Raw genomic sequence first — 72,089 nt, 5'->3', positions numbered from 1 at the left:
AAATTGCAAAGCATCATCTTGAGTGCAATATCCTTTTACACTAGAGGAAAATCAACTACCAACCTTCACACATGAAAGAGATGTAAGTTGCATGGTAGGCATGCTAGCCACACACATGACCCTTGATCACTAGGAAACTTGCCATCATCAAAGTCTACTTGGGATATCCTCATGATGTATGAGCTCGATACACCAATCATTTAGCAAAGGAGAAGGTTTCTAATCCCCTACGAGAAAAGACTTCACTAGTCTCATGGATATGCAACATCATCAAGTTCATTTTTGTAGTGGGCACTACTGCAAGGTGCACACTCTTTCCAATTGTGACATCGTGTACTCCACTTCCATTCTATTTCTCTTCATTGATAAAGTCACTCCATCTTAAGTTCTTTGATTCTTCTCATCCACTCCATTCCACATTATTGCATATTTTCTCTCATCCTATCTAGTAGCATCTCTTGTAACACATTGTCCATAGTTCTTCAACAATCCTTTGTTCTCAAAATTCTTTATGCCCAAACATTGTCTCCAATACTCTAAAGCCTCATACACCTTCCTTTCCTTCCAGTTTTATTCATATTCTCTTTCATGTAACTATTTCTAATATCTCTTAGCTTGACTTCCACCATAATTGTATCCTCTCCCAAAGATCATTTTCTCTTAATCTCTACATTTCCAATCATTCATCAACTCTCTCAAGAATTCTCACTCCTAAATATTGACCCTAATTTCACATCCATTTCTCCATACGATCCATTAACAGGAACATAATTGCAACCCCTATTCAACACCCTCTTGAATCCTTGTTATATCTCATTTTAATTAGTCAAATACTTCCATAGCAAGTCATCTATACGTCCTATCAAATCACATTTCCTCTTTGCCCCCTCTATTCCATATATGCTCTTCCATCATATTTCTCACCCAGTACATCTCAATATTCTCTCATCTCAATCCTCATGCTGGGCTTAGGCTATCTCAAATTTCACCACCACATTATCCCCTCTCTTGATCCCTTTTGCTCCTAATATGCATCATACACCTACCCTATTTCTCCATTTAATTATCCTCTTAGCTTAAAAATTCGGGTATCCACCCTATCTTCTTTTCCTTTTCTCTGATGTTCTTCTCGTGATTCTACTCACCCCTCTTGGTACTTATCACATCTACCCCACATTCCAACTAATAACTTAGCACACTCAAATTTCACATGCTATAATCCCAAACATCACTCTTCGATCATGTCACCCCTTTCAGTCATCTGTTATCTACTTAACTCACTCCAAATTTTTCTAAAATCTATGCAAATTCTCTATCATTAGTTCTGCTCCTCTATCTTACCTCATGAAAATCCTTCTCCTACTTTTGGAAGTCTCATTCAAGAAGTACTTACCATGGACATATCTTGTCAACAAGTGAAATGAAGCTTCATCTTGTACCTCAACTTTCTTAAGGCAATCTTCTTTAACATGCTTGTTCCTCCTCACATGGATGTCATTCTAAAGTATATTGGTTAAAAGGAAACCTTGAATAGGGGAAATATTGAGTCCATTTTCTTATTCATTTTTAGAAGCGCAAAATATAGAGACTTTTGTTGTATCATCAAGTTAATCTTGGACCATTAAATGTGTCTGATTTTTTTTTTTTGTCACTATGGACATCCCTTTGAGGGGGTATGTTGTGATAAAGCATATATTACCATATGCAAAGGTTTTCCTTAAACATTAAGGATGTTAGGTGAGATATTGGTTAGGAATTTGGTTGTAATACACTCCTACCTACCTCATCAGTCGCATATATATATTTCTCTATCTCATGTACTTGTAACATAGAAGCATTACCCTTTTGCATGGGTTAGTTTGTCCAAGCTTTATGTGTGAGCAATAGCCTTGTATAGCTTCCCTTCTTTGGTCCTATTTATCAAGAATATAGCAATAGCCTTATATATGGATCACTTTGCCATGTATATTTGCTTGTAGATCCCATGGATGCTAGTCACTTTATCTTTAATTCTTAAAAAAGAAAAAAGATTAGACCCTTGAGAGTGGAGAATCTACTCTATGGAGCTGTATATACGTGTATATATCTATATTTTTCTAGTTGCTTAGCAACTATAGTAATTTTTATTGCTGTTTTTTCTTGGCTGAGACCTAGGCCACTCCAAACTACTAACTAATACGTATATACATATTTTTCTAGTTGCTTAGCAACTATAGTAATTTTTATTGCTGTTTTTTCTTGGCTGAGACCTAGGCCACTCCAAACTACTAACTAATAATGTGTTGTCTTGGATGGTAGTTACATTGCACAAGATTTAACAGTATATTTTCTTATTTCATGTAGCTCTGCAATGCTCATGAGTCATCTTATGTCTTCTAACTCCTATGGCATTTGTTTTAGATTTTTGCCAGCTTCTAAATCGACAATGGTATGTTCAATTGTTCTTCCCTTGGTTTCTACTTTGGATGACTCTAAGTAATTCCTAAGCTCATTTGGGAGAGCGTAAGGTGGTTGTATGAAGTTCTTTGCTACCAGCTAGCTAATATCTTCTTTTAATAGCTACTATTGAATAGTTCAAAGATGGACAACTCTTCAAGGAGCAAATCCTTGTATGAAATCCATTTGAAGGCTTTATGCTTTTTGAGAAATCGAGTTGTTTTGATTTCCACAAGATTATTTTCAACCATTCATAGTTAGATTAGTGATTTAGCTCTTGGTTGCTTTGTTTATCAAACTCCGATGTTCAAGAGCATGACAATCTTAAGTCCAAAAGCCAATGCCATTTTCTCTTTGGTAATTCTGAAAAGCTCAAGCCTTAGCATTTACACAAGTGTCTCTATATGTAGACTATTGGCTAGTGACCTAGTACCGAACTCTAAGTCTACATTTGATGGAACAGTCTCTCGTGGTGTGGCCCTAAGAGGAGGTTTTAGTGTATAATGTGAGATTAGAAGATTCAAAACTTTGACCCACTATAATATAAATTAGGTCAATGTATTCTTAACTATGGGTAGATATATCACAAGTCTTAGGTGATCGATGATAAGAGTATATTCTATCGGGACTCGGAACCAAAGTTGAGATGCCCTCAAGGTATTGTTAGCAAGGATACCTTGAGGTCAATAATTTTGATGCCATTGAACAATCACCAAGATTAAAAACATAACTATAGATGTAACTTCAAGGGACACAAGAGCTTACATTAGGTACCTATAAATATTATTTTACTATTTTTTTCGGCTCTCCCATTGGTCTCTTCTTGCTCTTTTTAATTGCCAACCTTCATTTCCTATTCTTAATTGTTAATGTTCCTCAAAGCTGCCTTAGTCATGGACTTTGGCATCCCATCGAGATGACTTCTCGCATCCACGTCTTGTGATCTTTTGCATCCGTCCACTAACATGATATGGCATACACGGAGGAACTAACCCCATAAATTGCATGGATTCCTTTATAGATTTTGATCCATTAGGCTACCCGTGCATGTAAAGAATTTATTCCATATCAGTTTTGGCATTGGCATAGGCAAGGCAAAGGAGTTAGAGTGCAAATTTGATATGCGACAGAACTCCATCTTCTCGATCCCTTGATTGCCTCTTGTCACTGTGACTTCCACATATGTAGTGCAGGTACTCCTTTTGAGAGCGTCCTTGTCACTGTGTATGGCCTCATTCGACGCACCCACTCGCGGCAAATCTTGTTCGTTAACACCGCCGTGGTCGAGTGAGCCGTAAATACACACCATCTCTGTCTTGAAAATCCTCCTATCAGCATATGAATTTCTTGCATGATCAGAAGAAGGCCGACGCTGGTGGGTGCGAGAATATCAAAGTACTGTAGGTGAAGAGGTCGAGGGGTGGTGTTGTGCACAGGAGATTGTGGCCGGGGTTGGAGAGGAACCATACAAACATGCGGAATGTAGGGCATGAAAGGCTAGTGATGGGGTGGGAGAGGAGGCATGGGAAGGCGCTGGGTTTTGGGTTGATGGGGACTGTGAATGCATAATGTCAGATGGGAAAGCACTAACCGACGTATAGCTGTCCGTTGTGGGATGATGGAGAGCAATGGGGGTGGCGATGGATGCACTGACATGATTGAGAACGGCGTGTGGTGGGAACTGTGAGGGAGGTAGCGCGGCATGACTGGTGCAGCAGCATTGGGCAGCGGATGCAGGCCCAGTCGCAGCAGCAGTGGAGAGAAGACAGCGCACAAACAGGAACAAGCAGGCGCCGGAATGAGAGTATACGCGGAACGCGAGAGGGTGTATAGAGACCCGCAGCATGCATGTTGCAGTTCTCGGTGGTGGTGTTTTGTAGGACTCACACATACTCTCAATGTCATCTAACACTTCTTCCTCTTATAATTATTCTTTTCTTTCTAGCGAGTCATATAAATATTTTGTAATGGTTAAAATATTTAATATCATATTGAGCTCAAAGAAAAAACGTTGGGGTATTTTGACATTTTTATTAAGTAGCCTTAGTTATAAATGAAGGGCTCATATAAGAGTGGCACTGCGGGGCTAATAGAGTGACACTCAACGATGTATCACTTTGAGGTTTTATAAAATCCAAAATACAAAAAAAATTACATGACTCAATTGTTTGACTCACACCATAGTCATCCATAATTTAAAAAAAATAGTACCATAATGCTAAGTAGCTAAAAAAGCCACATCTTTTTGCAAAATTGTCACTCAATTGGGGTGGGGTGCATTTCCTTGATGGGGCATGTCACTTTATTGGCCCCTTTACCCTACTCCATTCCTTAAGGTAATCAATAATACGTGTTTGTCACATTTTTGGCCAATAGTATTTGGGCCTCATAAGACTAAGCCTTTGTGTAGACCAAGATCCTCAAATAGGGGAGGTGTATGATGGTAATCCTATTAGCCTACTTGTGTTAGTCATGTGAGTCTGTCATCTCTTGGTTGTGAGCTCTTGTTAAAGTCTGATGGAGACATAGGAGCTTTGGTAGTTTAGGTGCATTTTCTTTATTTGTCGGCTTCTTATGTGCATTCGTAGGCCAATTACTACTTTCCATAGTTTGTCTACACCCACCAGACATTATCTTTATCATCTAAGATTTTTCTAGGGTGACATCTATTTTTTTTGACATTTCTTTCTATGTGACTAGCATTTATTGCTAGTTAGCCAACATTTTTGCCCTCCATTGATGCAGGTCAGCTAGATTCGGGCATTTATGGCTATTTATAGACATCATCTCCCCACTTGGTAGAAACTCTTTAGTCTTCAGTCTTTCCCTTTCCATGTCCATGCTCTGACACTCCGACTCTCCATGCTTAGGTGTTGCCATCATCATCAACCTGATGATTTGGTGCCCTCATCGATGCTTTGGGTTGTGTGCAGGGACCGATCACTCCATCATCATTATATCAACATTCTTCTTCCGTCATTGCAGTATTCTTCCCTCATCTTCTGCTTCCTCTCTCTCTCTCTCTCTCTCTCTCTCTCTCTACTTCTCTCTATGTTCATGTTTCTCTTCTATTGCACACTCTCACAAATCCATGTAGACTGTTTGTAGTTTTTGTGGGATGTATAGGTGGGGTTGTTATCCTTTTTGAATGAAGTACAATAATCGATTTTGAATAATGAAGTGCTTTTGTTTGCTGATTTGGTTCAGGGTCTACAACTTGTGCATTATTTGTAACATTGTTGGACCTTGAGCTTGTAGAAGCACTAATTGTTGTGGATTCGTTGATTGTGGATCGGGGGGGGGGGGGGGGCGCTACAAATTGAGCTAGTTAAATTTGAATATTTCCTCTTCATAACACATTAACACCTATGTTTGATGCTTCTTTGCAATATTTGGGTTCAAAATCATATTCTTGTAAAGCTAGTATCCAGCGAAGTCGCCTTCTTGGTGGGTGTTTTTCTTTTAAACAATGATATGAGAGGATCGTGGTCTATTTCTATACTTACTTATGGTCCATGAAGATAGGAATATAATTTGGTAATAGCCCATACAATGTCTAAAAGCCATTTTTCTACTGAGTAGTTTTCTTTTGCCTTTGATATGACCTCTGAAGCATATGGATGCCATTCATTCTCATCATTGTCTTGTAATAACACTACTTCAAGGCTTGAATTGGATGCATGTGTGTGGAGGAGAAATGGTTTACTAAAGTTTGGATACTTCAAAATTGTTGATGTTGTCATGAGTTCTTTTAATCACCAGATTACTAATTCAAATGTTGATGACCATTGAAAATTTTCTCCTTTCTTGAGTAGTTTTATTAGTGGATATGTAATCACTACAAATTTAAGAAAAGACCTTATTGTACTCACTCTCAATCCCACAAATCATTGGAGTTGTTTTATTCATGTTGGAATCAAATAATCTTGTGTGTGTTTCCTCAAGATCAACTTGAATTCCAACATTAGAATTTATGTGGCCTAAAAGCTTGATCTTGGCAAGGTCCCATTAACCTCTTTAAAGTTGAATTTCAATATTATATGGATGTAATCTTTTGAGAATAAGTTTTAGTATCCATATATGTTGTTTTCGTGTCTATTTGTGGATAAAAATATCATTAAGATCTTGTGTGATAAGGTCCTAAAATATATTATTGCCCATTTGAACTAATTGGAGGTTTTGTAAGTCCAAATGGCATGACTATAAATTAGTACAATTCAGTAGGTGTACAGAATGTAGTCTTATGAGCATCCACTAGATCTCATGGTATTTGCTAATACCCTAAGGCTAAATCAATTGATGTGAAATATGTTGATTTTTCTAATTGATCCAATAGATCATCAATTTGTGGTAGAGGATCTACATCTTTAATTCCCTTTCATTGTAAGCAAACAAAATAGCTTTCTATGAATGTGTAATATTCAAAGCTACATGAGTGCCATGCAATATATATGGTGGAGAGTTGGCATAATTCTCTCTCAACTTTATAAGTACAACAATAGGTTGTGCTATCCCTTGTTTTGATGGAAGTACATTTTGTTCCTATTGTATATACTTGAAGTCCAAGCATGGGGTTATTAGCCTGGTTTTCAACTAACACTCATTAGGGTGAAAAATGTTAAGAAAAGGTCCCCTTACTAATCCTAGTTTAAGAAAGAGCCAAAGAGAGTTTGCTACATACATAAGAACACGTATTCTCATCTCTTTTACTTCGTAGATAGTAGAGCCCATTTTGTAGCTCTCTCCTTTTTTTTTGGCTAAAATCTCTAAATTCTTGGAAGTTGTGGTAGTCCAATGGTCCTATTTGCTAACAAAAGCTATCAAAAGATATGAGAACTAAGTGTTTTGAGAACACACATATACCACTCATGTCAGGGGTTATTTCTCTTGGATTATACATATTTTGTCTTCTTTTTCTTTATTTTTCTTCCACAATAGTCATAGTGTAATTTTCCATCTATGTGAACTTGATTATCTATTCTTCTATTTTCCTCTCTATGTTGGACATTGTTTAAAATATTCTTCTTCCCTAATAGTTTTCCTTTCTAACCCTATGTCTCCATTTTTTGTTGCTCTTCATATAATCTCTTTTTTGTACAATCTATTTCACCAAATCTTATGTTATCTTTGCCTCTACTCTTTTTTAAATCTATTTATGCTTCTTTTTAAAGTATATCAAAAGTTTCTATACATCATAAGTTCTTTTTCACACAAGGGTCTTACTTGGAAGAGTAACCACCATGATTTTTACAAATAGAGATCAAAGCTAGAGAGAAAGATCAACCTAGCAATAGATAAAAGTATCAATGATATTTGCATCATATCCAATTTAGGATTGAGATGATCTCATTTGTGAGGGATGCTTCAAGGGACATTGAATATGCAACTTCTTACTTGGATATTAGCTCTTGGGAGTCCTTTTGTTATCATACCCTCAAGGGTAATCTCCGCAAACCTATATGATTTTTAACAGTTGGATAGTGGTATGATATCATGGGATGGCACCCTTTGTTCTCATAGTTGTACCAATTTGTTAAGATCTCTCACCTTTTTTACAAGACTTGAGGACCCTGTTTCTTCCTCTCAAAACTCTAATCATAATTAGATAAAAATTAAATAGATTGGGAACATGTGAATATAATTTTGGTTGTATAGGTTTCTCTTTGTGTTTATGGATATTTGACCTTTTAGGGTTTAAAACATGACTACAGTAGTGATGTGTTATCTTTGTACATGTCTTGGCTAATATGATATGTCTCTCATTGAGAGGAAAGCAATGGTGGGATGTGAGGTAGAAGCTATACCACTTCCACTACATAGGCAATGTGTAGATGTGTAGCAACCATGGAGTGCATCAAGCTTACAATTGTGGATGCATAAGGAACCTTGGTCATTTCAACCTTTTACTCATCTAATTTGGGGATGTCCTCTTAGCTAAGTTCCGAATATGAAGGCAATGGAACAATGATAGCCTTCTCCTCTCCATATTGAAATGCTCAAATACCTTCCTAATGTATTCCTTATGAGATAAAGAGTATCTTTTTGTCTTAATATTTCATAGTGCACATACTAAGAATGTGACTAGCATTCCCCAAGTCATTCATCTCAAATGTTTCATGCAACCTTTATTTAAGTTCCCATATAAGATCTTTACATCCATCGGAACAAATTCCATATCCTCTCTAGCAACCAAAGTAAGAATTCTACAAAGCAAGGTTATCTTAACTACTCGAATGAAAATTTAGGATAAATGGGAGAATTTCTAGGTGATTTTTTTGTAAAGTTATATTAAAATAAGGTAATTATAGAAAATAATTAATATAATAATAATAATAATTCAAGTATTAAAATAAATCTAGATAAAATTATGATAATAATAATTTGATTTAATTAGAAAAAGATCAAAACTAAATCATAACATAATATTTTAATTAAATAAATAGAAAATTGAGTAAAATTAACTAGTTTAAGCTTATAGGAGGGTATATGAACATATATAAAAGCAAAAATTTCAGTGATTTGCATATGAAGAGGTGAAAATAAGGTGAAATTACGCATGATTATTCAAAAAAGCTAGGTATGTCACACTCTCCCCCTTAGATAAATTGAGATATCCTCATCTTGAGAGAAACTTGGGGTGATCCTTTTGGAGAGATGGATTCCTCTATTTAGGTCACATCTTCTTTTAGAAAATCCTTACACTAGATTAGATATTCTTGTAAGGTGCATTTTCCTAAAGGCTTTTCTATGATTTCAAGGCTTTGGACCTCAAGAATTCCTTGAGTTGGTATTACAGTTTGTTTATCATCGAGGACATGATTGGGGTTAGGGACATAGGACTATAACATGCTTACATGAAATACATTATAAACCTTTAGATGAGGGGGTAGGGCTAATTTGTAAGTGTGTGTCCCAAGGCATTTTAGGATTTTGTATGGCCCATAATATCTTGGGCTAAGCTTTTTGAAATTTCCAAGAGATAATAAACTCTTCTTGGACTTAACCTTTAGAAAGACCATGTTCCCTTCCTTAAAGATTCGGTTTGTTCTCTTTGGATCTGTATAGGTCCTTTGCTTGCCTTGGGCCACCTTTATGTCTTGATGATGGATTGCATTGACTTGCTCCTACATGTTGTCTAGTATCCTTTTGCAGCTTCAACCTTTATGGTAGAGTTAGAGAAATTGAGAGGAGATAAGCACTCTTGCCCATATAATGCTTCTGGAGTCATCTTGATGTTTAAGAAAGTGAAACATTATAGGTATATTCTACCAATGGAAGCTATTTAATCCACCCTTTTGGTTCCTTGCTACTTATGCTCTTAGATTATCCTCCAAGACTTGATTAACTCTTTCAATTTGCCAATCAATTTGGGGATGATAGGCCATGCTAAAACATAGTTGCGTTTCAATGGCTTGAAAGAGATTATCCAAAATTTTGCAATTAAAAGAGTCTCACAATCATTGATGATTCTCTTTGGGAGCCTATGTAATTGGAATATTTCCTTGATGAATATCCTAGTGATATTTGAAGCCTTAAGAGTTGATTTGAGTGAGATAGCATGAGCTACCTTGGATAGCACATCCACACTCACTAGTATGAAATCATACCCTCCTTGCACAATGGATAGGCCCACTATAAAATCCATGTTGATATCTCCCATTTTCTTTGAGGAATAACAAGAGGCAGTAGTTTTCCAAGTAGTTTGACCCTTTTAGCCCTGTCTATTTGGTAGTTCAGGTATTGGATCACATAGCTAAGGGTGTTAGCTTTTATTCTTTGCCAATAGTAACTCCTTCTTGTAGTGTTTAGGGTCTTTGCATAGCCGGGATATCTGGCCACTGAGTTGCCATCTATTTTCCACAAAATCTTCTTTTTCAACTCTTAATTTTGGGTTCATATAGCATTTGTTGATAGTACATAAGTTTATCTTTAAGAAGATAATTCTTGAACTTAGCTTCATCCTTTGGGTTCTCCTTCTCTAGTTGGATAATATTCTTGATCTCTAGGTATTCCAGATCATTGGGAGCTTCAATGGCCATGGAATCAAGAATAGGGTTGTTGGGCATAGAAATAAGACTTTTGAGGCTTCCTTGCCTTGAAGAATTCATCAAGGTAAGGCTTGAAAATGTCCTATACTAACTTGTTGAAAACAATTGGGATATTAGTTAAATTGAAGGATGCTATTGTGAACTCAAAATGGCCATAGTGTTGAGGATAGTTTTTGGGATATCTTTATCTTTTATTCAAATTTGATAGTATCTCGATCTTAAGTCAATTTTGGAGAATAGTTTTGCTCCTTGAAGTCTATCAAGCAACTCAACAATTTGTGAGATGGAATATTTATTCTTGATGGTTACATGATTCAACCCATGATAGTCAATGCAAAGCCTTGGAGTCACATCTTTCTTCTTTTGGAAGAGTAAGAGGCACCCAAAGGCAAGTCATTGGGTCTGATGAATAACTGCTCAAATAGTTAATTTAGTTGTTTTTTTAGTTCAATGGCTCAAGACTAGACATCTTATAGGGCATTTTTGCAACATGTTCGAATCCTAGGATTAATTTAATTTCATAATCTATTTCATGGCTAGAGGGTAGCTTGATTAGGTCTTTTGGAAGCACATCATCATATTTACAAAGCCATGATGGTTCTTTTGGATCCATGGGTGGTTCTACCCTATTCAATTTCACCAGATATATGGGTATTCATTTCTTAGACCCTTAAGTAATTAGATGACCTTGGATAATTGTAATTTAGGTTTTCCTACCTTTCCATAGGCTTGGACTAAGGTTCATTCGATATCATTAAAGCTAATCTTCCATTCTCCACAATAAATGCTTGCTTGATTAATCCATACTTAGGAGACAATCATAGGTTTCTAGAGACAAAACCCAAAATTTGGTCGTTATGTGTTAATATCCTAAACGGGGTTCATTGATTGGTGGCCAAGCTACCACATTTGGTACATGAAGGAAAGCATGCACTTCCAATCTTTTTATTATGCATATGCAACTTTATTTGGACACATGGTCACTCCTCTACAGCAAGGCAAGTTATCCACACACTTATTTTTGAGAATTTGGCTGTGGGATGCCATTGTTATGAGAGAGTGTATGCTTTTTTAAGAGGTCACCATTAAATTTCTACATTTCTTAATCCATGTTAGGAGTCACATTTTTGGTTGGTTTTCCTTTGGAACTTGCAAAATTGATATTTCCTACAATTTCCCACCTAATTCATATTGATTCCCTCCTCCACATTTATTTGTTATATTATTCTCTTTTTGCTCTAGTTTTCCTTCTTTGTGAAATTGTCACTTGGTATATAATATTATGCTATAATGTCTACCAATATGTCTTTAAGTAATACTGTTAGGTGTAAGTATAAGATTTTTATTCAAATATAGTTGATTTTTTCATATTAGAGAAGTCTATATCATCAAGCATTGTTGGATAAGGATGAGACGAATATAAGGACGGAAGCACATAGATTTATGGGTGGATAGAAATATTTATCCAAAGGACCCTTCTATTGCTAGACCTTGTCCATTTTTCAATGTTATTGGCTATAGTTTTAATGGTATGCTTGGGTATTATATGAGGTTATGTTTTAGAACTTATGGAAATGTGACATAAATGCATGAAATGTTTTTATGAGTTGATGAATGAGGTTGGGGTTTAAGAAAGTGCTAACTAGTCATTGCAAAAGAAATTATATGCTTAAAACAAACCTTGATAGGATTTAGAGAGGGGAAGAGATAGATTAAAATATAAATGAGTTGTTTAGAAATAGTGGGGCAAAAAAGAAGAGACTAGATCTCACAAAAAAAATCTCTTGAATGTTTAGGCATTAACATCTAGCAAAATGAGGAGGAAATCACAAATGTGGTGGTATTTTAAAGATTATGTTAAAGTTGGATGAAGTGTAAATTTAAAAGGGACAAAAGATGGAAAGAGTTAGCATGTGCATCATGAAGAGGGCAGTGGAGTACAACAATGGTAGGGGACAAGAACCACAACTTAAGATTTAGTTTGAGATGGAGATTTGGTGGATTGTTCTCAAGTACCAATCAAGAATTATTAAACCCTAAAATAGTTCTCTCACACAAGTATTCTTGATATAATTCACTCTCAAAGCAGTGGAGAAATAATGGTAGTTGATGGGATTAGTAGTTTCAATGTGAATAGCATATAAGTATTGATTTAAAGACTATCAGATATATGCTTGATATATGCAATGGGAAAAATGCAAAATATCCTTATAACTCTTGCATGAAAATTATGGGGTCAAAAGACTGGATTAGTTTGCATGTAGCACAAAGAGCCCCAATGGGAAAATTAATAGATTTGAGTGAATTTTAAAATAAAAAAGAAATATGCAATCCCATTCTTCCAATTTCTCTGGGAAATGTTTGTATCTTTACTTTGCATGAAAATAATAAAATAATAAACAAGCTTTTATGGTTGCATCTTGATTATGCATATGTAGTTAAGCCAACGTTGTTGTTAAATTAATGCATTGATAAATGCAAAATATTACTATCAAAAATCGGTTTTTATGGGGACTAAGTTCACGTAAGGAAAGATCTAATAGTGTCAAGGAAAACGCGACATGTATTGGCATATGTGTCTATGGGAGGTTCAAAATCCGAATGATTTTTTGGAAACCATAGAGAAAAATAGGTAAATGCAATGTAGGAATGTTTGAAGAATGGTGTGAGATTATGAGAAACACGGCTTGTGCACCATGAGAGTTGCAACTTTTAAAATGGAGGTTTGGAGGCACCTTGAGATCTTTTGAATGCAATCAGGTAACATAAGATATACATACTAATGTAGAAGAGTAAATGTTCAATTACAAATCTTATTCTGATAATCAAGGAGGCATGATAAGAATATCACTTTTTATTTGGTAAGACAAAATTGTCTACATTTGTAATATAATACATCTAATATACTTTGTTTTCACTATACGTAGCATATCCTTCATAATCATGGGCCTTATTTTGTGAAGAAGTAAGGGCCCCTTGCAATATATAGTATCCAAGGCATGGAAAAGTCACACTTCCAAGCACATACAACATTCTTTTGGAGCATAGTACATAGTGGAGTAATTACAAAAAACAATGCTCTTATTGAGTTACTCAATGCATTTTTTAGAAGACTACTTTAAACATTGAAAAAGATAGCAAGATAGTAGCTGGAAAACCCAAAATGGCCATTGTAGTTATAACATAAGTGTATACAAAATTAGCCTTCTAGAGTATCTCTTTTTATCCTTAGGAAACTTCCCACTATATCATAGAAATTTTCTTCTCTTGTAGCCAACAATGGCTTTTACATTTGCTAGCTTTGTTGCTAAACTCATTTTTCATAAGACCACAATCAAAGATTGAAACAAATAACAAGTTAGATAGATAGAAAACCCAAAATGGCCATTGTATTTATAGCATATGTGTATATAAAATTAGCATTTTAGAGTATCTGAAAATTTTCAACCATAGGAGACTTTTTTCTAAATGATAGAAATTTTATCCTTTGGTAGCTAGCAATGATTTTTATATATGTCTGCTTTGTTGCTAAATCATAAGATGAGAATGTCAGAAAGCATCCAATCCAAAAATCTATATGCTAGCCATCTATTCTAGTAGTATGATTTTGTTAGCATTACATTGTATTGCACAATAGCCAAAAAGCAAGTTGAGTGTTTTCCAATTAAAAAGTGAAACATTTGGATTTTAAAAATATATTTTCTTCCTAGAATAATGTGTAGCTTAACACATGGAAATGTGGTTGGAGGGAGCTTTCAATTCAAAATTTAATTTTCTCCTTAGTGATAGTAATTTCAATTAAAAAAGCTAATAACTTGTACACCCTCCCTTCACGCCATTATTACATCCCTTTCTTTTAAAATTTACAGATCTTTTTGCATGTGGAAATGGAACTACATGCCTCCTCTTTATTTATGGGCGCTCTTTCCTACCATTAGGACAATAATCCACTTGTAAAATGACATTTGTCTAATATCTTAATAGACTAAAACCATGCTCTTATACATAGTATAGGGCAAGCTACCTCTTTTGAGTAGTTATTGTGGAACTATAGATAAGATGTTCATTAATTTTAGAGAAGTAATGTCCAAGAGCTTGGTCTTTGGGAGCACCACTAGTCCTTGATCCTTTGGCCCCTCATAAGAATTTCTCATCATCTACTATTCCCGATTGAAAAATAAGAAAATATATGATAACTTCAAAGGTGATGATAGACACAACTATGTATTTTAAGTTGAGATAATATGCATTTTGGTTTTTAACAACTTCCACTATACATGATATTGACAGATCAATTGTTGACGTTAGCTTCAACCATACATGATATTGACAAGTCAATTGTTGAGTCCGTAGTATCTTTGAGTTTTACATAATCACTTTACTCTCTTCCAAGGTTGGAAATTCCAAGATTCTGTTGAAATTGGTTGTACTCATTTGATATCAAAGCTCTTTTTCTTTGCTTCTCAAACTGATAAGGCCACATATGCATTAATGAACCTATAAGTTTGGGTATCCAATTTAAGAAGCTTATTCTTCAATCCATTTTCAAGTTCAATGATCTTATCACAGCAATGATAGAACCCTCAACAATTATTGCCAAACAATAGTCCTCTCTCAAATCCATTTTTTTAAAACATTTGACAATACCAAGGAAAGCTTGGCAAAGGAGGAAGAATAGGGTTTCTAGAGGACTCTTCAACCTTCTCAACATGGCTTTCATTAATGCACTGAAGTTATTTTGGACCTAGAACATTTTGGAACATTAAGCGGTGGATTGTGAGGTTTGAAACTTGAGGGGTCTTCCATGTTGATGCTTGGAAAGAGGAGGCCATAGGTTAAAACAAAGTGATGTGATGGGGTCAATAGTAGTCGAGAGTCTTACATCATGCCATTTGGTCATCTAGGAAGCCCTACAAGATCCACCTATTGGGAATGAACCACAAGGTCAAAATGGCATGATATGTTGGGGTTAAGAATTGTGGTACAATGCATATTATGGTGTTTGGTTGTCTACTACTTTTGCCCATCGATTGGAGAGTGGATCATAAGTTTGAAATGCTGCAATATACACGGCTTGATAATAGTAGGACAATGTATGTCAAACGATTTGGTCACTCAAGAAAGCCTTGCAAATCCCCCAACACAGAGAGCAAATAATGATTTCAAAAACTCATACAAAAGCTTTAAATGAGGGTGGCAAAAGAAAATAAATAGAGCTATTGGATGCGACCATTGGGAGGATGTGATGGTTGACAGATAAAACGATGACATATGGCTGATTCGGATATGGGTATATATAGGCCAAACTCTACATTTTTGTCTATTTTTCCGAAGGCAAGTGAAAATAGGCTGTGATATAGCCATTTCTTGGCACCTCACACCTGTTACATTGTATCATTGTTTCCTTTTTCTCTTTGACTAGTTGCAATGACCAAATGGTGTGATATATTGCTTGCTTGGCACCTTGGATCTCCTATATTGTGTCATTTTCCCCTTTTGGTCTCTCACTATCACAATAACTAAACAATGTGATATAGCCCTTGCATGACACCTTGCATCCCCTATATCACACTATTTTTCTCTATTACTTTTCTGTTGCTCTTTCAATCTCAATGGCTAGGACCAAGAAAATAACATGAAAGATGTATATTTTCAAACCTCTAAAACCTTCTCCAAATACTTCAACTAATGTTGAAGCTAAGTCTTCTAAGGAGGCAACTAAAGTTCAAGTTAAGGCTTCTAAGGATGCTTCTTAGGCACCGTGTTAGGGGGATGTTTAGTTGAAGGCCTTAACCGTGGGGGGTTTAAGAGAGAAGGATGTAGAGAGTATGAGTCGAAAAGAATAAGAAAAGGGAAGATGGAACCAATTTGAGGATCAATAAATTATAATTGAAGTTGCCACAAAGCCATTTGATTCATACAATGTGCAACAAAGTAATTTCAATGCATGCACTCACTGTATGAGTGCAATACCTTGGGATGATTGTCCAAAAGCTTTGAGATGAGAACTCAAAGATAACCCCACTATAGGATGACACCTTGCTATACATCAGCTTTATGCAATCATGAAATGTTCAAATCTCATCTCTAATCCAAAAAAACATGTAGCATATAGTAGCTACCATCAACCGAGCATGCTACTGAGCGAGGTAATCCTCGAATCCTATAAATTCCATGTATGGGCCTTATAAATATGAGGTCAACCCTATTTGACTCTTATAAACAATAGTAAAAAATCTCATTTATGCTGCCCCAAACTCATCGTAAAGAGGGTTCTTCATCTACTTCAAGCATCTACCTGCTATAGACAAGCATATGCATTACTTGTTAAACCCAAAGATCAAATATTCTTATTGAAATTTTAGGACAACACTGTTTAGCCTACATACTTTGTTTTGCCATGTTCCATACAATTCATGGAAGCCACAAAATAACTCGTTTGTTGCCCCAATCAATCCTTGGTAGGTCAAGAAGTGTTCATTGTTATTCTTTAACAAAAGCTCTGATTTTGCATGAGATATGTCTTTCTTCCCTCCATGAATGCTTCAACCCACTCTTAGATAGTTTACGCCTACTGTCCACATTTTTTTGCTACACTCCTTCCCTTACTTTTCTTCCCTTTTTCATTTTTTACCTAACTCTCCTAAGTTTCCACTTAATCTCTGCATGAAGTCACATGCATACAACCTCCTAGTCATAGGCTTACATCATTTTCTCTTCTCCTCTTGAGTTTAACTTTATTACTTCCAAGTAATGTACTGAATCAAGACTCTGCAGTGTCTCCAACTCTCATATAACCTATCTTGTCATGTCATACATGCAGAATCTTGGACATAAAATCATATGACATTCATGTTGCTGTGGGGGGCGGGGGCAAGTGAAAGGTCTTAATCACAAGGATTTAGTAAGAAGAGACAAGAAGAGAGAGAAGAAATCTTTGAAAGAAGGAAGGTCCTTTGCAAAAGAGACACAAGAAATATAGAAAACCTAGCTATTGGAGAGTCTTTGATTTAGATCTTATATAGCATGCACAAATTTGATTAAGACAAGTTTGAGATGATAGCTCAAGATGATTTCATTGAGACGATAGCTTAGAAATATCCTATGCATCAATCCAATTATTGTTCACATGATCCAAATTCAAGACACAGACCCCTTTTCTAAGAAACCCCTTTTCTAAGAACAAAATTCATATATACATAGATTTCATTCAAGACAAAGTAACTTGCATAAATCTAAAATACCCTCTATATAAGAGAAACATCCGGCCTTTAAAACATCATAACACCTTTCCTTGATCTTCATGTCAACATATGTCTAAGAAGTCCATGTGACTATCACAAATTGTTTAAGACAACAATCTTGTTATAAGCTTCGATGCAACTTATTTTCCCCATAACTTCATACAAACTATGAATATCATCATTGAGGTACTCAAATCGAAGTGAGTAAACTCGAGTGACAAGTAATACTGGATGGCAAAATTCTAAAAATCCCCTCAAACTAGTTGAAAATGTCACTTTTTGAAAAATGTGTCGCTTTTTATATTTTTAGGCTTAGATGCCTTGTACCACTCAAGATAACTCCTTGCATGTGTTTAGATCCACACAAAATTCTTATTAAGTTACTAGAACTTAATACTAGAAAGTTAGACTATTTCAATGGATCAATTTTGATCCTAGAAAAACCTATTAGGATCATGAGTAAGTATCCCATAAGCATATATATGAAATACTTATATAGATGTATTTTCCTTAATTTTCCTTCAATGAATGTGTAACCACACAATACATCCCATCCAAACTTGCACATCCTTTGGCATGTGCCACAATATGCAACACTGCTCATTAGCCGCTAGTCATCACTATGCTTACATGGCTAAGGTCATCCATGATGTGGAGACTACTAGTTTTAAGGATGTGGATGAAGAAAATGGTACTATTAAGGCAAATGACACATGGGGCTTATAAGGTGAAACATGAGTTAGATTGATCTATTGAGTGCTATAAGGTAAGCTTGATTGCCAAAGGATATGAACAGACTCATGGCATTGATTATGAGAAGACTTTTGCTCCAATAGCTAAAGTAGTTACTATGAGGGCTACCATAGTAGCGGTTGTATCAAAGAGTCACATCATACATAAGATGAATGCTAAAAAATTCTTATTGCATGAGGAGTTGCAAGCAACAATCTATGTGGAGCAACCACCTAGCTATATAAATGAGAGTTATCCTAATTATATATGCAGGCTTTTTAAGGCCTTGTATGGGCTAAAGCAAGCACTAAGGGCATGGCATGATAGGATTGCAGGATATCTTATTAGCATTGGGTTTCATAAGACACATGCTGATCCCTCAATGCTAATCACTATCATTATATATAAGTGAGAGCAATGGAGATATCAGCACTATGTATGTAAATGACTTGATTATTGTGGGCGATAGTGAGATAGAGATTGATAATATAAAGGGTCTTCTCAAGGTCAAGTTTAAAATGAAGGATTTGAAAGAGATGTGTTATTTTCTTAGCATTGAAATAATCAAGATTCCAAAAGCATATGATTGTCGTAGAGAAAAAGTTCCTTAGATATGCAATAAAAGTATAATATGGCTCATTCAAAGCCAATCTCAATACCTTTGGATGTTAATGCTAAGCTTAGTACACATGAGGGTGATGTGATTGAGGATGTCACTATGTATAGAAAGATTATGGGCATCCTTATTTATTTGACTATCACTAGGCTAGACTTAAACTATGCAATTGGTTCAGAGAGTCAATTTATGTAGCTACTACCACAAAGCCATACTTGGATGGACTATGGCATAGATTGTGCTATGCCAAGTCTACAATTAATTATGCTTTGTCTTATGCTACAAGTGTACATTTGGATGTGCATGGTTACAACAATGTAGATTGGGTTGGGAGTATTTTAGATAGGAGGTCTACCAATAGTTGTATTTTCTTTTCGAGGTGGTATTGTTAGTTGGACGAGCAAGACACAACCTACAATTGCATTGTCTAGTATTGAGGCAATGTATATGTATATTGTAGTTGTTTGCAACATGTGAGGTAGCTTGGCTACCCAAGCTACATTGGTGATTTGGGATTATAAGTGGACAAGAAGGTTATCATCTATTGTGATAACCTTAGTAGTCATCAACTAGTTAAGAACCTAGTATATCATACATGGACCAAACACATGAAGATCCATTACCATTTCATTCAAGAGCGAATTCTAGCAAATGATATTGATTTCATTATTGTAGTACAAAGGATCATGCTGTTGATATTTTTACTAAGGTTTTGGGAGCTAAGAAGCTCCAATGCTTTAGCATGATGCTAACCTCCACATGAGTTGGCATCTACTACACACCTTGGTGATCTAGCAAGACTTTAATCATTGGCAGGTTAGGTGACGTACATGGAGGATGTGCTAGTGACTGTATAGCTGGACTATTCCCATGTAGTCCACTCTTAGTTGTGGCACATTCATTGTGACACCTCATCTATCCTTAGTAGGTTAACATTTAGTGATGACATGTGCATATATTTTAGTATTTTCATATTATTCATTTATCATATTTTAGACTATCTTTTGTATGGAAAAAGAAGAAAGAAAACAAAGAAGATTTCAACCTATTTCTTTGTGTGTTCAAGTCTGCATTATGTGTGTGTGTGTGTGTGTGCATGCTCTTAGTTGCTTCAACTTTCTCCCCTCTTGTTTATTTATATTTTTAGAGAACCACGTTCAATCGGAGACAAGTATATATTCCTAACTTCATTCTATCTTTATCATATATCTCAATAGCTTTTTTCAATAGATAAGACCATTGAACCACCGAAGCATATCAAACTTTGGAAATTTTGGCTTTAAAAAAAGAGACTCTACTACCTCTAAAGAAAATCAAAAAAGAATATCATATTCTTGTACACATGGCAAACTCTCTTTCACTCTTTTGATAATCTAAGGATTAAGCTAAGGAGAGGCAACTTGAGTTTTTGTTCACCAACTCAAGTTTAGACTTGCATGGAGTAAGTTTGTAGGGGCCTGCTTCACATGTGGTGCCTAGGGGCACCATTATAAAGTGTCCAAATGCATAAATAGGAGAAGCTAATGCCAAGTCCAATGAAAAGGAAGGATCATGGATGGAAGTGGTTAGAACTAGCTATGATGTAGGCAAGGTTAGTGAGACAGAGAAGGAGAAGGTTGATACAGATAAGAGTGAAGGGTGGCAAAAAGAAATTAGTGCTATACCAAAGGAAAGGGTGGATAGTACCTGGTTCAACCCTCACAAATTGAAAACTTCCAATACAAAGCAGCCATTCCAAAATATAGCAAAGGGAAAGCGAACTCTTTTACACATATCAACAAGAGTCCCTCTGAAGCACTTGGACATGGAGTACCCAGGGATTGATGCCAACGTACAAATGGTTTCAAATTTGAGAAGCAAAAGAAATAGTTGGTTCATCAAAGAAGTAACAAATGCTAAAGAGAGAGGGTATCAAAGCACTGAGCAGCAAAATAATAGCAATAAATATGCTAAGGGATCATCTTAAGCTTACCTTGCTAAACGTTAAAGTGCTCAATGGGTATGTTAAAAGATTCATCTTATCAAAATGGATTGTGAAATGTGAGCTAGATGTGGTGACAATACAAGAACACAAGTTGCATGGGTAGGGAAGTTCAACATGGACATGGAAAAGAAACCAATATGGTTGGAGGCAAGAAATGAAAGGAGTCTAGTTGTCTTGCAATATTAAGAACTAGTAGAGAACCAATACATAAGTAGGATGGACATGAGGGGAGAATTCTCATTTGAGTATCTATTAAGTGGGAGGATGATAAGAGCTAACATAGTAAACATTTATGGCCATAACAACAATAGACATAGGGAGGGATTCCATTGTTAATATGCTAAGGTGTAATTCAATAGTCTTGATTTCTAGCTATTTCAGTATAGTAATTGAGGAGGATGCTTTAACTACTACTTTGTTGCTTCAAGCATTTCAACAAGAATTCTAGAATCATTTTTGAGATCAGCATGAGTTGGTGTACTTTACAAACAACACTATAAACTGGGCACATAATGTATTTAAAGTTAGATAATGATGAGAATGGATGTATAAAATGGAAAAAGTAGATGGAGTTAAAAATAGAGCATTGCACCTTTTTATCTCAAACACCTAAAGTGTAATACTATGATATTTTTCAATATTAATTATGGATATGTTTGCATCTAGAAAAGAAACTCCATGTGATGGCTCTCTCTTAACTGCAAAGGTTTGGCAAAATAGGTCATCTAGAATTTGATTTTGATGATTCATGTCATTTGAGGTTTTTGAGCTCTCAAAAGTTTGGGTGCATATTTTGGGGATTTTGACATCACCAATGTGTTTGGAGTGCTACAAAATCTCCAAGGCAACTCCTAAATCACAAAAGCATACTTTCGACAAAGAGAGATTCAACTTTCTTCCCTAGGCTTGCGCAATCCAAGGGAGAGCTTTACCCAACAAAATACCCTATCTAGCTAAGGCCATTAAAAAAAGCTACATTGGACAAAATTGTTGTTTGAACGCACTTCAATACTTCTCATAATTAACCTTTAATTATGCATTTCTGTTGATTCATGCCTAAACACACTTGCATATTACTCTTATGGCTTGTCTAGAATTGATATTATTGGCTTAAGACTACTATCACTTACCAAAAACCTTTTATTCACTTTCTACCAATATATTACAACCCATGCATCAGTTTGTGTCGAGTTAACTTTGATACCCTCGTAACATATTCGGTGTTCAATTTTAATCCTTCATATTTGCTCACTTCATTAGTGCCACTTAAAATTTTCTAAAAACCTTTCATTCATAGTATGCTTCTCTTGCACTCGTACCCTCCTACAAGTAGGCTTTCTTCCCTAGTAATTTGTTCCATATCTAGATTTACTTGTTTGGGCATCTTGACTTGTTAGACAATTCACATACTCAATTCATATATTGTTCGCATGCACATGCATTGGAAGCTACATTACATACTAGAGGCCAAATTATAATTCCAACAAACAATCTACATTTTTACAATTTCGTCAATTGGTAAACATAGAATCAAGGGAGATCTTGGACAATACAAAGAGGGTTGTTTGTCAAACGTGCTCGGTGATTAGAGAGATGGGTATGTTAACATACCTTGGGCCATTAAAAAGGCTCATTTCAACTTGGAATCGCTTGGCAACCCTCTCACAAAATGAACAAACATTAAAGAGGTTGCAACTCTATAATTTTTAGGTTCTGAACTTGTTCTTTGGTGGACATATTTATGATAATGAACATTGACACCTCATAATATGGAGACGTTACTGCGTCAATTGCATTGGAGACATCTTCAAAGGAACGGACATGTTCATTTCATTTGCTTTTCTTCATGTATTTTGCATCTATATTTACATAATGTCTCCTCATTGAATAGATAAAATCAACATAATGTGAGACATTCATTGACCCATTAAATTTGATTTTTATATTTCCTATTGACTCAAACTTTCCCAACAAACTCCACATCAAAAAGTAGTACAGAATTTGGTGGTATGATGCAAGAACCTGTGTAAACATGTCAACATTACACACACACACACACACTCTCTCTCTCTCTCTCTCTCTCTCTCTCATTTCAATACTTTGTTTTACTCCTATAGATATGGATCTTTACATTTGATTCACTTGTTTAGATGTACTTTGATTACACTATTTGATGAGACATCATTGAAGTTGCACTCTATGCTCATCAATTCTCATAGGCACTTTGGCCTTTGGCAGATGTTAAAATCTCTCTCTCTCTCTCTCTCTCTCTCTCTCTCTCTCTCTCTCTCTCTCTCTCCGCGTGAATAAGTGTATATTAATGTTGGAATATTTACATCTAGCCTTCATGCCACCCAAACAAATGGATATTGGTCTCACATCAGGCCTTCTAGCCACCAAGAAAATCTTGTCAAGCATAAGTCAAAGCGAAAAGGCTACTACAAAATAACACATAAATATCATGCTAGTTGTAGAATTGGAGCAAACAATATCCTACCAAGGAGTAGCTACATGTTGGGAATAAAGGTCTCGTGCCTTTTAAATATACTCGGGTGTGAACACACCCTTAGCACTTGTACTTACACATATATATCTATCTAAAAACCTAAAGGTACACACTCGTCATTGTACCTGAAAACGTGCTCACTCTACTCTGCTCTCTCACTCTCTGTGTCTCTCACTACGCGTAATGACTGTTTGTCTCGATCTTTGTGCCTAATTGGTCCCTACAAACTGGTATCACAGTTGCGGTTGAGGCGTTTGTGCCTCTCTAAGTTCGCGAGCGAGTAGCCGAGACAAGTCGAAGGCATGCTTGTGTGCAGGAGAAGCAGTCGTATTGCCAGTCAACAGACGACTCACGGGAGTTGTAGCTTGAATTAGGCGGCAAGTTGCAGGTGAGCAGAAAGTGTCGCAGGGAATGCGACAATTTGTGACAAATGATAGCTGTGCGATAAGGCTAAGGCGAGTAGACAATTGATAGGCGTGTTACAGTCGACTGCCGCATAACGGGCAATAGGGGGAGCAATCGGCGCGCTGCATGACGACCAAGCGACAGCTGACAAAGAATAGCGGGCAGTTGACAGCGCGTAATTGGACAGCAGTCGCGCGACGGTGGTCCGTGGAGGTAGGCGCAGGCGATGTCTCGTCGGCGACCTGCACGGGGTCAACGGACCCTATCACGTTCCTAATCAAATTCTACCCCTTGACGCGGTTTCGCGCGCACAAGCACAAAATCTCAGATCTGTGCAAAATTGGCCCAAAAATTTGGGGCTTTACCTGAATTTGGGGATCTCAACACAGAATTGGACAATTTGACTCAGAAATTACAAAGTCGGTGCACGTTTGTCCAAGAATTTTGGGGCTTTTCATATTTTAGTGAAATTCTTTCAATTTCACTGAAATTAGTACACCCAGGACTTGGAAAATTTGGGGATTTGTCCAAATTTGGTACGAGCAAGATGCAATAATGATATCTATCTCAAAAATTGTAGGAATTTGTGACATTTTGTCCCCGACATTTGGGGCTTTTAATGTACATGCACAAATTAGGCTGAAATTAACCCAGTTTCTCGACATTGAGGCACATTGGACCCCGTGCAATTTGGGGCTTTTGCAGTTTGGGCAAATTTGTGCAACATTTGGTCATTTTATGTACATGCAAGTTGAATTCCGCGCAATTTGGACATCAACACTTGGTAAAATCTGGGGGTTTTGCTGAAATTGCTATATTTTGGTAAAACTAGCCTGTTCTATGATGACAGAGGAAATACAGATGTGTGTTCGATGCTTTCAGCACAAAATTTTGGGACCTTTGACTGTTCATGTCAAATTTTATGCCCGTGCGTACATGTACAACAGAAATTGCAGCTGAAATTTTGGGATTCCTCATGTAATGTGATGCACATGCGCTTAGAACATCTATAATCAATTGGATAATGCTGTAGCACATGGTTTGGTGCTTCTAAAAATTTAACTACAGATTTGAAATATGTGCTTATATGTGGTCATTTATTGCTGATTGGTACTTGTTTGTACCTTGGTCACTTGGGTGACAATTTGGGCTTGCATTTGCTGGCTTTTGTCACATTTGGGCTGAAAATCATGGTTGGCAGTAATGACAGCAGTAATCTAATGCACATAAAGAAGCTTGAAGGTGCACATAACTTTGCAGTTTGGCAAAAGCAGTACTACAATATCCTATTACAAAAGAAGTAGGCAAAGCTAATCAAAACCAAAGGGGTAAAACCCACGGACATGGATCAGGATGATTGGGATGAGTTAAATGAGCTTGCACGCTCAACCATAGAGCTATCAATTTCTAATCCCTTGCCCTTCAACATTGAAGGTTTGGATTCTACATATGCTATATGGACTAGACTGGAAGAACTATATGCACAAAAGAGTGTTGCAAGCAAAGTGTATTGGTTGAAAAATCTTATGGATTTGCGTATGAAAGAGGATACAGCAATGTCTACTCACTTGAGTGAGTCAAACTCCATTTTCAACCAACTAGTTGCCTTTAAGTTCATGATTGATGAGGAATTTAAGGCTACTTTCTTGCTTTGCACTCTACCAAAGAGTTGGGATACATTTAGGACTGCTATAAGCAATTCTAATGTAATCATTTTATATGCTGATGTAGAGAGTGCTCTACTTGTGGAAGAGATGAATCGGCCGAACAATGGATCCAGTAAGTCTTCCAGTGCTTTGCATACTAGGGACACATCACAGCAAAAGGGAAAATATGATGGCAAGGGATGCAGTAAATCACATGGCAAAGATGTTGAATGCCATCATTGTGTGGCAAGAAGGATCACTTTAAACGTGACTGCTACAAATGGAAGAAAGAGAAAGGAAAAGGCAAGAAGATAGATGATAGCAAGGAAGAGAAGAAGGACAGTCAGCCTAAGAAGAGCAGTGTAAAAATTGAAGAGGTAAATGTAGTCACTTATGACAGCGACAGTGGGAGTGATGTACTCTTTGTCTCTTCACACTTTGGTGCACATGCTTTACTTGCAGATACAGATGATGGCATGCATACCTGGATTCTCAATTCAGGTGCTTCCTTTCATGTCACCCCTCATCGTGAGTGGTTCTTCGCCTATACAGGGGGTCGACATGGTGTTGTCTATCTGGGGAAAACTATGCATGTGAGATTGTAGATATTGGCACTGTGCAGTTACAGTTTCAACATGGCTCTGTCTTTACACTTCAGCATATACACCATGTACCTCAACTCAACAAGAGCTTAATTAGCACAGGGATGCATGACCATGTTGTTGCCGTGAGCGAGCTGCCAAGCGTTTCTTTGCGGCATGGCCGATTGGGACACATGAGTCAAACACGAATGAAAGTGTTTTCTTGTTTGGGTTACTTGCCTTGTCTTCGTTATGCTGATTTTGAGCATTGTGATCATTGCATTTATGGCAAACATGCACAAACGTCTCACAAAAAGTCTATTTCTTTGAAATCTTCTCCTCTAGAGTTAGTACATTCAAATGTATGTCAAATGCCAGGATTATCTTTAGGGGGAAAGAAATATTTTGTTACCTTTGTCGATGATGCTACACAGAAAGTATGGGTTTACCCTATTCGTAGCAATGATGAAGTGCTTGACAAGTTTTCAAAATTCTTGGCATTGGCTGAAAATCAAACAGATAAGACACTTAAGTGTCTTCGCTCTGACAATGGTGGGGAATATGTATCCAAGGCCTTTCAGGCATTTTGTGACAGCAAAGGGATAAAGAGGGAGCTCACTACCCCTGATAACCCGCCGCAAAATGAAGTTGCAGAGCGTCTGAATCGGACCATACAGACTAAGGTCCATACGATATTGTCTCATGTTGCATTACCCCATGGTTCTTGGGCAGAGGCTATTATGACAATCGTTCACGCAATTAATCACTCACCAAATAGGTCTTTGGGGAGGGGAGGGGAGTTACCCAAGAAGCGTGGTCAGGCAAGCCACCTTCATATGCTCATCTAAAGTGTTTGGTTGCGAGGCTTTAATGCACATTCGTAAAGAAGAACGCAGCAAACTTGAGCCAAAGTCCTGTAAATGCATTTTCCTAGGATACAGTGACGAGGGTGAAATGGGATGCTGGAAATGATCAGTCAACTATTGCCCATGAAAATGAGCCATTACATGTGCAGGAACAGCCAAGAAAGCAAGTTGTTAATGTTGATTTGCAAGCTGAAATGCCAGGACAGCATACTGAAAATGAAAATTTGCAGGAGCAGCCAACAAACAATGACCATTGGGTTAGGAGATCGTCTAGGGCTACTAGACAACCTGACAGGTTTGTTCCTGGTGCAATTAATGTGGTTGATTATGTCATATTGACAGACTATGGTGAATCGTCTTGCTTCAAGGAAGCAATGGACAGACAGGACAACAAGAAGAGGTATATAGCTATATTGTCAGAGATGGAATCTCTTGAAAAAAATGGCTCTTGGGACTTGGTGCAGTTGTCTGAAGGGCAGAAAACCCTTCCATGCAAATGGGTTTACAAGATGGTCACTTCTGGTTCCTCACCAAAGTAAAAGCAAGATTGGTTGCAAAAGCGTACAAGCAGGAGCATGGAATTGACTTTGATGAGATTTTCTCTCCTGTAGTCAAGATGACTACATTGAGAACCATTTTGGGCTTGGTTGCAGTTGAGGATATGGAGCTCATACAGATGGATGTAAAGACTGTGTTTTTACATGGTGATCTGCATGAAGACATATATATGCAACAGCTTGAAGGGTTTGTTGAACAAAGGAAGGAAAAAATGGTATGTAAACTCAAAAGGAGTTTGTACAGGCTGAACCCAGCACCAAGAGAATGGTATCATAAGTTTGATACATTCATGCAGTCCCTAAGCTTTCATAGACGTCAAGTGGATCACTACTTGTACACCAAGAAGGCAGTAGATGGCAGCCTGATTATCTTGCTTTTGTATGTTGATAACATGCCGATTGCTAGCAAGGATACTCATGCCTTGGACTAATTGAAGCAAAGTCTTCATGGCAGCTTTGACATGAAGGATCTTGGTGATGCAAATCACATTCTTGGCATGCGAATACTGAGAGATGGATCAAAAGGCTTACTCTATCTAGATCAGCAGGAGTATATCTCCAAAGTTTTGCAGCACTTCAATATGGAGGGGGGAAAACAATTGGGGTTCCATTGCGTCCATATGTGAAACTTAGTGCAGAGGACAATCCTATATCTAATGATGAGAAGGCTGAAATGGCCAAGATACCATATGCTTTAGCTATTGGCAGTTTGATGTATACTATGGTTGCTACACATCCTGACATTGCCTTTGCAGTGGGAGTGGTTAGCAGATACATAGCAACCCTTGGCAAGAAGCATTGGGATGCAGTGAAATGTATTATGAGATACCTCAAAGGTACAAAGGAGTTGTGCATCTGCTTTGGAAAGCAGAAGGCATCTGTTGTTGGCTTTACGGATGCAAACTATGCTGGTCATGCGGACTGTAGGAAGTCCACTTCTGGATATGTGTTTACTTTCACAGGAGGAGCAATCTCTTGAATCTCTAGGCTACAAAAGTGTGTTGCATTGTCTACTACAGAGGCAGAGTATGTGGCTGCCACTGAGGCATGCAAGGAGGCTTTATGGCTTTCACGTCTGGTGGGAGAGCTTGGCATCACAAAGTTACCTGTTCTCCATTGTGATAGTCCGAGTGCTATCATGCTAGCACAGAATCGTCTTTCATGCAAAGACAAAGTACATATAGATGAAACACCACTTCATTAGAGATGTACTTGACAGCAAGAGCATTGAGCTTGTCAAAGTGCATACAAATGATAATCCTGCAGGCCTTCTCACGAAGGATCTTCCAACAAAGAGGTTTGCTCATTGCTGACAAATGATGGGAGTTGTATAGATGCACATTGGCTTTAGGTGGGATGCTGTTGGGAATAAAGTCCTCGTGCCTTTTAAATGTGCTCGGGTGTGAACACACCCTTAGCACTTGTACTTACACATATATATCTATCTAAAAACCTAAAGATACACACTTGTCATTGTACCTGAAAACGTGCTCACTCTCTACTCTGCTCTCTCTCACTCTCTCTGTCTCTCACTGCGCGTAACGACTATCTGCCTCGATCTCTGTGCCTAATCGGTCCCTACACCACATCACGGAGGACTGCGTCTACTGTAATCACAAAAGAAATCTGCCAATACGAGTAATCCTTGAACACAAGCCACATGACCACGAATATTGAGACAAAGTAAAAAATAAAGGTATTACAAGTATGCCAAATGTACCAGAGAGTTGCCCACCTGAGAAACTAGAAAAGGCACGCATAATCCACACACAGAGGAAACAAAGCTCCAAATCTGTCTCACCAAGAGGGCAAGAGATGAAGAGAGAAATTGCTATCTCATCACAAGTACTGCAAAAGACACAATGGCCTCGTGAGATCTTGCAAGCATGTAGAACATCCCCAATAGAAAGACCATCGATAAGCAATCTTCACACAAACTTTTCCTTAATAAGGAATCTTGGACCTCTACAATTGAAGTTTATCTTGTGTCACGGGGACGTGAAACTTTGAGATGCTTCAATCTTATTAGTAACATTTGATTTAGTTACTAATCAAATATGCAAAGTTGTTTACCACCTGTGTTGCATATGGTGGTTATTTTATGATAACAGGCCAAGGACCCAGAGGATACAGAGGATGTCAAAGGCAAAAGTTGTGATAAGTTATGCTAGTTGGGCTTTGGTGGTAGTTGGTGCCAGTTTGGACCCTAGGATAGTTGTTTGACCATTAAGTATCAATGGTGACACTAGAGACTAGGCATTAATTAATGCCAGTCTAAGGGTCAACAAAGGTGAGCAACCACTCCAGGTTACAAATGGCCTCGCCAATGGATGGGCTGAGTATAAATTTTTGGGTAGTGAAGGGACATTCAATGTGTTTTCAACCTGAGAGAGAGAGAGAGAGAGAGAGAAGGTGCTATTGGTCTATTTTCTACAGAGAAAACAACCATTGGAGAGAGGGAACAACATACATGAATCATCTAGGACTAAGTGATAGTAATTCAATGTCTTCCAAGGGCTAGTAGCAACATTTCAAGGTCTCCACATAGCAAGCGACTGCACATTTTCTTGGTTAGAGTAGGCAGCAGGTAAAATACAGGGTTTCCCTACGAGGAAACTCTGAAGTTTCTCTCCTCACCATTCTCTCACTCTCTCCAATCCATTCTCAAAGAATCTTAACATTTCCCAACCATTTGGAGTGAATCTTAATCAAATTTGGTGGATAGCACATGGATTTCTACTATAAGCCCTAAATTTCTATAGAAATTAGCGTTTAGCAACCACCTCGAGACTCGTGCTATCAATCAAAGGCATCAAACACAAAAATCAACACCTCAAATTCGTGAAATTGTTAGGGATTTGAAATGCTAGTCCATCCATTGTGAATTTGGGACAGCATTTGGCAAGTTGGGGTTTCATTAGAGCAAGTCCTGGGTGAAATTCAAGGGATAATTGGCCCAAAGTACTTGTTGTTTATTTGTACAGAAAAGAGCTTTTGGATTAGCAAAGGAAATTGTGGAAACTTGTACTCAATCCATTAGCTAATAAAGTTAAAGAAATACCAAAAGAGGTGTCAATCTTGGAACCAACAAGATGCCTACTATCCAAGAGTATTTAAGGTTAAGTGTGCATTTCAGTTTATGCTCTTTCATTGATTGCTATAATGAAGTGCTTGATTAGGAATTACCATCCTATTTGAGAAGAAACACTGGCGTTATCCCGCCACTTCTCTCTGCTACCCCGAGTACGCTAGACTTTCTTTACTTTTTTAGTGACACATCGCTTGTCCTCTACCATCTTGTGGTATATCTAATTAGCCGATCTTTTTTTAAATCATCCGGTTTCAAAAAACATCCAAACTTGCCACAGTGAAGCAAGCTGAAAAGCAAGCAATGGATTCTTACTGAAGTTGGTCTTGTAGGGTCAACCAGATGTGGCTATAGCCTCTAGGAACTCGAAAATGTTGGCGTATGCGTTGGAAAGAATAACGACAAGACTGTCTAGGAATGAAAGCATCTTGTACCAATTGCAGCCCTAATTGAGCCATCTTATTACTCTCTCTCTCTCTCTCTCTCTCTCTCTCACACACACACACACACACACACACACACACACACACACAATAAAAATAAAATCACTGCACTAGGTCTCAATACTCCCCACACATCTATTGCCAAAACATAGATCACACCAAAGTTGTATCAACCTCTCATGCCAAACATGATAATGTCGCTCAGTATTTGCTGCACAGCGGCCTTTGAGAGGGGAAAGAACTCCAAACCTAAGCGTGCCTACTTTAATACCATGACAACAATTAGAAACACAATCAAACAGTGCTTACAGAAATCACACAAGAGTGAGCACCAACAACCCAAGCACTGATGAAAAATGAAAGAGAGCAGCAAGTGAGCTGACATACAAGGCTACAACTAACAGCCACCATACCAAGACCAACATGAGCAACGGCTTGGCCACTCGAGACGTGAATTGGCCCAATGTTCCCAACAGGGAACCCAAAGTCCAAGGCACTCCAATGTACCATTGGCTTGCTAAGAAATGTCATGGGAATCTCACGATATTTCGAACTCTAGTGTGAAAATGTATTGAGTCCACCAAATGTGGGAATCTCAAACAATTGGAAACTGCCCCTGATATAAACTAAAAACTGTAACATTTGTAAAGGGTCCCTCACTGAACATCTACTCTTGTAAAGGAGTCAAGGAGGCCAATCCATAACCCTACCTAATAATGTCACACCCCAATATTCATAATATAGAAACTAAAAACCATAACATTTGGGACCCTCACTGAGCATTTACTGCTGTGGAGAAGTCGAGCAGGCCAATCTATAACTCTGCCTAACAAAGTCACTGGAGACTCTGAGAGGATAAAATTTTCATATCCTAACAATGAAAATGGTGTCACTCAAACCCTGAGACAAAATCAAATTATCTCACATTTTACCAATGTAAATGGTCTCATGACGACCAAGGTAATACTGAACATTTGTTGAGTTGGAAACTACAACCCCATCAATTGGGGGTCTTACATGGGATTGCTAGAAGCAAAAGTCTCACCATGTATCACCTAACTGGTGGCTTTTTTCTTTTTCTTCTATGACATCTAAAGCATTTGGACGAGCCTTCTTCATGGGACCATTTTTGGCCCATGTAAGGTATTGTCTTGCTTTCTTTCCAATGTCAAGCTCGTCTGTGTCAAGGGACAACACTCAACTCCCACTAGATTTTGAGTCACTATATGCCTTAACCCTTTTGATTTCATCTGATTGGGAGTCTTTCTGGAAGAAAGTAGGGATGGCATGCAACCAAGACAAGCAAATGTTGTCAGACGAGAATGCTACATCGAAAGTATAACCTACTTTCTAGAGACTTCTATAAAACAACACAAAATATTAGGTTGCACCAAGGAAAATAGTTACATGAGGTAGAAATTGTTAAGAGATGGAATCGTATACTTTGATACCATGTTGTGAGATGGAACCGTATGGAGAAACGATAGGATTTGCAAGGACCACAAAGTGTGTGTACGACATGTGAAGGAAACTGCTAGGGTTTGCATTGAGGACACACAGAGTGTACGACCACGACAGACACACAAAGAGACAGACACAGAGGGAAAAACTCAAACCCTAAATGCAAAACTCAAAACTCAAACACAAACAAAAGAAGGGAGAGAGAGAATACAACTCTGAAGTGAATGAATGTTGTAAATGAATGTAGGAGTGTAAAGTGTGCTCAAGGGCAGAGCAATGTCGGAGTGTGACGTTCACTGAAGACGGATCCCAAGGTTGTGACCACCACTCGGAGTGTAGGAGTATTTAATAGTGAATGGCAGTAGGCTGGTCACCAAAACGCAACAGTGTACCACCGATCGGAGGCTGGAAAGTGTGCACAGTCTGCTGCAAACAGCAAGCTGAAACAGTGTCTTAGAGTGTCAAGGCCTGCAATGCTAAAAACGCAGGCTGGCTGACCCTGGAGATGATGAACAGCAGGCTGAACAGCAGTCTGGAACAGTCTAAAGCGGTCGCCAACAGCTGAGAGATGTCGCCTACAGTAATGGACAGGCTGAAGATAATGTGGCTGTAGTCGATGATGGCTGGACAATAGATGGAGGTGGGCTGCAGGCTGGAAACTGGGCGCCAACAACAACAGAGGGTGTGTGGGTTGGTGTAACCTGCAAACAAGGATGATGGTTGAATGGGGGCAGCCTGTCTATTTATAGATGTGGAAGGGCGCCCAAAAATTAGGGTTTCCACTAAACTCTCTCGAACTGCTTCTCTTTTAGGGTTTTACTCTAAAAGAGCATTTTTAGTGTATTTTGGGGCTATTTAAGAGGCTAATCAGCAAGTAATGCATATTTTAGCTCAACACCCCCTCTCAGGCCCAAAACTGAGCTGAAAGGTTAGGCCAGCCATTGTGATGTTTATGTACCCCAAGGCATCCCACCCCAACGCAGCCAAGGTATCGGACAAAGGGTGCACGTCGGCTGCCCCAGTGGCCTACCAAGACTACAGAGGCAATGGTTATCTTACCAAGGGAATCCAAGTAGTCACCTCAGAGAGGACAAGGCATCGGACAAAGGGTGCACGTCAGCTGCCCAATGGCCTACCAAACCCTACAAAGGCGGATGGAACTACATGGATTTTATTTATTTATTTTTTGAATAAGTGAAGTAAATTTGATGGGATGCGGCCGATTGAGTAAAAGTGACCCAAAAGACGGGAGTAGGGAGGGTACACCCAACACATCACAAAACAGTATAAGCTAACCTATCCACTCAATGTGTCGATGACAAGGAAAAATAGGTGATGAGGTATCCATGTGATGAAGAAGGATGGTGGTATGGTAACAACATTCGCCGGTAGAAACAGCTTAGGATCCGCACAAGTGGTACTCTGCACAATGAAATACAAAGTATGCTACATGCTGAAGAGTTGTCATGCAGCAAATGTCACTCAGACAATGTCCCTCGTGGGAAAATTATTCACTTGCCCAAGTGCCCTAGTACAAAAATGATGTAATCATGCAAAGCGAAGCTGATATCGAAGACAAAGTGCTGAAGCATGTAGAATACCAAGAAGGGTAGGAACCCCCTCTCGACCTAGATGTAGATACCAAAGAAGGAAGAGGACCCTGATGCCAGTCTTCATATGGTGTCGAGAACCATAAGAAATGAAAGAATATGAAGTGGATGAAGCACCCGCTAGAAGAGCAAGGTAGAAGTCACCACCATGATAGCATCAAGAGAGATGTTGCACGATCCGCCTTGGAAGGGAAAATCGCCATGCTAGAAGAAAAGCAAGCACTCCTAGGATTATGAAACTATGAAAGGAACGATGCGCATTCCCACATCTCTAGCCCAGGGAGGACCAAAGCAATCTGCAAGTTAGCCCTACATTGAAAGACCAAACCCTGCAAAAGAGATGAGAATCTACAAACACAAAGGTTAGTGGTGAGATGCTCCAAAGCAAAACAGAATAGAAAGAAAATCTAACTCAAAATAAATACAATGAATGTGTATGTGTGTGAATAAATGGAGCGGAAGACAAAAAAATGGAAAAACTAAGGATAATGACACCTATGGGCTCGACTCTAAGAGTGCGAAAAATGAATGCTAGATTGACCTAGGGTATCCGAAAGGACCTAAGAGGCATGCGAGTCGAAGGAGGTGGCTATCATCGCATATGTCCAATAGTAGAGCTTTGCGAAGGGAATGCCTGACGAGGTGGAGAGGAAGGTGAGATGGATGCATGAAGTGCAACGGGATCGGAACCTGCACACCAATCAGCCAATCCCTCAGGGGTAGTGAAAGAGATGGCCCGCTGAGGCTGTACTCGAGCCACATGTCCAACAACAACAAATGAAGCAAGAGCCAAGGGCGTAGCTCCACTGGACTGTGCAGTCGCATCAATCTCTTGAGGCTTTTTAGGTGGAAGACCTTGGGCCTTGGAGCGACACTCCTCGTCCACATGGCTTGCTCTCTGGCAATGTGTGCAAAACCGGTTTTTCTTAGGGAGTTACTGCTACATATGTCTAGATTCTTTGGTTCCATCTGAGGAAAAGAAGTCACCCTTTGAGTGGCTTGCCTTCGCATCTAGCAAGTTCTTGCCACTAGTGGTTGTCCCTCCTAAAGAAGAGGCAATCAACCCCCTCTGCTCTTAATAAGGTTGTGATGAGAATTTTTTGTGGACTTGATTATACAGTCTCGCGTAACGCAAGTACTAGCACTCAAACTCATAGAAGGTTGGTAATCTAGGTTGGGAGATGATGTGTTGAATGAAACTAAAGTACTTGTCGAACAACTTATTCAAGAAGAATGTAACCTGATCGTCATCTGACTTTGAAGAGCCAATAGTAGCGAACTTGGCAAGTAACCGCCTATATTCAGCCAGCTTGACTTTCAAATCATCCTCTTTCTTAATAGAGAACTCTTGAAGCTCAAAGTCGAGATTGATGCACCGAGTACGATCACGAGCCGCATAGCGGTCGAGAAGGTAACTCCAATGCTCTGACGTGAGCGGAAAGTACTGCAACTGAGAGTGAAACTCAGGAAGCAATCCTTGCATCAGCTCAACATTGGCTGTGGCATTGCGGGCTCTCCATTGACAGATGTAATCAAGGTGAGCTAGTCGAGGGTTCGACATAGGCTCTAGACCAATGATAAGGTCCCAAGGACCCTGAGACTCAAGCACTTGTTGCATGAAATTAGACCAAGTGGTAAAATTTGACCCGTTAAAACGTGTCTCATCCATGAGGGCATTCTTGGCCGTTGCAACAGGAGTGGTAGTGCTCGGAGATGGAAAGTGTGAAAAATTGTAGTGTGGGTAGGATAGGGGAGTGAAGTACACTTGGGAATGGATCCTAGAGTGCCCACCAGGCATGCGTGTAGTATACAAGGTGGATTCGTAAGTAGGGATGGGTTAACTAAGCATGGGCATGGTAGCCACATGAGGAATCCAAGGAGGTGGGACGGGAACACGATGAGCAAAAGATGAGAATCCCTGCGTAGGTGTAACCCAAGGAGAGTGTGAAGACGCACCATAAGCTGAGGATGGAAACCCCTGCATATGAGTGGTCATGGGAGATGTGAAGCTGGGGATAGTGAGGGGGGTGCCCATCACAATCATCCCAGGAGTTATGGGTGTGCTCATGTGCTGAAAAGTGAGAGGCACTGTGTTAAAGGGTGGCATTCTCCCTAACGAAGTACCATGGTGCAAAGAGGTAGAGAATGGGGTGGAGAAGGAAAAGGTGCTAGGAGCAGAGATGAAAGATCCAACCCCTAGGGTGTGTGATACAAATGTGGAGTGTAATCCAAGGTTTTGGAAAGATGATGAGAGGTGCGATATAGAAGAGGGTGGAATGGGAGGGAAGTGAGAAGTGTATGTGATATGCTCAAATGAAACAGAAGCTGTAGATGTACCTGAATTTTGTCTGCTTCGTGAGCCCCCTCTATTGAAGTTCACGTATTCAAAGCCATCCGGATCCTGTACCTCAAAAGAAGAAACAAGCGAGGGTTTTGATTCATACAACACAAAAGAATTATACAAACCTGACATTGGACCTGGCTAAGATGATGAAGATGGATCGCCAAATGTTTCGAATGCCGTATGTCCTCCATGATTGGAGAGGTGGCCAACCTCACCAACCGGTCCGAATGTGGTAGCAGAACTAGTAGGAGTGTAAACATCACCATACTTGTTGCAATAGTACTCCTCAAAGTCCTCCTCTGTCATGTTAGTGAAATCTGATGAAGGTGAAGTGCCGTCCTCCTCACCCAGTCCATAATGCCGTCTCAGGGCCTCCAATGATGGAGAAGCATAATAAGACATCATAGGAACTAGAGAAGAAGGTGTCTAGGACATTGTGATTCGGTTACGAGTCATATTGTGTGCCTCACACAAAGACTAGCTCTCCACAATATCCGCAAGATACTCTTTACAAGAGCACCGGCTCTAATACCATGTGAAGGAAACTGCTAGGGTTTGCACTAAGGACGCATAGAGTATACGACCACGACAAAAACACAAAGAGACAGACACAAACACAAAGGGCAAAACTCAAAAACTCAAACCCTAAATGCAAAACTCAAAACTCATACACAAACAGAAGAAAGAACAGATAGAACACAACTCTGAAGTGAATGAATGTTGTAAATGAATGTAAGAGTGTACAATGGTCAAGGGCAGAGCAATGTCGCAATGTGACGTCCATCGAAAACGAATCCCAAGTCTGTGACCACCAGTCGGAGTATAGAAGTGCTGAATAGTGAATGGCAGCAGGCTGGTCACCAAAACGCAGTAGTCTAGAGGCTGGAAACTGGTAAACACAACAATGTACCACCAATTGGAGGCTGGAAACTGCACACAGTCTACTATAAACAGCAAGTTGAAACAGTGTCTAAGAGTGTCAGGGCCTGCAATGCTGAAAACGTAGGCTGGCTAACCTTGGAGATGATGGACAACAGACTGAATAGCAATCTGAGACAGTTTGGAGCAGTCGCTAGCAGATGAGAGCTGTCGCCTACAACAACGGACAGGCTCAAGATAATGCGGCTGCAGTCGATGATGGCTGGATAGCAAATGGAGACAGGCTACAGGCTGGAAATTGGGCTCCAACAACAGCAGAGGGTGTGTGGGCTGGTGTAACCTGCAAACAAGGATGATGGCTGAATGGGGGCAGCCTGTCTATTTATAGATGTGGAAGGGTGCCGCAAAAATTAAGGTTTCCACTAAACTCTCTCGAACCGCTCCCCGTTTTAGGGTTTTACTCTAAAAGAGCATTTTTAGTGTATTTTGGGACTGTTTAAGAGGCTAATCAGCAAGTAATGCATATTTTAGCTCAACACGACATTCTGACACAGAACTCAGAAACACAAAAGAAGAATGAAGTAATGAAGCATGCTCAATGAATCATGTTGAATGCTCGTACAATGGACTGAGAGAGAGCCTCAAGGTTCCGTGTCTCTAAGACTGGTACTAAGGTGAACATGTTCAAGTCAACGATGCCAATCAAAGCTTGGAGATGACTTCACTGTCCTAGCTGATCAGGTAGTAGCACCTGTGCCACGGGGACGTGAAATTTTAAGATGCTTTAATCTTGCTAGTAACATTTGATTAAGTTATTAATCAAATGTGCAAGGTTGTTTAGCACATGTGATGCACATGGCAGTTATTTCATGGGAACGAGCCAAGGACCCTGAGGATGCAATGGATGTTAAAGCCAAAAGTTGTGTTAAGTTATGCCAACTGGGTTTTGGTGGTCAATTGGTGCTCGGTTGGACCCTAGGACAATTGTTTGGCCATTAAGTGTCAATGGTGACACTAGGGACTAGCATTAATTAATTAATTAATGCTAGTCTAAGGGTCAACACAGGTTGGGAACCACTCCAAGTTGCAAATGGCCTAGCCAATTTCACTACAAATGGGCATGTTTAATTTTGGGCAAGGTCAAAAGGGTTGAAATTAATTTTCAGAATTAATTAATTTTGAAAATTTAATTTAATGGCTGAAAATGCATTAGGAAGGCTGCCACTTGGCAAAACTTTCCCATGCAACTAGGGAGAAGGCTGTTGGAGGGTGGTGGAAGCTGAATTGCAGCCATTCTGAGCTTGGTGGAGGGAGAGGATGTGATCAGATTTCGCTCTGAGAGGCGACGACGACTGATCGCATGCTGTGACAGGACAGGGGGCAGCAGGTTTTCTCTTCCGCCTCAAGAGAGGCAGCGGCAGAAGAGGAGAGCTCGTCAGCCAAGCTAGTGTTTTACCCCCCTTTTGAAGCTATTGGTGCCATCAGATTTATCATCAAAGCTACGAATCAAAAGATACATTTCAGCTGATTTTCTCTCTCTCTACAGCATTCTCTCATCTCCTCCATTCTATGCTCAAGCATTCTTAGTAATTCTCAGCCATTGGTAGCAAAGTACAGCCAAATTTGGTGGACAGCAGAGAGTTTACTGCTGTAAACCCTAAATTACAGCAGTAATTAGGGTTTAGCAACCACCTTGGGACCTGTGCCATCAGTCAAACGCATTGTACACTGAAATCAACACCGGAAATTCGTGGAATTGTGAGGATTTCAGATGCCAGCCCATCTATTGTGAACTTGGGCCAGCATTTGACCAGTTGGGGTTCCATTAGAGCAAGTCCTGGGTGAAAATCAAGGGGCAATTTGCCCGAATGCTTTGCTGATTATTGGAACAGCAAGGGGCTTTTGAATCAGCCAAGGAGATCGTGAAATCTCGGCTTGCAATTTATCCATTAGCAATTGAAATTAAAGAAATGCCGAAAGGGGCGCCAGTTTTAGGGCCAACAGGGTGTCCACTGTCCAAGTTTATGAAGGTAAAGTGAGCATTTCAGTTTACGTTCATTTGTTGATTGCTATAATTAAGTGCTTAATTAGGTTAAACCACCCTATCCGAGAAGGAAGGCTGGTTTCAACCTGTGGATAAGAATGATCTGTTGAGGGAACAAAATGCAGTGCTCGGGGCAAGAGGATGTCAAGGAAGACATTGGATGATGATAGAGATCAGTAGAGGAAGTGAAATGCAGTGCTAAAGAGCTGTCCGTGATGAAGAAGATGCTGAAATCCAGAATGATGGCTGCTATCAAGATGACTGCAGGACACCAACTAGAGGAGAAAAGACAAAGATGGCAGTAGGTCAGAGGCTCCAAAGACTTTAATGCAGAATGCGAGTGGTAGGTGATTGTTGTGGAAGAGGGCTGATGAGCTGGGTGGCTGTCTTTGACCAGCAGCAGCAGTAAACACAGATGTGGCAGCTCTTGGAGATGACGCCTGCTGGCTGGAAGCCTCAATGACAGAAAAAGCAGCCTAAGGAATGACGGCAGGCACCAAGGACAGCAGGGCACCCACTCTGACCAGTAAATGCAGCTGTCAGAGGGCACATGTTGCCATTAGCTGAATGAGGACACCAGGCTGAGAAAGATGACACCAAGTCAAGGGAGGTGATCACCACACTCAAGGAAGGGGGCGCTACACTGTGACAGAACTTGGAGAGGCTGAGGTGTGGAAGATCGGATGAAGAATGAATGTGAGAGTTGGTGAATGCCTATGCATATCCTATTTGTAGCGGATTTTGGAGCATTTGTCCTACCTTGTGCAATAAAAGCCATTAAATAAAAATAAATCCTTTTGAGGGCTGTCAATGGAAACAAAATTCACGAATTCATGCACTACAATTAAATGTTAATGCATCTAATGACTTTGGTTGTTCAACAATAACTTTTTCTCCTTGAACTGTTTTATTGTCTCACATGGAAACTGCTGCATGTGCTCCCATTTATGTCACATACCTTCCATATAATTTGGAGATGTAAATGCTATCAGGCCAAGGCCCAAAGGCTCGTCATGGTCTCATGGCTAGATTACACCAATGAGAGCTCCAAAAAGGCCAACTTCCTACTTTTGAAAAGAGACAATCCATCTCATCACAGCAAATTGAAAGTTTGGAGACTCGAATTTCTCCTTGGTCATCAATATCCGAGTAGCAGTAAAGGAAACTCTCAACTTGAGACATTGGGTGAGATAAGAAACTCCTAATATACCATTTATGCCACCACTTAGTGAAAGCCAAATATTGGTATGAATGATGATGCTCTGTATATTAGCAAATTAGTTAGCTCATGAGTGAGTCTGGGTGTAGTTTAGTGAGTTGGGCATAGTAGTTTATTTTGTGCATTTTTTTGGTACCTTTTTAAGGATCTAGTCATTATTTTATGGCCAACCGGATTTGATTATTGTTTTATTTTCTAACCAGCTTTTCCTGTTTTGTGCCTTATTTATGGCTTGGGCTATCCTCCTCTATTAGTTATCACTTGCAATCTTCCATAGCAAGTCTTGTTGGGGAGAGAGAGAGCTGGCGTCAATGCTCAAATAGCCAATGACTCACAGTTGTATGCAATTGTCTTGGTATATGGATTCCATTTCCCCAGCATGTCTCTGAGTTCCCCCTTTGTAGTGTTCTTCTATTCTTCTTTTTTTGCAGTCTTTCTTCTTTCTTGTGTTGTGCACTCTATTATAGTGGATTCTTATGCTTCCATTGCTGCACCCACTTTTGACCATTCGTGTTGAGGCTCTAGGTGCTGTTTTCCGTTGTGGACCATCTGTCCTCAATTGTTTTATTGTTGATCAATCTTCCTCTGTCTGCTGCAGCCTAGGTGACTAGTTTCTTCTTTCCGCCTGTTTCCAGCCTTCAATCATCTTCTTTTTATGCTGCAGTCTGCATTTAGGGTTTCTGCACTTTGCATGGCTGCATTTAATGCTCAGTCAATTTGTGTTTTTGTGAGTTGCTTCTGCATTTTCTGCATTTAGTGCTCCTGCAGGCTGGGCAAAGATATTTTGAGGCCTCTAATAGTGTCTATTGGCTGTACTCCACTTGATTCCTCCGTATCTAGCTGATTTTCACCTATCTAACCCAATTTCCCCTATTTGCAGCAGTCATTTTGTGATCAGCTCCTTCCTATACTACCTGTGGACTCATGATCCTACACTCTGTGCTATGTTTGGCCGTACTCTCTCTTTGTTTCTCTTATTTTCTTTATCTTCTCATCCTATCCTCTCCAAATGGCACCTCTGTGCTGCTCCATTGATGATAAACTTCATGGCCTTGAAAATCTAACCTGGAGAGTTGTTATGAAAGCATGGTTTGTGCAAGGAAGCATTTGTGGTATATAATGTCTAGAGCTATTGTCTGTCCTAGTATTCCAGATCATATTCCAGCTAATTGGGACTGTGACAACTACGAGGAAGTTGTGCTTACATGGGATTCAGATAATGCTCATGCCTATCCTGCACTTCTTCAGTGCATTGGTAAAGAGGTCCTTTTGGCACTTACTGTCAGAGTGCATCGATGCGGAAGCGTGGGACCAAGATTGAGAGAGAGAGTGAACACAGAGAGAAGAGAGAGAGAGAAAGAGACAGTGGAAGATGAAGATCTGCTGTATAAGGTGTGCTGTATACAAAGATATGCAGATATATACACGAGCGCAGTGCGCGTGACTGCGTGTCTCCACCTCGACGATGCAACCTGCTGTCCACCTCGAAGTACGCTGCAGTCTGCACGAATCTCCAGCCTGAAATCTGCAAGCACAAGTGGAAACAATGTGCTGGCTGCCGGCTATAAATAGCCAGGAATAATGCGATAAAATATGGCAGGTCGGCTGCATTAAATGCAGCCGACTGGTACAGATCTGTCCAACCTGTACCAGACTGCCACGTGGCAGCTGACGTGGCGCGTGACGTGGCTGCCTGCTCCGCCAGGGGACGACAATCGCTAACACCCCCTCTCAGAGCCTCGACGGGGCAAAAGCTTGAGGGATCTGGCATGTCTCCGAAGTAGAGCCTGGGGAAGCGCCTTCGTAAACAAATCAGCAAGATTGTCCTCCGTCTTGCAATACTCCACAACTATGGTCTCATCCAAAAGCGTCTCCCGGATGAAGTGGTACTGGATCTCTATGTGCTTCGTCCGGGCATGGAAAACAGGATTCCGGGCCAAGGCAATGCAACACTCATTGTCGCATCACAAAGAAGTAGAACGAGTCTGGGGGCAGCCGAGTTCCTCCAACAATCTCCGAAGCCACACAGCCTCACATGTGGTGGAAGACGCGGCCCGATACTCTGCCTCAGTAGACAAAAGGGCTACCGTGGGCTGCTTCTTGCTATTCCATGAGATAACTCCTGCACCCAAGGTAAAACAGTAGCCTGTAGTAGACCGCCTGTGCTCCACATCGCCAGCCCAATCCGAGTCACTCCAACCTGCAAGTACAAGATCTGAACCACCTGTGCCTGCTGGATAATGAATCCCTAAGTCAGAGGTCCCCCTCAAATACCGAAGTATACTCTGAGCAGCCTGCCAATGCACCGTCTGAGGTTCAGTCATGAACCCCGCCAAGAGATCTACAGCAAAACAAAGATCAACACGAGTGTTGAGGAGCCAAATCAAGAATCCAATCAACTGACGGTAGCGGGAAGCATCTACTAAGGGAGAATCTGAATGTGAAGTGGCCTCCAGGTTGGATCCATAGGAGTAGTAATGGTCTGACAAGCCTCCATCACAAAAGACACCAAGAGCTCCTGTACATATCTATGTTGAGAGATGAAAACCCCCCTCTGAGACTGATAAATCTCATGGCCCAAGAAGAAGTGGAGTAGACTCAAGTCCGTCATCTCAAACATCTGATGTAAAGCTGCCTTCATCTCTTTGACCTTCTATGCATGATCACCTGTGACAATCAAATCGTCAACATACAACACAAAAAGCACACAACTAGCCTCGGAAGTGTGTACATAAAGCTGCGGATCGGCCTTGCAGCGTCGATATCCCAACTGTGATTGAAGGAACAAGTCAATCTTCTCGTTCTATGCACACGGAGCCTGCTTGAGGCCATACAAGGCCTTCTTTAACCTGTAGACTTGCCCATCTAAAGATCCAAAGCCAGGAGGCTGCTCTACATAGATCTCGTCCTTCAAATCACCATTGAGGAAGACTGACTTCACATCCAACTGGTAGACAAGCCATCTCCTATGGCTAGCCAAGGCAAGAACAGCTCAAATAGTCGCCATACGAGCAGTGGGGGCAAAAGTATCATGACAGTCAATCCCGGGGCACTGTGCAAAACCTTTAGCAACAAGGCGAGCCTTGTGCTTGTCCAAAGAACCATCGCTAAGGTACTTGGTCTTGAGGACCCATTTGACGCCAATCACCTTCTTATGAGAGGGGCGAGGCACGAGGTACCAAGTGCCATTCCTCTCAATAGCCTCCAACTCGGCTTCCATAGCTTTCTTCCATGGGGCGGACTGTAAAGCCTCCTTCACGGAGGTGGGCTCTCGATCCTGCATAACATGGGTCATCAAACAATAGTTAGAGCAAACAAGCTCCGTAGAATGTGCCTCATGCCTCCGTGACCGCCACGGACCATCTTGCGGTCCCCACTCCTCAGGGACCCCCTCGATCCCTGAATCTCGGAGTGTCAACAAGGAGGAGGCCGAACCTCTCCTCGTCGCTCTCCATCAGCTGAAGACTCTAGGATATCCACCGATGGTAACTCCTTGGGGGTGACCAGTGGAACAGTAGACTCTGTATCGGAAACAGAATCGGAATCAAAAGGCACTGGCTCCAAAGGAATTGTCTCGGGAGCCCAACTCTCCCCTAGATCTCCAAGAATGGGATGCTCCTCACCCGCTGCTATGGCCGGAACCTCCACGAACCACACATCTCGACTGGTGTACACATCCTGCTTTACAGGATCATACAAACGATAGCCTTGGGACTGAGAGCTGTAGCCAACGAACACCTGTCTTCGGGAAGCCGCTTCAAATTTATCACGATGAGGCTTGGGAATGTGAACATAGGCATCACACCCAAAAACCCTAAAATAAGAAACATCAGGCTTAGTACCAAAGTAAGCCTGAAAAGATGTTATCCCATCAATGGCCGAAGTGGGGGATCGATTAAGGATGTGGACTGCAGTAGCCACAGCCTCGGCCCACAGAAACTAAGGTGTCTGTCGGTGCTCCATCATGGTGCGCGCCATCTCGATCACACTTCGGTTCTTCCATTCAAGAATGCCATTTTCTTGAGGAATGTTGGTGTTAGCAAACTCCTGGTGAATGCCTTTATCTGCACAAAAACGAGCAAACTCATTAGAAACAAATTCACCACCCTTGTCGAAGCGCAAGGTCTTCAATCGCCGGCCCGATCGATTCTCAAAGAGAAGCCAATCCTTGAAGTGGGAGAAAGCCTCCGACTTCAACCCCAAGAAGTAGGCCCAAGCCATCCTGCTGTAGTCATCTACGATCAACATGAAGTACGAGCTCCCGTTCAAGGACTCGTTCCGCATAGGGCCACAAAGATCCGTAGATACAAGCTCCATCGGGGAAGTAGACCGCCGCAAAGCTTTGTTGGGAATCGCATCCCTATGCTGCTTCCCACGAATGCAGGAGACGCGTGGCTACTGGCTCACCACTATGTCCAACAACCCTTAAACAAGCTGTCCATGTGATGCCCTCCGAAGATAATCATAGTTTAGGTGACCAAACCGAGCATGCCATAGCTCGGACTGTGTCTGAGAGGTAAGAAGAAGAGTAGGGAGAGCGGTAGAAGACGTCAATTTGTAGATGCCATTCTCCTCATAGCATGATGAGAGAACCTTCCGTGATCCACGATCAAGGACTCGTACCGAATCACTGTCAAACTCCACCAAAAGTCCAAGTGAACAAATCTTATGAACAGAAAGTAGATGATACCCTAAGCCTGGCACATGCAACACCTCTGAGGTGTGGGTACCACCAATCCATCTGGAATAAGCTACATCTCACCCCGTCCTACAATAGACACCGAAGAGCTATCTCCGATAAGAATCTACCCACGCGAAGGTCGCAACTGGGCAACACCAACTGATGAAGGAGTCATGTGCCGGGAGGCACCACTGTCTACGATCCACTCTCGAGCTTGGGGAGCTGTCATCGCACCATCAGAATCCTTCGGTGTAGAGTCCTCAATGACTGCTAGATAAAGAATCGCAGCTAATGAGGGTGCAGCCACTGCTCCAAAATCCTTCGAGTCCTTGTTGGTGTCCTTCTTGTCTTTGTCGGGGCAATCCTTCTTCCAATGGCCGGTCTTACCACAAATATGGCATATGGACTCTTTTTCCTTGTCCTTCTTTGACTTGTTGTCCTTCTTCTTCTTCTTTTGGTCCTTCCCCTTCTTCTGAGAGGCTTGACCTATCAATGCTTCCGACTTGGAAGCATGCTGTCCCTTCAGTTGTTCCTCTTGGTCCAAGACCATAGAAACCAACTCTTCCCACCGAAGAGTAGATTCACGCCCCGAAGCAATAAGAACGGAGTAGAAAGCACCGAATCGTGGCAGCAACTGGGACATGAGTGTGATCGCCTATCTTCGGAGGAAATTGGCTTCCCCGCATTCTGAACCTGCATCTGAAGCTGTCTAAGCTTGTTGATATGCTCCCGCAACCAAGAAAACTTGTTCACGGACAAGGTCTGCATTTGCACCTCCAAAGAAACCCGCTTCATAAGGGTCATCCGGTTACACATCTGGTCAAGCTCCAGCCATATCTCCCGAGCCACCGTCAAGTGCTCGATGTGGGCTATCACGGCTGTAGTACAAGACAAAAAAAGAAAAGAACGAATCCGGGCATTCAGTTTGTCCTAGTGAGACTCTGCCTTGGCCAACTCCGCACGAGCATCGGAAAAGAGTTTGGACTCATCTCTCACCGAGGGCCGGTCAATCTCCTCCTGTACAAGCTCTGCCAAATCGTAAGACTCAATGATGGCCAACATCATCACGCGCCAGATGCGGTAATTGTCGCCATCGAGTTTTTGATTTGAGGGAAGAGCCGGTAAGACAAGCACCTTCCGATCCATGATCGTCTGGAACTCCAAGTCAATCTCTGTAGACATCTTTACCTGTAATGCCTGCACAAACGCAAAAGCAGCCCCCTCTGACTGTGAAAATGCAGCCTGCTAGGGCTCTTTCTTCCACGTCCCGAACCTTCTTCAACCGCCGGAGGCGATGAAAAAGTAAAACCTGCACTTGAAAGCTGAAAAGACAACCTTCCTCCTCTTCAAACAGCAGCAAACAGCAGCAAATTCACCAACTGGACTCCTTTCCCGCGCGCCCACGCTCGCTTCAGCCTTGTTCCGATGCGCAGCCCTCCCGCTCGCCCTCGAACGCTGGAAACGCAGCCTTGTGTTGCGATGGAATCTCCTCTTCAGGTAGGTTCTTCACTCAGTCAGCCCTTCTTCACTGCTCTGATACCATGTTAGAGTGCAGCAATGCGGAAGCATGGGACCAAGACCAAGAGAGAGAGTGAACACAGAGAGGAGAGAGAGAGAGAGAGAGAGAGAGTGGAAGATGAAGATCTGTTGTATAAGGTGTGCTATATACAAAGATATGCAAATATATACATGGGCGCAGTGTGCGTGACTACGTGTCTCCACCTCGACGATGCAACCTGCTGTCCATCTCGAAGTACGCTGCAGTTTGCACGAATCTCCAGCCTGAAATCTGCAATCACAAGTGGAAACAATGTGCTGGCTGCCGGCTATAAATAGCCAAGAATAATGCGATAAAATATGGCAGGTCGGCTGCATTACAGATCTGTCCGACCTGTACCAGACTGCCATGTGGCAGCTGACGTGGCACGTGACGTGGCTGCCTGCTCCGCCAGGGGATGACAATCGCTAACACTTACCTCTTGTAGGAGAGCTTTAGTGGTGTGGAACAAGTTGCAAATGTTGTATGAGGCTACATTGACCATGCGTGTAGTGACCCCCTATGCTTAGCTCCAGTAGCTAAAGGTTAGAACCGAAGGGTACTATCCAATCTTTCTTACTTCATGTTACCCAAGTACAAGGTCAGCTTTGGCACATATAGCTCGCGCTGTGAGAGACTCATCCTAGTGGGAACTATGCTCTATAAGCTCCCTCCAAAGTTTGGCGTAGCCAATGTTTTGAGAGCCCAAACATCTTCCCAACTAGTGAGCTTCACTCATATGTCAACGATGCTCCTTGAGCATGAGGCATCCTTAAAGTTACAAGGGAGGCTTCGACCTCAACACGGTGGCTAGGCCGAGGCATTTGTAGCTTCAAATAGGGGTGATAGGAAGCAAAAGACAAAGGCCTAGTGCTATCACTATGGAAAGAAGCGCCACCTACTCAAGGATTACAAGGAGTTAGCAGCTTGATAGAATAAGGAGAAGAAGAAGAAGAAGCAAAATACGAACTCCTCCTATGAGTCATCCTCATCCTTCTCTGACTCTGACTCTGACTCGGATCTTCCAACCAAGGTGAAGGCCAAGGCACAGAAAAGCTCATCTTCTGCCGAGAGAGGGGAGGGCATGGCTGCCCATCCTTCTACTGCTTTTTAGTGTTGGTAATGTGGTTATCCCTCACAACTGTCTAGTGCCAGAGAGGGAGTGTGAGAGGGTGGAGCGGTGGGCAAGATGAGACTCATCTATATAGGTATACATGTGCAAAGAATCCAAAGAGGGACTCCCCCATGTCGACTGAAGCCTCGTAGGTTTTGAAATCCTAGAGCTAGAATTGACAGCTAGGTTCATGATGGGTTATTTCTTGATAGAGAGTAGGATTGGCTCCTAGTCGGAGCTCACATAAGGGGACACTTTGGCAGTTTGCGAGAAATCCATGGTCACAATGGTCATGTATGCTACTATGCAGCATTGTTGACACACATAAGAGACTGGTATGATTCTTCTGTATTTTCTAGAGCTAGTATGATCAACATTGACATTAGGTTCTTTCTAAGGCACCTTGGTGGTGACTTGATTGCCCACTGCTTGGGTATCCATGGTCCTATTCTGATGGTCATTGTTGTATGTACTATGACAAGTTATTATCATTGTACCATTGTATTGTACCAAATCACCCATGATCCGAGAAAGGGTGGTAGCAGATTAGTCAGCTCATGAGTGAGTCTAGGTGTAGTTTAGTGGACTCGGCACTGGAGTTTATTTTGTGCATTTTTCTAGCCATTATTTTATGGCTGACCAGCTTTTATTGTTATTTTTTATGCCGGCCAACTTTTCTTGTTTTGTGGCCTATTTTATGGCTTGGGCTCTTTTACACACACCATCCATAGGGCTGCAAAAGACTAACGCAAGTGAGAATCCAGTGAATTGGGATATTCTCCATCATCATACATAAAGAGTCAATGTACCTCTTGAAATTTAGAAAATAATAAGAATCAATGAGCTTGTCAAAAGACAACATACACTTGGCAATTTGAACACTTCTACACATTCTTTTTCATAAGCTTAAACTTCAGCCACCAAAATCTTTTAACAACTAGGGTTTCAAAGCTTAAATTGACAAGCCACATGAAAATATTTTATTGCTTTCCATCCAAAGCTGATTTGTTTCAAAGCTCATTAAAAATCAACGAGATCCACACATGTCATGTTCACTCGAAAACAAGATCAATGGAATAGTAATGCATACCTCCACGACATCCTGCACCTCTTTCGCCATAGCCTAGCTGAGGAGGTATTCTTAGTGTACGTTTACCCCCTTTCAAAATGAAAAGCCCTCAAATTAAAACTAGAACCAGATGAAATTACATGATTGAAACAAAGTAACCAAAGCTCGTGCTTTAGAATATAACAAACAGCAGCTTCCATGATAAAGCATTAAAAAGGTCGAAATTCAACTTCGCTTTCATAGTAATAAAGAAGTGTTGGAGTGTCAGCTCCAATTTGAGGATCCTAGAGATTAATTCTCACAAAATACACTTTCTATTTGTATTGAGGACTCTTTAGATACCCTAAGTAGCATTTAAAAATTGAGAACTCTCTCTTAAACAAAGAAAGGCCAATCGAGCTTGAGTGATAATACATTACATATCCATGATCCATTATTGAATTACGTCAGAGTTAGTCTTTAGACAAGCTATACTATGGTTCAGACCTCAAACATTATGATTCATACATATCACACAAAGTAATTGAAATAAACATGTAAATAGCTCATGTACAATATGGCCTAAGTCAAGTTGTGACATCATGATTCTCATTCCAAAACAAATTGACAAAATGTCAAAATCCAAAATGAATCATAATATATCATAATATATCATAAATAACTCATAAATGAGACTAAAGTCATATAATAATCAACTCTCAAGACAAGAATAGATACTAGATTAACAAAGCCCAATAACCAAACAAAATTCCAAAAGGTTAAGTATGTCATCCAAAATCTTGAGTCCTCACAAGTCATTACTCGTTATCATGATCACGTTAAACATTGCCAGCAGTTTTTGTCAAAAAACCCATGTTTTTGGGTCCCCCCTCTGTCAAAAGATGGCGTACCAACGAGACAGAAGGGTTTGCGGGAAGCAACACAAAGTGAACTCGGCAAACATGGAGAAGAGAAGAGAAGAGAGAAGAAACTCTGATGAATGGAATGATGAATTTTTGAATCATGGAGTGAATGTGATACAAGGGAACAAGGGTGCCGTAGCACAAGAAAGATGATGAAGACAACCACGAACCATGAACCACAATGTCCTCCAAAAGGGATGTGAGGGTAGTGGAGAGACTGGAGAGAAGAGGTGGCGGACTGAATGAATCAGCCATGAGGAATGAATGAGAGAGTGGCCTATAAATAGGCACAGTCAGTCTAGGATGGCGCTCCTTTTTGGAGCTACAAACCCTAAACGCAAACCCTAAACGCAAAACGCAGAAACGCAAAAACGCAAACTGCGGGTGAAGTGTGAAGGGTTTCTCAACACCCTCCCTCCCCCCAACAAAAAAAAAACCCACGTTTTTTATTTTCATAAACGTGTATTACTTTAAGAAACGTTTCGTAAGTTTCAAACTCAAAGAAATGTGTTTCTTTGCTGCTATGGTGAAGCAAATGTCTATAACATGGAAATATTACTTGGAAAAAGTGAGAACAAGTTGCACATTCCCGATTAAAACTTGTCCTTAAAGAGATGGCTCATTTTCCCTCATTGAGAAAAGTCTATAGAGTGAGCAAAACAAGCGAACCTACCATGTCAAGATAATCAAGGATAAAGACCACCCATATATTGCAAACTCTACATCACTTTCGAGTGTAAGATTTTGGCTTGTTTTTCAGCAAATTTCAAAATTCCTAGTTCAAGAGACTAACAGGCCCTTGACCTAAGGATAGTGTAACCAGTCTTCCTTCCGTGGATGGGTGGTAAATCCCTGATTATAACTTAATTACAGCAACAAACAATAAATGCAAATCTGAAAATATAAATTTACCTACTGATCTTGGACAATGCACACTCGATTGGCCCCAAAATTGCTGCCCCTTTCGGTATTTCTTTAGCTTTATTGAAGAAAAAGTTGATTTACAATGGGATTCTCTCGATCCCCTTCGTAATCCAAACTCCCTTACTGTCCAAAGTGACCTGCAAGTCTTCAATATGATTTGCCCCTTGATTCGGGCAATTGATTGGCCTTCCCCCACTTCATAGATGATGGAAATGCCCCAAATTCAATGGCTGGCTAGTCCTCCACCAAAATTTAGCTGAAATTCACCTTCAACCTTGTTGAATCCAAGTCTTGGAGCTTCCAATTTCTGGCACACTTCCTGAGACTGCTGTAAATTAGGGTTTACAACCAAGAAATTTGCAATTTCTCAACCTCCAAGGACCAGAATGCTGAGATCTTCAGAGCAAGACTGTGAAATGGCTGGGAAATGAGAGAGAAAGCTATAGAGAGAGAAAATTCAGAGTTTTTTCGCGAAGAATGACTGAAAATCAGTCAAATGCAGTTGTTGCCCTGCCGCAACAGCTTGTAGATGCAAAGAACTGAAGAAAATCAATCATTTACTGTTGCTGCCCTGTCTCAACAGCCTGTAGATGCTGTCACTTGTTGTTGATTGGTCTTCTTTTGCCCCTGGCTGCCTCAGAAGGTCCTCCAATGGTTGCAAATCAGACCAACAGCATCTCCTCCCTCTCTCTTGCTACAGGCTGAATACACTAAAAATGTCTCTCTCCAACCTCTAAAGACGCTTTTTAGTCTTGCATGGGCATTTTTCACAAGTAATAGCCTTCCCAAATGGTTTTTCTAGCATTATCCATAATTAAATACTAATTTTCAGTCTTTAAATACTGAAAATTAATCTAATAATTATTTCGATACCCTGAAAAATAATTTGACTGGCCAATAATTAAATTGGCTAGGCATCTTCCACTCCCAAGTGTCTCTACACCATCTTTGACCATCAGATTGGTGTTAAGTACCATTAAATGCCACTTCTCTAGTGTCACCAACTAACACTTATGGCCAAATGAATAACCTAGGCCAACAACTGGCACCAGATACCACCAAGTACCTATGCGACATAACTTATAGCAACTTTTGCCTTGACATCCTGTGATTTCTTCGGGTCCCGGGCTCGCAAATTTACTTTAACCCCAATTGCACCTCACATGTGCAACATTTACTTAGTCATGTGATTAAAATTAATCCACATGTTAAGTGAGATTTCAAAAATACATGTCCTCATGACAGCTCTCCCCCTTGAAATCCTTGCAATTGTCCTCGATTGCACTGCCAAATACATCAAAAGCAAAGTACTACACTAGAATTTCCATAGGGCATCATAGTCAACACAACATTGTGCTCTGTTGTTCAACCATTCCATACGCCCAACATATGCTGAAAATTATAAGCCAACATAACATAATATAAGACTCACAAAGAATCTCAAAAACATTGCCAAATTATCATGTGACATGTCTATTTCTCATGAGCTCAACTCATCTAGAGAAACTAAACCATAGTATAGCGAAAACCAAGTATAAACCATGGCTAAAACATCAATGGCATCATAGCATATACTGTTATCCATGAAACTAGATGTAAACCATTAAAAACTGAGCATAATCTGATCATAAGTTGATCACTTGCTGATCTGAGAACTGAACACAAACTGCTGCAAATGTGACCCCAAAATGATCACAAACTCATTGCAAAATTGGCCAGCAATCAATGCAAAAATTGATGCAAAACTGATCCAAAAAGTGACTATAAACGGTTCTCAAGCTGATCAAAAACTGAGCTGAAACTTATCAGAATTTTTGTCTCAAAATGGAGGTAAAATTCATGCAAAATTGATCATAAGCTTATGCAAAAGTATAGTTCTAGTGCCCGGGTGAAACTCATACTCATCTGCATACATCTCACAGTGACTAGTACACTAAGTAGTTAATACATCTGACATCCACTGCATATGAGAGCTGTCCATAACTGGAGAAGTGGAAGTGCTACCTCCCTCTTGAGCATCAAGCAATACTCCGGACCCTTGCTCTGTTGAACCTGACAGAACCCAAACTAAAGTCGGCTCTAACTAAAAGGCATCTAGATAAAGCTGCAACAAATGAGGATGGTCTACCGAGTCATCCTCTTCCATCCATTTGGCATCCATTGGTGACTAATTCTGAAATTTCACCAAGTATCTCCTGGAAACTTTACGTTTGACCTTTCTTTCCTTATGTGTCAAAATCTGCTCAAGTACCAAAATCTCATCTAGCTCCTCAACCTCAAACTGAATTTCAGCAGACATATCCTCTAGCACATCACCATGAAAAGGCCTCAACAAACTGACATGAAAGACATTGTATATCCGCCAATGTGGAGGTAATTTCAGCCGATATGCCACATTGTTGATCTTCACCAACACCTGGAAGGGTCCATAGTATCTCATACTCACCTTCGGATACAATCTGAAAGGCCTCAAAGATCTTACCCTTAGTTTGTAGAATAGGTGGTATCTTCTTGCCACCCTCAACCACCTCAAATGTAGATTTGTCCGTAGAACTATGCACTATGTTATTGTAAGCAAACTCAACCAAGGGCAAATACTGCTCCCACTATGTCTTGTGGTCTAAAGCATAGCACCTCAAAACATCTAATACTATGGAATTTGCTTCCTCAAAAACTGACCATCTATCTACAGATAGAATAATGATGAGAATTTCAGCGTGGTACACATATTCTTAAACAAGCCCTTCCAAAATAAACTGGTCTCATCAGGGGGTCTTGATCACTAATGATCGACTCTGGCATACCATGATACTTAAAGATGTGTTGCAAAAACAATCGTGCCATATGATCAACCTTTATTTTCTTCCTCACCGAAATGAAATGGGCTTGTTTGCTAAACCTGCAAATGATAGTCTATATCCTGTCATTCCCTGTAGGTGTCTTAGGAAGCTCAAAAATAAAGTCCATTGCAATGCTCTGCCAAGGCCTATTTGAAATAGGCAAGGAAAGCAACAAACCCGGCATCTTTTGCCTACCATGCTTTACCTTCTGGCATACAATGCATGTCTTAATAAATTATTCTACATCATGCCTCAAAGCTGACCAATAAAAGAAATGCTCCACTACCTTGACTGTGGCATCAATACCTTTGTGTCTTGCATACGGAGGAGCATAACTTTCAGTGATAACTCTAAGCCTTAACTGCTTTGTGACACAGTCATCCATGCATCATCAAAAATCCATCTCTTACACAAAGTGTCCATGCCTTTGGCCATTGCAAAGCTGATCATAAACATTAGCAAAGTTCAAATCAACAACATATTGCTCCTTCATGGCATCCAACTCAATGTGATAAACCATATCAACAGCCAACAACTGAGGTTTATGTCACAGTGCATCACTTTTCCCACTCTTTCTCTCCGATCTATTCCTCTTTCCAGCCCTATTTTTCAGATTTTCCCTGATTTTCAGCCTTATTTTCAGATTTATCCTTTTTCTCAGCCTTTGACTCTTTGACATATAACTTGGCATCATCATCGTGGAATCATGCATCCTTTCCACGCAACAATGTGTTAGTTGTAGTAGCAGTTTCTATAAGCTGAGACATGCTAGAAACAATGGACTTAATGCAAAAATCCCGAATACCCTTTGGCAAACCACAAATATACTTCTCCACCTGCTCATGGAGGGGTACTGTACGATAAGAAGTAATTGGCAACAATCCATTCCAAAACTTCTTATTGTACTTATCCAAGTTCTTGTAATCTTTGGAATTCAACTAATTCCAAGCTGTCATAATGTCTACTTCAAAGGTACTTGTCAACCAATTTGAAGCAAACATTTGCTTGAACTAGACCCAAGTGGTAGGTGACTTTCCTTGAATAAGAAGTGTAGTCCACGACTGCAATGCATTTCCCTTCAAAAATGCGGCTACCTTGCGTATCTTAGATGCCTCTGTGAAGTTACCTCCACAATAGACTGCATCAAACTGCTAAATAAAAATATGTGCTTTCAGCCTATCTTGTGCACCACTGAAAGGCTCAAACTTCAAACTTTGCCACCTTCATCATAGTCCTTCAACGGACCTATGGGAGTCAAGTTATCATAAATGGGCTATTGCAAAAAGGGTGCATTGGCTGTATTTGCATAAAAACCCGCACTATCTGAAGCACCTACACGACCAGCACCAAATCCTTGTGCTCCAACAATCCCTGGGGGTGCCGATACATATCCATATGGCCCGTTTTGTGCCCCAAGCATAATGCCTATGCTGCCATACATGGGGTTAGCCATTCCACTCGCAATACCCAGAAACATTGGGTGTTGTGAGCCATGCATTGGCTGCTACATACCAAAGGGATTTGTGCCATACATTCCCATAAGCGGTGCCTGTCCAACCATAGCATGAAAAATGGTACCACCACCAAAGTATCCTTGCTGTCCCATTCTTGCATTGTGCATAATTGCCTTGCTGCCCATGTTCCCATGGATTGGCACTACCAAGTTGGCCATGCATTTGCACTTGCTGCCCCACGAATACCAATTCTTTGTGCTCATCAGACATTTTGGGCTCTTCTAAAGAAGACTTAGGCATTCCTTCAGTTCTTGTGGCTGTCCCGAAGCTGTAGAAGGTGTCTTTTTCATTTTTAGCTTTGTTGTCCTTCTTTGGGGCATTCAAGAATCGAGTAAACTGGGGATCCTTTGCCAGTTCAGCAAAAAGATTTACTGCTATACGCATTCAATCCTTGAATGCTATCATCAAATTCTTCAGCCCCTTGCTGGTCATCAGCCTCTTTATGCATTGAAATGCCAACATTTGGGTCATTTCCCAAATTTTCAGCATGCAATCATTGCATTTCCCCCTTCGCCACATAATTGACCAAGGAGTGATGCATCCTCTCCACATGATCCTGTATCACTGTGTGAAGAAATGCATGCTGTAATTCACTACTGAGAACAAAGATAGTCTCAAGTTGCAATCAAGTACCACGGGCCCACCAATTCAAAGGATTTGATAGTGTCCCGGCAATGGAACCATGTAACTAGCCTTCCTTCCGTGCATGGGTGGTAAATCCCTGATTACAACTTAATTACAGCAACAAACAATAAATCCAAATCTGAAAATACAAATTTACCTACTGATCTTGGACAATGCACACCCGATTGGCCCCAAAATTGGCGCCCCTTTTGGTATTTCTTTAGCTTTATTGAAGAAAAGTTGATTTATGATGGGATTCTCCCGATCCCCTTCTCAATCACCCCCTTGCTGTCGCCAAAGTGCCCACAGCAAGTCTTCAATCTCATTTGCCCATTGATTCGGGCACTTAATTGGCCTTCACCCACTTCGTAGACGATGGAAATGCCCCAAATTCAATGGCTGGGTAGTCCTCCGCCTAAATTTAGCTAAAATTCACCTTCAGCCTTGTTGAATCCAAGTCTTGGAGCTTCCAATTTTTGGCACACTTCCCGAGGCTGCTGTAAACCCTAATTTTTGCTGTAAATTAGGTTTTACAGCAAAGAAATTTGCAATTTCTCAGCCTCCAAGGGTCCAAATGCTAAGATCTTCACAGCAACGCTATGAAATGGCTGGGAGACGAGAGAGAAAGATGTAGAGAGAAAATTCAAAGTTTTTTCACGAAGAAATGACTGAAAATCAGTCAAATGCAGCTGCTGCCCTGCCACAACAACTTGTAGATGTAAAGAACTGAAGAAAATTAGTCGATTACTGTTGCTGCCCTATCTTAACAGCCTGTAGATGCTATCACTTGCTATAGATTGGTCTTCTCCTACCACTAGCTGCCTCAGAAAGGTCCTCCAATGGCTACAAATCAGACCAACAACATCTTCTCCCTCTCTCTTGCTACAGGCTGAATACACTAAAAATGCCTCTCTCCAACCTCTAAAGACGTTTTTTAATCTTGCATGGGCATTTTTGACAAGTAGTAGCCTTCCCAAATGGATTTTCTAGCATTATCCATAATTAAATACTAATTTTCAGTCTTTACATATTGAAAATTAATCTAATAATTATTTCGATGCCCTGAAAAATAATCTGACTGGCCAATAATTAAATTGGCTAGGCATCTTCCACTCCCGAGTGTCTCTGTGTCATCTTTGACCATGAGATTGGCATTAGATACTATTAAACAGCACTTCTCTAGTGTCACCAACTGACACTTATGGCCAAATGAATGACCTAAGCCAACAACTAGCACCAGATACCACTAAGTACCTATGCGGCATAACTTATAGCAACTTTTGCCTTGACATCCTATGATTTCTTCGGGTCCCGGGCTCGTAAATTTACTTTAACCCCAGTTGCACCTCACATGTGCAGCATTAACTTAATCATGTGATTAAAAATTAATCCACATGTTAAGTGAGGTTTCAAAAATACATGTCCTCATGATATATAGCCAAATCAAAATGTTAGGATTGGTTGATATAAAGAGACCATGCTTTGTACTAACCACCAAACAATGCAAGAAAAGCATGAAGATATCTAATAGCCAATGCTACATTGCTACTGAAGATCAACTACTCCACATAAATAAAAATGAGTTAAGAATCAGCTCAACCCGGTTTCAAAGCACCCCTTTGAAGAGAAGCACCAATTGGTTGGAAATATTTCAAATTGTGAAAAGTTAGCTCTTTTGTCTACATGGAACAAGAATTGATCAAGAGATTTGGCACAACAAATATGGAAAGGTCTAGACAAGAGTTCAATATCTAACAAAACAATTGTCTATCTCAAGCAACAATGATACCAATGCAATTCCTTCAAACAACTGCATGCCTCCAAAATAAATCTTGCCAATATGCATAGAGGTCCAAGAATCTACACCTAGTAAGGATGCCCGTTGCCTACAAAAGAAGCCAATGCATGAAAGTTATTGAGTCAATTTGCCTAGCTGCAAGAAAACTATACATGTTACCCATGCCACAAGCCCATTAATTTATAATTAAGGGAAACAATATCTTCAGATGTGTTCAAACCAATGCATATGAATGTTGGCAAAAGTTGTATCAATACGCAACCAAGAAAAATAAATCCAGTAGCCATGTCACATAGCAATGTAAACCCACGTCGGCATAAAGGATCAGCTCCACAACATGCAGCTGGTCATTATGCTCCAATAAAGCAGGTCACCACCCTCTACTAGCAGCAAGAAATAGCACCAAGAGATATTGAGCTAAGAAATGTATTCTATGCTAATTAGCCACTTAAACAGCCCCAAAACAAGCTTAATTTAATGAAAACCCTAAAATGGGGAGTGGTTTAGAAGAGTTCAGTGAACCCTAATTTGGAAGGGTCCATCCTCATCTATGAATAGACAAGATGCCCCCATTCAGTCCAAATCTCGTGTGCAAGTTCTCTCTCTTCAGTGGAGCTTTCAACCATCAATCTTCTACCATGTGCCTGTCAAGCCTTTGCGACTATTATCACTCTCTCTCCATCAGCCCTTTCAATGCCTTGGCACCTTCCTCTTAGCTATCGCCCATTGTCTGGTGCCCTTCCCTCTGCTGCATTTGACCCTATTCTTCATCGCTAGCATCTCCACCATCTGTCTTCTGCATTTGCACCTCCAATGTGTAGGCAACAATTGGCAGCCCATCTCCCACATCAGGCGACCTTCTATTGCTGCATTTTGAACCTCTCCATCACCTAGCAATAGCTGGTGACATCACTCCTCTTGGCAGCACTCCTCATGCCTGCGTTTGGTGCTACATGCCCTTTTGACACTTGCATTTGCTGCATCCTCACTCCCACACTCCGATTGGTGGTCACATACTTGGGATCCGTCTCCGGTGGACATCGCTCTCCAACACACTGCTCTGCCCTTGGGCACACTATATTTATTTAAAGCATTCATTCACTTCAAAGTCGTGCTCTTTCTCTCCCTTCTTCTATTTGTGTTTGAGTTTCTATGTTTGAGTTTTGGGTTTTGCCTTTAGGGTTTGAGTTTTTCTTTCTGTGTCTGTGCTTGTCTCGTTGTGCTTCTATCATGGTCGTACACTGTGTTTCCTTTGTGCAAACCCTAACGGTGCCTCCACAGGCTTCTTCACATAATATCAGAGCTAGTGCTCTTATAAAGGGTATCCTCTGGATACTGTGGAGTGCTAGTCTTTGCCCAAGGCACACAATACGACTCATGACCGAATCATAATGTCACAAACACCTTCTTCCCGTGACCCCTTGATGTCTCATCAAGCTTCTCCATCACTAGAGGCCCTAAGGAGGCATTATGAACTCAACGAGAAAGACGACACTCCATATTCACCCTCACCATCACCCTCTATGTTTACACCCATGCCGGATATTCCAGATTTCATTAACCTCACATACAAGTAGTTTGAGGAGTACCTACGCAACAAGTATGGACCAGAAGACATCCCTTCTTCCAATTTTGCTACTCCTTCCAGACTAGTTGGTGAGGCTGGCTACCTTTCTAATCATGGAGGTAATACGACATTTTAGACGGCTGGCAATCCATCTTCATCATCTTGGCAAGGCCATGTGTCAAGTTCGTACAACCCTTTTGAGTTGTTCGAATCAAAACCCTCTCCTATTTTGCCCTTTGGTGTGCAAGATCTAGATGGTCAAATGTATGTAAATCTTAATAGAGGGGACTCAAGAAGCAGATATTCATCATCAAGTATACCTACATCTTCTATTTCATTTGAGCAAGTCAATTACTCTTCTTCTCTCCCTGCCATCCCAACCTCTTCTCTTGAAGCCATGTCATATTCATTTCAAAACCTCGGCTAACATTCTACATCCCTCTCTATCACACTGAGAGTTGGATCTTCTATCTCCGCTCCTAGTACATTCTCATTCCCTATTCCATATTTACACTTCACATCACGGTGCCTCGTTAGGGAGTATCCCACCTCTTAACACGGTCAACTACCCTTTCCCACAAGTCATTCCGTACTATGGGGATTCATTACAAGGAATGCCATCCTCTAACACAATTCCCTCTAGCTTTCCTCATGTAGATACATCTTTTTCCATTGGGACGGTTGTGATGGGCATCCCCCTCACTACCCCCAACTACACACACACCATGACCTCTCAGATGCAAGGATTTCCATCCTCTACTTATGGTGCATCATCACACTTTCCATGGGTCACTCCTACACACGAATTTCCATCCTCTGCTCCACATGTCCCTATCTCTCCACCATGGGGTCCTCATGCGGCGACAATGCCCATGACGAGTTATCCCATGCACACATTTGGATCCACCGTGCACACTTCTCATATGCCTGGTGAGACTCTGGGATCCATTCCCAAGTGTACTCCTTTCCCCCACAATATCCACCTTATCCAAGCACTACCAATCTTGTTGCCTCAGCCAAGAATGCCTTCACGGACAAGACTCATTTCAACGGGTCAAATTTCACCACTTGGTCGAACTATATACAGCAAGTGCTTGAGTCTCAAGGTCTTTGGGACCTCATTGTTGGTCTTGAGCCTATGCCTGACCCTCACTAGTCCATCCTGATTACATCTGTTAATGGAGAGCTTGCAATGTAAGAGCCGATGTCAAGCTGATGCAAGGTTTGCTTCCTGAATTTCACTCTCAATTACAACACTTCCCTCTTGCATCGGGACGTTGGAGTCATCTCATTGACCGCTATGCGGCCAAAGATCTTACTCGGCATATAAACATCGACTTTGAGGTTCAAGAGTTTTCCATTAAGGAAGGGGATGATTTGAAAGTCAAGTTGGCCGAATATCGGCAGTTTCTAGCTAAGTTTGCTACTACTGGCTCTCCGAAGTCAGATGATGATCAGGTCACATTCTTCTTGAACAAGTTCTGCAAGCAAGGGGTGGTCAAATGGGGGGATAACTAGCAAATCTTCAACTCATTGGGCATCTTGGAGGTGAGAAAATTCATAACAATAGTGGTTGGGCACCAGGAGCCTTCTTTCGAGGGTAGGCCTTGCCATTTGATGAGGTACTCCTTGATGGATGGAGATCTTAAGTGCTTATCTTGTTGCCCAATGATTGCCTCAAGGATATACTAAATGATACCTTCTTCGTCTATGGGAGGGAAGTTCTTCCACATAGTCCACTGAGGTACCAATGAAGGGCTTCAGTTGGCTAACATGAAACACATTGTGAATCTTGGTGGTAGGGGGAAACTCTAATTGGTAGGCCAAGTCACCAACTCTCTTAAGGATCCAGTAGGGGCCATAGAAACAGTGGGCCAGCTTGCTACTGCTGCCCTCTTTGAGAGTGGAGTAACGAGACTTAGGCACTTTCAAGAGGACCAGTTCCCTTTAACTCCAAATGCCTTCTTTTCTCATTAATATAGAGTTTCATGTGAGTTTGCGCCTTTTGAAGATTCACTTTGCATTACTGAAGCAAGGCGGCTTGCATGTGAGCCAATTTGGCTTTGCTTTGAGGGTTTATCTTATCATTGAATAAGATTGTAGAGAGGGGAACCTTATACTCATATAATGCCTCAAAAGCGAAAAGCCCAATGCTAGAGTGGATCACAGAGTTATTATAGGCAAACTCAGCCAAGCGGAGCCACGTATCCCAACTATGTTGTGCATCACGGATATTGTTAGACAATCATTTCCTGGACAGTCGTACGGCCCGAGTGCCACGTCAGCAGTACGGCAGGATGCCACGTCAGCAGGGCGGACAGGTGCCACATGGCACAAGTACAATCGGACAGTTTTCTGCAGTCGGACAATTTTTTTGTATTAAATGCAACCGACCTGCTGCTGAGCATTATTTCCTAATTGACTATTTAAAGACAGATTGTGGCACATTCTCATTTTTTATATAGATCTTGAGATCTATCAAAGTTGGTCTGCTGAGATTGACTGCGCTCAGGCTGACGGAGATTGAGGTCTTCAAGGCGGACACACACGCAAAAATTTCCTCTGACAGACCTCGTGTATATTTTTGCACTCTTATACAGCATACTACACTGCAGATTTTTTGCATTACACTCTCCTTTTCTCTCGCTCTTCTCTCTGAGTTTACTCTCTCTCAGTCTTTGTCCTACGCTTCCACATCGCTACACTTTGACATGGTATCAGAGCAGTGAAGATGGACTGACTGAGTGTTGAACCTAGCTGAAGAGGAGATTTTAGTGCGACACAAGGCTGTGTTTCCAGGATTCAAGGGCGAATGGGAGGGCTGCGCATCGGATCAAGGCTGAAGCGAGCATGGGCATGCGGGAAAGGAGTCCAACTGGTGAATTTGCTGCAGGTTATTGCTGTTCGAAGAGGAGGAAGGCTGTGTTTTAGGCCTTCTACTGCAGATTTTATCTTTTCATCGCCTCCTGCGGGTGAAGAACATTCGGGCAGTGGAGGAAACAGCCCTAACAGGCTGTGTTTATACAGTTAGAGGGGGCTGATTTTGCGTTTGTGAAGGCATTGCAAGTGAACATATCTACAGAGACTGATTTGGAGTTCCAAGCCGATCATGGACAAGAAGGTGCCTGTCCTACTGGCTCTTCCATCGGATCAGAAGCTTGATGGTGGCAATTATCGCATCTAGTGGGTGATGATGTTGGCCATTCTGGAGTCTTATGATTTGGCTCAGCTTGTGATGGAGGAGATAAACAGGCCCTCAGTAAGAGATGAGTCCAAACTCTCTTCCAATGCTTGTGCGGAGTTGACCAAGGCCCAGTCTCATTGGGACAAACTGAATGTCACGATACGTTCTTTTCTTTTCGTCTTGCACCACAACCGTGATAGCTCACATCGAGCACTTGATGGTGGCTCGAGAGATATGGCTGGAGCTCGACCAGATGTACAACCGGATGACCCTGATGAAGAGGATTTCTTTGGAGGTGCAAATGCGGACATCTTCTTCGCTTCGAAAACACATCAACAAGCTTCGGCAGCTTCAAAATGCGGGGAAGCCTATTTCCTCCAAAGACACAGCGATCACTTTACTGTCCCAGTTCCCGCCACAATTTGGTATCTTTTATTCCGCTCTTATTGCATCGAGGCGGGAGTCAACTCTTCGGTGGGAAGAGTTGATTCCTATGGTCTCGGACCAAGAGGAACAATTGAAGGGACAAAATGCTTCCAAATCGAGGCGGGAGTCAACTCTTCGGTGGGAAGAGTTGATTCCTATGGTCTTGGACCAAGAGGAACAATTGAAGGGGCAAAATGCTTCCAAATCGAAGACTTTGGTTGGTCAAGCCTCTCAAAAGAAGGGGAAGGACCAAAAGAAAAAGGAGGACAACAAATACACTTCGGCCGTTGACAGGATGACACCTTTTGAAACTTACTTTGGGACGAAGCATGATGTCTCTTATTTCAGGATCTTTGGGTGTGACGCTTATGTCCACATCCCGAAGACCCACCATGATAAGTTTGAGGCAGCTTCTCGACAACAGGTTTTTGTTGGCTACAGCTCCCAGTCCCAAGGTTATCGTTTGTTTGATCCCGTCAAGCGGGATGTCTATACGAGCCGAGATATCCAATTCATGGAAGTTCTAGCCATAGAGGGGGGTGAGGAACACCCCGTTCTTGGATATCCAAGGGCGAGTTGGGCTCCCGAGACAATTCCTTTGGAGCCAAAGCCTCTTGATGGAGATTCTTCTTCTAATTCAAGTCTTCTCTTTTACCGGCCACCCCTATGGAGCTGCCGCCAGTGGATGTTCCCGAGTCTTCAACAGATGGAGAGCGACGGGGAGAGGTCCCGACCTCCTTCTCGTTGGACCCGTGGCACACACCGAGATTCAAGGATCGAGGGGATCCCTAAGGAGTGGGAACTGCAGGATGGACCGCAGAGGTCACGAGGAAATCACGCACTTCAGTGAAGGAGCTTGTTTGCCCCGTGTTATGCACAATCATGAGCCCACTCCAGTGAAGGAGCCTTTGCAGTCTGACCATTGGCGGAAGGCTATGGAAGCCGAGTTGGAGGCTATTGAGAGGAATGACACTTGGTCTCTTATGCCTCGTCCCTCTCACAAGAAGGTGATTGGCGTCAAGTGGGTCTTTAAGACCAAGTACCTTAGGGATGGTTCTTTGGACAAGCACAAGGCTCGCCTTGTTGCTAAAGGTTTTACTCAGCGCCCAGGCATTGATTTCCATGATACTTTTGCCCCCACTGCTCGTATGGTAACTATTCGAGCTGTTCCTGCCTTGGCTGGCCATAGGAGATGGCCTATCTATCAGTTGGATGTAAAGTCGGCCTTTCTCAATGGTGACTTGCAGGAGGAGATCTATGATAAGCAGCCTTCTAGCTTTAGGTCCTCGGATGGAAAAGTCTACCGGTTGAAGAAGGCCTTGTATAGCCCTCAAGCAAGCTCCGCGTGATTGAACGAGAAGATTAACTCGTTTCTTCAGTCAAAGTTGGGATATCGGCGCTCCAAGGCCGATCCGCAACTTTATGTGCACACTTCCAAGGCTGGTTGTGTGTTGTTTGTGTTGTATGTTGATGATTTGATTCTGACAGGGAATCATGCACAGACAGTCTAAGAGACCAAGACAGCTTTACATCAGACATTTGAGATGACGGATTTGGGGCTTCTTCATTTCTTCTTGGGTCACGAGATTTATCAGTCTCAAAGGGGGATTTTCATCTCTCAGCAGAGATACATTCAGAAGCTCTTGGTGACTTTTGAGATGGAGACTTGTCAGACCATTTCTACCCCTATGGATCCGAACTGGAAGGCCACTTCACACTCAGATTTTTCCCGTGACGGATGCTTCCCGCTACTGTCAATTGATTGGATCCTTGATTTGGCTTCTCGACACTCATGCTGATCTTTGTTTTGCTGTGGGTTTGTTGACAAGGTTCATGGGTGAACCCAAACAGGTGCATTGGCAGGCTGCCCTGAGGATTCTTCAATATTTGAGAGGAACCTCTGACTTAGGGATTTCTTATCCAGTAGGTACAGATGCTTCAGATCTTGTTCTTGCAGGTTGGAGCGACTCAGATTGGGCTGGCGATGTGGACCACCGACGGTCTACTGCAAGTTACTGTTTTACCTTGGGTACAGGTGTTATCTCTTGGAGTAGCAAGAAGCAGCCCACAATAGCCCTTTCTTCTACTGAGGCAGAGTATCGAGCCACGTCTTCCACCACATGTGAGGTTGTGTGGCTTCGAAGGTTGTTGGAGGAGCTTGGCTGCCCCCAGACTCATCCTACTCTTCTGCAATGCAACAATGAGAGTTGCATTGCCTTGGTACGGAATCTTGTATTCCATGCCTAGATGAAGCACATTGAGATCACGTATCACATCATTCGGGAGAAGCTTTTGGATGGGACCATTGATGTGGAATACTGCAAGACGGAGGATAATCTTGCAGATTTGTTCACAAAGACACTTTCCCAGGCTCTTCTTCGGCAACATTCCAGATCCCTCAGTCTTTTGGCCTATCCAGGATTTGAGAGGGGATATTAGACAGTCATTTCCTGGATAGTCGTACGGCCCGAGTGCCACCTCAACAATACGGCAGGATGCCACGTCAGCAAGGCGGACAAGTGCCACATGGCACATGTACAGTCAAATAGTTTTCTACATTCTGACAGTTTTTCTGTATTATTTTATTCAGTCGGCTGCATTTAATGCAGCCGACCTGCTGCTGGGCATTATTTCCTAACTAAATATTTATAGTCAGATTGTGGCACATTCTCATATATCATTCTGATCTTGAGATCTGTCAGAGTTGGTCTGCTGAGACTGACTGCGCTTAGGCTAACAGAGATTGAGGTCTTCAAGGCGGACATACACGCAAATATTTCCTCTGCCCCCGTGTATATTTCTACACTCTTATACAGCATACTACACTGCAGATTTTCTATGTTACACTGTCTCCTTTTCTCTCCCTCTCCTCTCTGTGTTCACTCTCTCTCAATCTTTGTCCTACGCTTCCACATCGCTTTGCTCGTAAACTTAGCATCCCAGTCATGCACTATGACTTGTGCACTATGACTTATGGTAAGCCATGCAACTTGAAAAGACATATTCTATAGACTGAGTGGCCACCTGAGAGGTAGTAAATTGTGTCTTAGTCGGGATAAAGTGGGCAGCTTTGGTAAGGCGATCAAGTACCACATAGATATTGTTCCATCATTTCTTGGTAACGGAGAGGCCCATGATGAAGTCCATTGTGATATGTGTCCATTTCCCTTCAGGAATAGGAAGGGACTGCAAGAGGCCAGCAGGCCTAAGTGTAGTGTCCGTATTGTGTTGACACGGAACACATTTGGTCACAGTCCCTAACATCCCTCCATAAGCCTTTCCAATGGAAGCTCTTGGCAATCCTGTCATATGTTTTGAAAACACCCAAGTGACCAGCAGTGGGGCAAGAGAGTATCTCTTCCATGATCTTCTGTGTGAAAGGAGAGGATACATGATGACTCTACTGAGCGCTCAATAGTTTTATCTTCTCAAAAGAGTCATGATAGAGGTTTATTTCTAAGCATTTCTTATGATTGTCTCATGTAATTCTCTCCACTTGTTTTGAAATTTTTATTTTCTCCTTTTTTTCTACAAGGAACCAGTCTATATACCCTCACACATCCCGCTGTGTGCACCTCGCATACTCTCCTCCACATATAGATCATAATTGTGATCGTGTTCTCTATGCATTTGGGTTTGGTGATTATATATCTATGGGTAAGGATTTTTCATGTTCTATTAAAAGCGAGTACTTTAACAAGATTCATAGCTTTTTTTCAGGCATAGATAAGGTTGGCATTGAATCGAAGAAGAGGAGAAGTGTTGTGGGTTGGGCCACTGACTTTGTTCTCCTACATGTTCCTATAGATCTATTGTTAGGTAGAGATACCTCGAGTCAACCTTTTGATGCTCACACCTATCACTCTATTGTAGAAAAGCTAATTTGGTTGATAATACTAGGATAGATCTTGCATGCTTAGTCAATTTGCTTACTCAATATTTTAATGCACCTAGGATGTCTCATTGGATTGCTTGTCTTAATGTGTTAAGATATTTAAGGTATACTTAAAATTATGGACTCACTTATAGTCATGGTTTATGTTTGGGATACACTGATTCTGACTGGGCGGAAGATCCTGACACTCGGTATTCCCATGGCACCTACCTCTTTACCTTGGTCACGGCACCCATCTCTTGGACTAGCTGTAAGCAAGAGTTAGGGGCATCTTTCATGATCGAAGTAGAGTATCAGGCTCTCTAGATGGTACCACTAAGGCTATCTATCTAAGGAACTTGCACACTACGCTTTAGTTTCCTTGTGAGACGCCTACAATTGTCTATTGTGACAACTAGAGTGCCATTGCCCTTACGGGCAATCTCATTAAGATAACCATCACCTCTATAGTCTTGGTAGATCACTAGGCAACCGCCACACACCCTTTGCCTGATGCCTTGGTTGCTTTGGGGTGGAATGCCTTGGGATAAAAGAAAAGTGAATAAAATGGCTTTGCTGGCCTACTTCTCGTAGCTCAATTTTGGGCCTAAGAGGAGATATTGAGCTAAAAATGCATTAGCCTAACTTGAACAATCCCAAAACACACTTTAAAAAATGAAAAAATCTTATTATTTTAAAAAGAAATGTGATCCTAGAGAGATTATGTCCCACATGCCAAACCCTAATTTGGGTGTCCCCGAACTTTCTATAAATAGACGTGATGCCCACCACTCTCCCTCAGTCTCGTTTTTGCATGTTTCAAGTGTTGTATCTCTAATACCCACACCCCTTCACAAAGGACATCTCGATCAAAGCTTCCCATTGGTGTCTGCTACAACTTGGCACCTAATTTCAACCTCCATCACTCATATCCAGCTGCCACCTACTAATCCTGTCACTACTAAACTTGTGTTTGCTTCCAAGCATTCCTTCCCAGCTATAGGCAACCACATCAGTCCATCAGTGGTGTTCTCTCTCAGCTGTGAAAATCTTTTAGCAGAAACAAACATGGTCATAAGGAGGGTCACAAAATGGTAAAACTTGTGACTTGCCATGAAGGCTGTCTTTATTAAATGGCAAGTATTTTACTTTAATACATTTTCCATCTATACCAGAGTCATAGAGACTCCTACCTTTTCATAGATTTCACACAACATATTATAGTGCAACTTCTGAGTTGCTAAGACGATGTTCTAAAGGTTTTTCATGCTGCTGCCAGCTACTGAAGAAGGTAAGAGGCCTTTTGTCCTGAGCTGGATGTTGCAATGATTTTTATTAGATCTGGATGATTGTTAACTTTGTCGTTAATAATCTTCTGAGTTAGAGAGAACCTTCTAAAGAGCAAGCTAAAGAATCTGAAACCAACCTGCTAACATAGGTGGGACACCATCACCACCCAGAATTCCTTCATCCCACCCTTTGATGACCTTTACATCCAAAGAATCAAATGTGTCATTCCTGTCTTCAACCCTGCTGTATTAGAAATGTCAAGCATTAGTTATGTATTGCACCTCTCCCACCCCTACACGGAATGTAAGAGGCTTCCCGCGGTTGTAGCTGCTATCAAACACATCTCCATTTTCCAACCTTCCCACATAGTTGGCCTGGATAGGAGGAAATGACAAGAATACAGTAAGTGGCAGTTTCAAGCCTTCGATGCTCTCTTAAACTGTGCACAGATAAACACGACAACAAATACAAAAATTTCTTCTCTGTGTGGCATGTGCGCAGATATAACTGTACGTGTTGTGTGTGCATATGCACTTGTGCAAGTCCATGTATATATGTGAACATATTAGAGAGTGTACATGTATGTATACAGGTATGTCAATTGACCTTTATGAGCATTCCCTTGGAAGCCTGCAAACCGGAACCAGTCTGTGTGTCGCAGAAGCCGAGGCCGGAAGGTGCGATCGAAAGATCGCAGGAAGGAGCAGCATCAGCGGCATCAGCAGCGACCAGGCCGAGGGCAAGGGCTCCTAGGAGGCCGACGAAGTCGCGCCGCCCGGGAGGATGTTGATGATGATGATGATAGGTGGTTTGCGCAGCATGAGCGAGGAGAGGACGCGTGGGAGGTGCAGACAGCTTCTGCTTCTTCTGCAGGTGCTGTCGAGCCTGCTCAGGAGTAGCACTTGGGCATGCAGTGATGGCGGGGACAGCCACCTTGCACGCCTCCATCGCTCTCTCTTTTGTTGTTTGTTTTTTGAGTGGATAACATTCCAAACTTTGATTGCACAAACTCGTTAATCTTTTACCAGAGCATTATAAAATTGATCACATAAAACCCACTACATCGTTAATCTTTTACCAGAGCATTACAAAAGTGATCACATAAAACCCACTACATCGGCTAGAATATCGACGGGATCATAGCAGCCCGCTTGGATTGAGGCTGGTTACACACCAAGTAATGGACGGCCAACCCCCGCCCAGAGTGTGGGCATGCACTTTTTGAAATTGGGCACGAACATGGGCGTCATACCTTTACACACCAAAGGGACACAGTTTGTAAAAAAATAAAAAAGAATAAACTTATAAATCTTTTGATTGGTTGCAAATGCAAAAAGTACACCCTTGTTCGCCACTTTACAAGGTGGGCAAGGGAGACTCCCCGTCCAAAAGTGGGCGGGGAGTTCACCTGTTTAGCGGGTAAACAACAGGTCATGTCCTCTCCTATGTAAAGGACTGCGGAAGCCAACCTTTAAATAAGTGTTTTGATTGGTCAAAGCTTACAAAGTGGGCGTCCCTTTTTTGGTGTGTAACCGGCTTGAGTGTGGGTTGAGTATTGCAGTTGCGTGAGCTTGATCCTTAGGTTGTGCTTTCTTGATGGCACCAATCTATTTGTATCCGAGATTAGTCAACAATGGGATGAAGATCTTTGTTTCCAAGTAGGAATGACTAGCAAAAATACAAGTTACATTGAAACATGGCCTATCAAGAAGCCAAATTTTACATTTTTCTTTTTATGAGCGTAAATGTTGCGGTTGTTGGGATGTGTTGGGGCTTCCAAATGTAGTATGTTCACTCAAATGAGTTGTGCAAGGCTCCAAAGCTTGTCTACAAATGTATGTAGAGAATTGAGTGGTCAAATTGGTAACAATAACTTGTGCCATGCACATGAGTTGGCAATTGAAGATCTATTTACACATGGTCAATGCTACTCATGTTTATTTTTGTTGGCCCCAAATCGAGTTTTGTTGCATGGAGCTCTTACTTCACAGCTACTACTAGGCTCCTTGTTCATGTCTCCTATCACAATGAAATTTTCAGTCTCACAAAGTTAGACATTGCTTGCACAAGGGCATTCAACAAGGAAGAGAGTGTGCTTCAGTGGGATGTATATAGTTAGTATGTTCAAAAGTTTATAGTTAGCACAAGGCATTGTAGCCTTGCAATGTCCTTGTAAGTAGATGGCCAAACCCTTGGTATGGTGGAAAGAGGAAAGCTCAACATAAATGGTGTTGTAGCCTTATTATGTCCTTGTAGTAGTTGGCCAAACTATTGGTGTGATGGCAAGCTATTCGGTTGAAGTTTGCCAACTTTCAGGTGTTTCATCTATTCAAGACAATCTTGTGCTACTTTTTGGAGACTTCCATCTTTTGATAATGATTGGCCCAATAGGGTAATGTGCTATAAAGTGTTGTGGAGAGAATGAAGGAAAAAGGTACTTACGTCAAGCTTGTGCTATAAAGTATCATGGAGAGAATGATGGAAGAAAGTATGTGTTTCAAGCTTGTGTGATTACTATATAGTTTTATATTGCCAAACATTGGGAAGAGACAAATTTGCAAAGATTGCTAATGTGTGACATGGGTGGTGACCTTGTGCTACAACCTACATTAGAGCAAACTCTTTGTTATGCTTGCAAGGATTGCTAATGTACGATGTGGGTGGTGATCTTGTGCTACAAGCTACATTGGAGCCAACTCTTAGTTATGTCATCATAAAGTTGTGTTGTAAAGTGTTAGTGAGAGAGAATGAAGATAGGTTTACTTTGAGCCCATGTAGTTTGCTTGCTTTGCGCAATGCCAAAAGTTAAGAAGGGAAAAAGTTGCAAGAATTGCAAATGTGTGATTGCCACAGTGAACGTGCCATCATGGCTGCATTGAATTGAACTCAAAGTTGTCACCATGAAGGGCCACACATGCACACCTCATGCATGGAACATGAACATTATTACATTGTTTAGAAATTGTGATATTCTTTGTTTTTAAAGACAACTAATGATTTAGGAAGGGAAAAAGTTGCAACGTGCCATGGTAGCCACACTTAAGTTGTACTCAATGTTACATCATCATGAAGGGCCACACATGCATACCTCATGCATGTAATATGAACATTATTACATTGTTCTGAAATTTTTGTGATCTTCTTTGTTTCAAAGACAACTAACGATTCACTATCATTACACAAAGGAAACCTAAAACAAAGCAAGCAATACTTGCATTCTCCTCAATGATTTGACCGTACAAGAGTGCACTTCAGCCACATAGAAACCTCTCGTATTTGACACAACCAAACTCACTACCAACACCAAGAATGGCGCAATCGACTATCACCTCCATTGACAATAATAGATCATAGCCAACCACAATCTTTGTATTGTATGTAATAAAACATAAAGATAAACACAAAATAAGTTTTAAAAATAGTACAAACAAGAAGATCAAAGTAGGCCCATAAACTTGAATTACTCCACAGTAAAAATATATTACAAGATTTGAAAACATGAGATCTTCACTAGCAACATGTCCTAGTGATAATGAGTTCAAGGTATGAAAGATGATCCCTTCATCGGCTAATGTCTCCTCCACTAGTGTAACATGATATGTAGTCAGTATTGCATACACTTGGCTTCTTCTATATCCCTCTATTTTTTGGGTGCCTTGCATGTACAAATCACCATCATTTTAAAGCATCTTTCTCCTTCGTGTTAGATGCAAACTTGTCACTTATGGTGACAGTTTGCAAGTGCAACTCAAAATGTAATGGCAACTCATCAAGCTTCACACTTTTCACTTCCTATTTGTGTCCATGTGGACAACTACCTCTTCCATTTCAACCAAATCCCTTTGAAGGGGAGCAAAAGGAATGTGATGAGACAAACATTGACTCATAGCTAGCCAAATGGACAATATGTTTTGATTTTCATTAGTTTGATGATGCACAATGCATCAAATAGATAAAAAATTTGCTTCAAGGGAAGGTGTATGCTTGGTGGATGGGACTACACCCCAAGTCCAAGACATGGACAAAGTTAGTATCT

The 72,089-nt window shown here is 41.0% G+C and overlaps 1 protein-coding gene across 4 annotated transcripts; it reads right to left on the bottom strand.

Annotated features, from left to right (window-relative positions):
* Positions 1-14,752: 14,752 nt before the first annotated feature.
* LOC148039855 (peptidyl-prolyl cis-trans isomerase FKBP13, chloroplastic-like) lies at positions 14,753-69,056 on the bottom strand. 4 transcript variants are annotated; one of them, XM_087694672.1, is made up of 5 exons: positions 68,660-69,056; positions 68,335-68,427; positions 68,190-68,250; positions 49,132-49,200; positions 14,753-14,952 (listed from the first exon to the last, which is right to left on the bottom strand). In XM_087694672.1, exons 1-5 carry the CDS (start codon positions 68,999-69,001, stop codon positions 14,948-14,950), a joined length of 570 nt encoding a protein of 189 aa, XP_087550798.1. In that variant the 5' UTR covers positions 69,002-69,056; the 3' UTR covers positions 14,753-14,947. The 4 variants fall into 4 exon arrangements, with proteins under 4 accessions (XP_087550798.1, XP_087550790.1, XP_087550801.1 ...); XM_087694664.1 differs by lacking the exon at positions 14,753-14,952 and adding an exon at positions 22,746-23,082 and having other exon boundaries at positions 68,660-69,055; XM_087694675.1 differs by lacking the exons at positions 14,753-14,952; positions 49,132-49,200 and adding an exon at positions 22,746-23,082.
* Between the last annotated feature and the right edge of the window lie 3,033 nt (positions 69,057-72,089).

This window comes from Lygodium microphyllum, chromosome 2 (assembly GCF_053477565.2).
Source record: "Lygodium microphyllum isolate KBCC chromosome 2, Lygodium_microphyllum_v1.1.10, whole genome shotgun sequence".
Taxonomy (NCBI): Eukaryota; Viridiplantae; Streptophyta; class Polypodiopsida; order Schizaeales; family Lygodiaceae; genus Lygodium; species Lygodium microphyllum.
The sequence above is the reverse complement of the archived record's forward strand: the minus strand, read 5'-3'. Positions and strand labels throughout refer to the sequence as shown.

What these genes read in the sequence shown, in the direction of transcription:
- LOC148039855 (XM_087694664.1), bottom strand. Translation starts at nt 69,001, where the DNA reads ATGGAGGCGTGCAAGGTGGCTGTCCCCGCCATCACTGCATGCCCAAGT. An exon ending in TCCGTGTAGGGGTGGGAGAG is followed by an intron (nt 68,251 to 68,334) that starts GTGCAATACATA and finishes TTGGATGTAAAG; the next exon opens with GTCATCAAAGGGTGGGATGA. An exon ending in AGGTGCAGGATGTCGTGGAG is followed by an intron (nt 23,083 to 49,131) that starts GTATGCATTACT and finishes ATGTTTACACAG; the next exon opens with GTTCTTGCATCATACCACCA.